The 55570-nt window shown below is 37.1% G+C and overlaps 2 protein-coding genes across 2 annotated transcripts; both read left to right on the forward strand.

Moving 5' to 3' along the window:
• The first annotated feature begins 8886 nt into the window (after window positions 1-8886).
• Window positions 8887-10133, forward strand: LOC137008782 (urokinase plasminogen activator surface receptor-like). Its single transcript, XM_067370497.1, has 5 exons — window positions 8887-8958; window positions 9038-9157; window positions 9407-9541; window positions 9719-9829; window positions 9943-10133. Exons 1-5 carry the CDS (start codon window positions 8910-8912, stop codon window positions 10131-10133), a joined length of 606 nt encoding a protein of 201 aa, XP_067226598.1. The 5' UTR covers window positions 8887-8909.
• Window positions 10134-31611: 21478 nt separating this feature from the next.
• On the forward strand, window positions 31612-36373 carry krt8 (keratin 8). Its single transcript, XM_067370699.1, has 9 exons — window positions 31612-32113; window positions 33338-33546; window positions 34144-34204; window positions 34303-34398; window positions 34497-34661; window positions 34765-34890; window positions 34996-35216; window positions 35325-35368; window positions 35540-36373. The coding sequence occupies exons 1-9, from the start codon at window positions 31724-31726 to the stop codon at window positions 35812-35814; spliced, it is 1587 nt and encodes a 528-aa protein (XP_067226800.1). The 5' UTR covers window positions 31612-31723; the 3' UTR covers window positions 35815-36373.
• The last annotated feature ends 19197 nt before the right edge of the window (window positions 36374-55570 follow it).

The following is a 55570-nucleotide window of genomic DNA, read 5'->3' on the forward strand; positions in this document are numbered from 1 at the left end:
TGTTCTTGCTTGTCGTATTTATTTATTTTATTTTTTTTAGAGCTTGCTCTCATGGACTCAAGGCCTTTCACACATTGTTGCACTTTTTCACTCTGTCTTGCGTAACCCAATCCCTCCTCTTCCCATTTCTCCCCCCATCTCCTGCAAGGGATTCAAGGATGCCAGCACACTCTGAAAAATCTCCCCCTCGTCCTGAGTCACTCCCTCTCTTGTTTTGGCCGGACAAATTTATCATCTCTTACTCACAGATTTCCACAGCGCAAAATGATTTTCCGTACTTGTTTTCCAGTACAAATATCTAAACATTCTTAAATCAAGACACATTTACTTCAGAAACAGAATATAGATATTAAGTTCTGTTTTCTTTTAAAAAGTTATCATAATTAAGTGGCTTCATGCTTAAAACAATAAAGCTCTAAATCTGCCAATGGGATAATAAAAACGTAAATTTAAGGGAAAAGAAGTTTATTTTTCTTAATTTCCCCATTGGCAGACATTTTTATTTTCTTGTTTTAAGCGTAAAGTCACTTAATTTTGACACATTTTTTGAAAAAAATTTAAGAATGTTGAGATATTTGTACTGGAAAATAAAACAAAAGTACAGAGGAAGAACTATTTTTGTTTGTTTCGCAGTGCCTCATGTAAACACAACGTAGCTTATTTGCAAATGTGCCCAAGTCACGCGACATAATCAAATGCTCCGTCATGTGTGCTCTGCATGGGTGGATCCTATGGGAGTAAAACTAGTGTAAATACTGTCAGCACTAGAGACCTATCCCGGGAATAGTGTTTCATGAACACTGTCTGTTAGAGCAGAGGCGCAGCTGTCTGAATAGTGGTTTTGGCATGGCATGAATACTGAATACTGAATGAAGTTTGCGGGTATCAGTAAAAGGTGTGGTGCAACAGCATGGATCCAAGCACATTTGGCTTTATTAATAATGCAGTTTCATTAATAATGACAGGTGTACAATGGAAAACAATGCACCAGACATTTAGAGTGGGGGTAGTTTCATCAGGGTATCTGTAGCCTGTAGTACTGCAGGTTTTTTAAAACAAAAACATTTTAAAAATATAAATTAATATCTAGTGAATTAATAAATATCTAGTTCAGTCATGAAACTCCAGAGGGCGCAGTCCTTTACATGCAGACTGCAAGCAATCACATCATTACTGAATGGCATGAGCTGATCGATCTCTGCTGATCCTGCAGCCAATGAGATGCTTTCTCAACATTTAAATAGTCTGGTTCAGTGTTTGTTGTGAGCTAGTCCTGCAGCGCAGAGTTCCTTAGAAACCCTCCACCTCCCCAGCTCCACCTGCCTAGATCTGCTATGGGATAAGACTTTTCTCAGGATTTTTTGATGAATAGAAGTCCAAAAGAACAGCACTTATTTGAAGTTTAAATCTCTTGACACAATGTTTTGTCATTTTTCATCAATTTAATGCACCCACGGACACACATTGCCCACTCCCACATTTACAAATTTACAATTGCTTTAACAAAAGTTGAGAATGTCAGTTGAGCATGAAGTGAATGGGAAATGAATGGTATCATTTTTTGAAGCCCAAAAAAGTACATCCATCCATCCATCCATCCATCCATCATAAATCTAAAATCTAATAATCTCCAGGGGGTTAATAAAGACCTTCTGACCTTCTGCTGTGCATTTTTGTAAGAAAAATATCCATATTTATAACTAATAACTGGCTTAGTCCAGTTCCAGTCGAAGAGTGACCTCTGACCTGATGCAAGATGTTTTGACAAACACGGAATTTCAAAGAATAGAGCAAAACAAAACTCTGTTCACTATTTAGAAGTCTAAAATGAGAATTTTCAAAGTGCCCCTATTATGCCTTTTTTAAGGTTCCTAATATTGTTTTGGGAGTCTCCTACAACAGGTTTACATGCATGCAAGGTCAAAAAACACTTTTGTTTTCTCATAATATACATGTAATTTCATCTCAGTTCTCAATGATTCATAAATGATTCGTTAGAAGCAGTTTAAAGAATCAATCTCTCTAAACCCCTCCTTTCCGCGGACTTACACTGCTCTGATTGGTCAGATGGCCCAATCCTTTGTGATTGGTCTACTGCGTGCAGCGCGTTTTCACTATCAATTCGCAAGACATTGTATACAATGTATGGACCGAAAAAATAGCATTGATTTTACCATATAAATTCGAGCCCAAGTCCGACGATGAAACGTCTGAAGTACTCGATCAACCAGAAACCAATCACAACTGGAGCAGGACGGCTCTTTATGATAAGTGTCACCTTAGTTTGCGTTATTTATAAGACGAGATAGCAGAGTCACTGTTATACTTTATGTAGATGCTGTATCAAATGCCAAGCGAAGCTGAAAACCTCTAAACATAAGATAAACATTTAGGCCATATGTGTACAGACTTTTTCGCCATAACTATTAACAAAGATAGCTGTTTGATGGGTGTTTACTGTTTACAGAGAGAATCTTCAACTAGTTAGCGTGGACAGTGCATGCATTTTAACATCCTATTACAATACAGATAGAGCTCCATACTACTGTAATAATAAAAACGTAGAGGAAAAAACAGTTTGTTTTAAAGTTATGTAAGCAAACCAAGCCCACAGCTATGTTGTAAACGTTATCCGAGCACAAACATGAATAGCTGATAATGCATTACACTCTGTAAACAAAAGTCATGCTCCATCCTTGATCATTACTCCAAGTAATAAGACAGAAGAGCTGCATTAATTGACACATTTTTAGACAATATTGGACCCACATATGAATAGCAGAACTACAGAAACGTGAGTTAGCCGGTTAGCAGGAGACATACAGACTAGGGTGTACGTTACACAACATAACATACAAAAACAAATTTTGAACGATCGCTAGAAAATAAACATCAATTATTAATCATACAGGTTGAGATTCAGAGGAGCAAGCTGGTCCAAATAAACAGGGCATTGATCCATATTTTGAGACCAAGCGTTTTGTGAATCCTGCGTTAAACTCTCTGAGGTTTGGAGAAGCAGTCGTCAGTAAAATGATGGGAACACAACAAAAGATTGTACTGCTGTGGTATGGTTGAACAAAATTAATTTTCCCTGGTGTCTGCACACACAATAAGCGGGCGGGCAATATGCTAATGTTTCGTTCTGACGTCACAACGAAACAGCTTAGGATTTGTTTTACAAATGACTCATTTAATTGACTCAGAGTCGACTCTTACTTTTGAGAGACAATAACCTTATATACGGTGCACTTTCAGATTTAAAACTTTGCAGGATGTTTTCATTCACTTAGAGCTATGTTACACACACTACATGAAAGGTCATTTTCAAAAATCCACTTTAAAGAGAATTATCAAGTTTGTTAAGTTTGCTGCCCAGCCCTATTTGTTTGAACCTCGAGAGGCGTCTATTCTCACCTAAGTTTACGCTACGCCTACGGTGGAACTCAACTCTCACGTGAACGCGCGGACAGCCATCAGCTAATATAAAGTTATCATTATGGTTTTAGTGCTCTCAACCAATTGAAAAAATAACTAATTGATTGCACAATTTTTCTGTAATCAATTGCGATTAATCACGCTTAAAAACATAATTTTACATACCATAATTTTATATTATAATAATTTCACTGTTACTCTCTAAATCAATGTAGAAACAACTTAAAGACAGTATATTTTAAATATTTGTTTAATGGCGTCTTTTTATGAATGAGGGCCAATATCACTGATACTGCAGTTTTTTTCAATTGCTAACATATGTTTGTCCAATCTGTAGTCATGTTTTCAAAACTTTAAACACATTTAGAAGAACATCTATCTGTTGTGGCCATACCATTAACACAATTCATGTCTTTTTTACACAAAATGCAGTCAATGAATTTACACATTTCTATAATGCTTACATTTTTGGTAACACTTTAGTATAGGGAACACATAAACTATTAACTACCATTTTTTCCTCAATAAACTGCTTATTAATAGATAGTTGTTAAGTTTAGGTATTGGGTAGGATTATATAGAATATGGTCATAAGGCATTAATATGTGCTTAATAAGTACTAATAAGCAGCCAATATTCTAGTAATATGCATGCTAATAAACAACTAGTTAAAAGACCCTAAAATAAAGTGTTACCAAATTTTCTTTTCATACAAGCTTATCCAATACCAAAAGCATGGATCTTTCTGATCTTATTTACTGTACAAAAGCTTAAACACAGCAAGTCAGAATTGAAGACCTAATGTTCCAATCTTTAAATATAGTATAAAACATCTACTTCTACAACAGCAGCTCAAAAGTTTTGAAAAATATATATAAAACAAATACTGAAACAATTGATGAGCATTTTTAAGTGGCAGATTCCAATCTCAGTTCTAAGTTCTCTCTAAGAGAGAGAGAAAAATAATGTCTGGGCGAGAGAGAGGAATAGATGAAGGAGCAGAGGAGTAGTTGGATCAGGACAAGGAAGAGGAAGAGAGGAGTAAGAGTTGTGCATCCCAATGGTTTCCCCCCTTACGCATATGGAACCTATGAAGACTTATTTAAGACTTTTTAATCTCACAATTATGACTTATTTCTGTTAATTCCTAGTTCATATCTCACATTTCTGAGAGAAAAAAGTCAGAATTGTGAGATGTAAACTCAAAACTGCAATAAAAAAAAATTAAAAATGTGAGATAAAAAGTCAGTTACCTTTTCATACTTTTTTATTCTGTGGCAGAAAAAAAAGCTTCCATAGTAACCAAAGGCCATGTATGTTGGAATTTGTGATGATCAATGGCTTATTTGTTCATGTTTTCATTTCAATAAAAGCTTCATACTACACCGATTCCACTGCCACTGTTCCATATATGCAGAATATAGGGTCTGAGCAGGGCAATAACTACCAAGGGGACATCATCCCACCCTCAACACCAAACACCCACACCCAGAAAGAGATTTCAACCAAGGGGGCAACTGAAGTTCTGCATAGGGATTCATTTGACCATAACTGCCCTGAGCAATTCTGTTACTTTCTTCTTCTTTTTTTCTACTGCACATTATATAAAGTAATGACTCTCTTCTGTTAACAAGAATGCACACATTCAACACTCAATCAAAAATGTAGAATGGCTTACATGCATTCTACTATTACTGCAGTAAAAGGAAACTGAATTATAAAAACAATGGACTTCATATTTTCTGCAGGTAGAACTGAAACATGACAAGTTATGCAGTTTTTGTAACTGTTAGTATTTTGCACTTTGATTGACTATAAGTTCATGTTGGATAGAAAACTAGTGCTAATGTTTTGACAGAACCAGAGGTTTGCTGTGTTTTGATAGAAAAAGGTTTTTAGCATTTTGAAATGTAGAGAATTAACAAAATTTGGGTTTGGGCAGAAAATTAACTATTTGGCTAATTGTGTGATATAGGTGTGTTGCTGTGTTAAAGGGATAGTTCACCCCAAAATGTTTATCTGCTTACCCCCAGGGCATCAAAGATGTTCAGTAGAACACAAATGATGATTTTTAACTCCAACCGTCACCGTCTGTCAGTCGTATAATGCATGTCAATGGGGACTTCGTCTATAAGAGTAAAAAAAATATGCACAGACAAATCCAAATTAAACTCTGCGGCTCGTGGTGATCGGTTTGTGCGAGAAAAAAATGTAATACTGCTATTGCTGTCTCTATGAAATAGATAAAAAAAAATTAAAAAAATTAATTATAGACATTTAACTTTACAGTATAACTGAAAGCTATCATTTTCAGCATTTATTAGGCTTTAAAAAATCCATTCACAACCATCAGGATATTTTCAAATATATCTCTGATTGTGTTCATCTGAAAGAAGAAGGTCATGTACGCCTAGGATGGCTTGAGGGAGAGTAAATCATGGGATAATTTTCATTTTTTGGTGTACTATCACTTTAAGACTGCTCTTATGAAGATATTCAACAAAACAATTCTGTGTGTTGTTGTTTGTTCAAGCGTGAAAGATGAGTCGTGTGTCTCACACAGAGATGGCATTCACAGACAGCGTGTTTTCGTTTGTCTTGTGCCGCTTGAATGGTCTAAAAGCATTTGTGTGAATAAGCGCGTGATAATATAATACAACGATGAAAAAACGGATGCTGAGTTAATTGCTTTAAATATTTTTAACACGTCAAACTGAAAAAAATTAATCGCATGTGTTAACGCATGACAGTGCTAATATTTTTATTACAAAAACGCATTTATAAACCCCCTGGAGTCATATGGATTGCTTTCATGATGGATGGAAGGCTTCAAAAAGTGGCACCATTTACTCCCATTATAAAACTTGCAAGAGGCAGGATATTTTTTAATATAGCTCCGATGCATTTGGCTGAAAGAAGATTGTCATATACACCTACAGATGGCTTGAGGGTGAGTAAATTCTGGGATAATTTTCATTTTTGGGTGAACTATTCCTTTAACGTCTGTTTGTTGTGATGCAAAATCACATGCAATAAATATTTAAGAGCTTATGATTAAATAAACAGAAAATTAATTGCTTGCTTAGTTATTTTCAGTAGGTCTATACTGAAGTATTGCTTAACCCTCCTATTATCCTCAAAATCCAGCAACACCGGTTTGCCAGTGGGGCCACAGCAATTAAAAACCTCCAGAATATGATTTTATTTTCAAAAGTTTTCTGTATCAATAGCTCTTTAATAAAACAAACCCCCCCCCCCCCCCCACATCAAATCACCAAAAAATGTCAAGATTGGCATAAAAAAACGGACAAAAAATGGCTTATTAATATATTAATGCCTTTATTATACTATATTATATACTATATAGTATAATTCCCCCTCCCCCTACACTATTATGAAAAAATAACTTCTTTCAGTCTTCTACTGTCCAATCCTTGCTGTAGTTGCAGAATTCTAGTCTGTCCTTGATGTTTTTCATGGAGAAAAGTGGCTTCTTTGCTGCCCTTTTTCACCAAGCCACTGTCCAAAGGTCTTGACCTCACTGTGCCTACAGATGCCAATATTGAGCTCTGCACACGGTTCAGGATTGACTCTTCAGGAGGTGTTTGTCCTGCCACTTGCTGGATACTCTGGGATGTTCTGAAGGCTTCTTCATTGCAGTTGAATTTCCCAACTTGAAGTTCTTGATGATCCAGTAAATGGTTCTTTCAGATGTTTGCATCAAAATGGCCTCACATGCAAGAAATTGCTGCAAAGCGATGATGGGAACATGTCTTTCTTTAGAGGTAACCACTGAAGATGCAAGAACACAATGACTGGAAGCACTTCTTCCTCCTGACTAGAACTTGTTTGCACTTTCCCATGTGCTGATGTGATCAGTGAAATTATGCTATCTGATCACTTTTTACCAGGACCACAAACAGGTCCTTTTTTTTGTTTGTTTGTTTGTTTGTTTTTGCCAATGAAGCATTTTGCAAATACTGTATGTAAAATGCATCTGATCAATACCACAACTAAAGCAGCAAACTTTTAACAAGCAGTTCATCTAATGAGGGTTTCTGAGACTACACTCTAAAAAATGCTGGGTTAAAAACAACCCAAGTTGGTTTGAAAATGGACAAACCCAGCGATTGGGTTGTTTTAACCCAGTAGTTGGGTTAAATGTTTGCCGAACCTGCTGGGTAGTTTTACTTAACTCAACTATTTTTAAAAAATACGGTATTACTTGCTTAAAATGAACCCAAAATATCTTGAAAATTAACATTTATTAATATGTTTACTAAATAAACATTTTAATTTCATTTTAGATTCATTTTAAGTCAGCCATATAGTCATTTTCAAACAATAGTTGGGTTAAATTCAACTACCCAGCAGGTTGGGCAAACATTTAACCCAACAGTTGGGTTAAAACAACCCACTGCAGAGAACCACCAAACCTTTACCTTATCATTCAAGTGGGGGGCGGGACCATAATAAATTGCCATTTTTGAAAGGTAATGTACCTCCTTGTGGTTGAGAGACAACAGAAGAGAAAACACTAAGAATCTCATTCTGAGCAGGATGTCTCAAAATTAGGATTCTCCTCATCTATGTTTTCGTGAGAATTATAGACCCCAAAGATAATACGAGGGTTAATTGTCATAACATCGAAAGAGTAAGAGTGTGCTCCACACCCATATTTTACTTTGTATAAAATGAAACTACTAATTTTAATATCATCAAAAATACTGTATGCCTCAAACCATTTTTTTGCAGCTCTAACAGTAGGACTCAATGAAAGAATTTCATTGTTTTCTCATTAAAACATATTTGCATAATGAAAATGCCAAAAACTCCCTCTGATTGTTCATGATTTCAAAGATAATTAAAGTTATTATTCTGTTTAAACAGGTTGTTGCATGTCCCACACAGTGTCACAGTAGTGTACTACTGAACTGCACTTATTAATGTTGCAACAAGTATATACAAGTAAAAAGATCATAGAACTAGTCTTGACCTGGTTTCTCATTAACTTTCCATTCTCACCACTGAATGTAATACCTAAATCTATATGTAAACTGATGTATCACTTTCTTTCTTCTGCAGAATATAGAAGAATGTCTGGATCCAAACAACACACACACACACACACACACACACACACACACACACACACACACACACACACACACACACACACACACACACACACATACACACACACACACACATATACACACACACAGACATTATAAATATGGATATTTTTCTTACAAACCCAACGTTTCACTTCAGAAGGCCTTTATTAACCCCCTGAAGCCGTATGGATTACTTTTATGAAGGACGGATGTGCTTTTTTTAAGAACTGGCAAGTAAATTATGTAAGCTGGAGTTTGTTTCAATTCTCCTAAAGACCCTCCCCTTCTGAAAAGCTTAACTGCTTAACTGAGCACTGAAACAAACACATTACTTCATTCGCCTCCTAGTCAAAGATGGATCTGCAAATCTCGGTTTTTCTTCAGTTCATTCTTTTCACTGCAGGTACAAAGACAAATAGTGTTTGTAAAGTTAGACTCAATAACAGTTCGCTGATGCCTCTCTCTCTGTTTCATTACCAAAGGACACTCTCTCCGCTGTTACGAGTGCAAGAGTATGACGGGTTCTTGTGCAGGACAAACAGTAAAAACATGTCCCAGTGGATCTTCTCAGTGCATGAGTAACAAAGCAGTTACGCAAATCAGTAAGTCCAATGCGATTGATTGATTGATTGATTGATTGGTTGATTGATTGATTGATTGATTGATTGATTGAAATGTATATTTGACCGATGGAGATGCTGTGTAATTCACAGAACGGCTACTTGTTTTCTCTCAGATTGTTATGATTTGTATTTAAAAATAGTTTGAAATGAGAAAAATGCTAAATTTTGACATTTATAAATCAATTTTCCAGTTTAATTGGCCTTTCCTGTACTATTCATGTTTTTTAGGTGGCATTGCTTCTAAGGTGTATGTTAAAGATTGTGCTCCTGCCTCCTGTCAAAGTATGTCTATGAACATAAACATCCTAAAGATGACTACTTCCTGCTGTAACACCAACCAGTGTAACGTCCAGGATGGTCCAGGTATTGTGCTTTACCGACAAATAACACTCATTTTGCCTCCAAAGGATATTTAATCGGGAAATAAAATGCAGGGTGTGGCTTGTCTGTCGTCAACTGATTAAATGGGGCAGCTAAGCGAGTGTTGTTTCTTTAGAGGTTTTGTACAGAAAATAAAATAATACTAGTTTTCGTCTGTAGATCCCAGCACTAATGTCCCAAATGGAAAGACATGTTTCTCTTGTGATGGAGAGAGCTGCTCAAACATATTGAGCTGTTCAGGGAATGAAGACCACTGCATTGAAGCAACAGGTGAGAATCTGGAAAAAAGGAAAAAAGAAGATTGTTGTTATTTTTGTTTCTCCATCATTCATCTTAAATACAAATCAACTTGGACTAACCTTTGTTTTCTTTCTTTTCATCAGGGGCTTTTGGAGGCCAGCCAATGGTTGTGAAAGGCTGTGTCTCTAAATCAATTTGTGATGCCACGTTATTGGTTCCTAATGTTGAGGGCATCTCGTGTTGTGAGGGGAACCTGTGTAACGGTGTTCAGAGTGTCACCCAGAGCTTCCTGTTCCTCTGCTGTTCTCTGCTCTTCTACTTCCTGCTGCACTGAATCCAGCAGCTCTTCAGATCATACGATGAGACACACTAGTCAATGTATTTGCTCCGAAATTCTGATGTGACATTTTATGAAATAAAATACTATATCACCTTGTTCCTGGAGTCATTTATTAAATAAAAAATTCCCCAGTGAGGAGACGCAAGGAACCAAAAATTCAATTTTTGGCTAAACAGTTTAAACATAATGTCAACATAAACATTAACAAACAAGCGTCTATGAGACTTTCCGATACTTTACTGATGCAGAGGACATAGATTATTTTTTGGCAGATGTAGCTCTTCAGTGATTGTGAGGTCCAATGTGGGAGACAGTGTTTGACATGCACAATAATACAAAAAATATCTACAAGTTCCTGTAAAGGGAGTGGCTCAACTTTAGATGTTCAACCCATGTGGGTCGGAGTAGTTCATGACAGTACATAAATGATCAGAAAAACAGTTATTTCAACCAAAATACATCAAATCTGAAGTGGCACGCAGGGAATGTCAATTTATGCTTTTTTTTTTTTACTGTAAATTATACAATGACTTGTTCTTTTTCACTTCCAAAAATTAAATTTAACAATATTTTACTGTAAACTTACAATAAATGTAAGATTAGATCTATTAGTTATTCACCATATATATAGTAAGGAAACTTTTTTACTGTGGCATTTTACAGTCTTTTACCGTTAAAATCATGATAATTTTTTTTACAGTGTACGTATACTATAAAAAATTAATGTGATTTTAACGGTAAAATATTGTAAAAACGCTAGGTTAACAGTAAGTTCCTGTACTATTTACAGGGAAAAACTGTAAAAGCTCTCACCAGACATTTTATGTAATTTTCACAGTAAAATGCTATAATTTTTACTAAATTTTTATTTTTAGAAGTAAAAAACAAAACAAATCAATGTATAATTTACAGTCAAAAACTGTAAAATGATGTTCCCACAATTCCCTGTGTGACACTCCACATTTGGAAGTATTTTGTTTAAATAATCATGTTTCTTAACAGTTTTTGTTATCAGTTATGTACATTAGGGTTTTATGTTACATCTTCTGTTGTTTAATGAAAGTTTATTGCATTATGTAAGTGTTGTGGGTTACCATGATGGTGTTTTGCGTTTGCTTGAATGAGTCTGTGCTCATTATATATTAGTATATACTTCAGCTTGTGGAAAAGCTACTTGTGCTGAACTCTGATTCTTCATGTGGCTTTCTCTTTTACCACCTGCATTATTATGGTGGTTGTCAGTATATGTTAAAGGTGCAAAACAGATTTTAGCAGTAGTGTGCATAGTTGAATTTGCTGGTTTACATTCAAATTTTCTTGTTTGTAAATTACAGTTTTATACTGTAAAATGTACAGTTTGTTCTGTAAATGTGTTTACAGTTTTTCTGTTTGTTTTTTTTTGTTTTGTTTTTTTTACAGAATTATTCTGGCAACCACAGCTGCCAAAATTATTTTGTAAAAACAACAGAGTTTTTTTTTTTTTTTTACAGTGTATGTCTTTCAAAGAATCTTACTGACCTCAAACTTTTGAATGGTAGTCTATTTATAAGACCTTGGCATATGCAGAGATATGACTTAAAGGATTAGTTCACTTTCAAATGAAAATTACCCCAAGCTTAACTCACACTCAAGCCATCCTAGGTGTTGGCAGGATTATTGGATTTTATGAGATAATTACTAATGTCAGTGGTGGCCATAATACTTTTGTGAAGATCTTTTATCAGGTGGTTGGAAAGATTTTGGGTCACAAATCAGGAAAGAAAAGGCATGTTATGCAATTCCTGAGAAAAAGGAGATAGAGAGATTTAGAAGAAAAAAAAGATATGGCAGATACAATCTGGATTTGGCAACCCAGTGATTATCTAATCAACAGCCCCAAACTGTGACTAATACTTACCATCCAAAACACACCGCTTTAACCATTTCCATATGTTAGAATGTATAAGTTAAGGGTTTCCTCCTCCTTTCCTTTCCAAACACAGATGACATAACTGTATAATCAAGCACAGTTGATTACACTAGTGGGTCACAACCCAAAAATGGATTGCAGGTTTTTTTTCTGATCAAGAAACTAATGATAATTGCAAACAATAAACTGCAGATAACCATATAATTATGCACACTTAGCAAAAATAGGATTATGAACATTTTAAAAGGGAAGAGAAGATTCTTAACATATCTTTTGTTGTTGATGTTAAAGGATATGTGTCTAACCGGTATTTGGGACAAACTCAGCAGGTCACTTAGTAAAATATACACTAAGTGAAAATAGCATTTTTTTCTTAGTGATAGATACTATTTACACTAAGTGCAAACAGCAGTAGATGTTATTTACACTTAGTGAAAATAGCAATATATTATATTTACACTAAGTGACTTAACAATATTCTATTTACACATGTAAAAGTGTCAGTTCTTTTTAATAAGAGTAAAAAGTAATTAGATGCTATCTATACTTTATATTGGCAGATACTATTTGCACCTCAGTATTTTTGTACATTAACAGAATGCAATAATATCATAGAGTGTAAATGATTATATTTACTAAAATTATTAAATGGATGCTACCTTATTGGGAGAATAAAAACCCTCCCTACATCTTCCCCTAACCCTACCCAATAAACACTTTTAATATTATTAAACACTCGCCCGCAGTTTATTTCCACTTTTAGAACATTATTTTAATTTTTTATTGAAAATAAATGCTTTTGTGATGTGATATGTGATGGAGAAGCACAAGCTCGGCAAAAGACGGATTTAAACCTGCGTTGATCGCGTTAAAAGCCAGGTACTTGCTACTGCTGCATCGTTGAAGGCGTTGAATTTTGTGCATCTTTTTAAAAACTTGAGTGACTCAACCAGACATTGGTGGGCGGAGCTAGTGTAAATAGCATTTACCAACAAGGGATGCTATTTGTACTTAGTATAAATAGACACTCCAAAATTGGGCAAATTCGGTCATAATTTACTCACCCTTAACTCCTGTTCATTTCTTTATTCTGCAGAATATAAAAGAAGATATTTTGAAGAATGTTGGTAACCAAACAGTTTTGGTTCCCATTGACTTCTGTATGGGCAAAAAATACAATGGAATCAATGGGAGTTGAAACTGTTTGGTTACCAACATTCTTCAAAATATCTTCTTTCATGTTTCACACAAGACAGAAAGTCATACAGGTTCGGAAAACGTAAATGGTGGAAGAGTTTCATTTTTGGGTGGACTGATAAATATATCAAAATTTGGTTCAGTGTTTATTATATTTTATGGTTGCTGGTTTAGAAGCTCTCAAATGTACAATATAGGTAGGATTATATGAAATGATTACTAATTCTCAGTGGGGGACAGAGTACTTTTGTGAAGATCTTTTATCAGGGAACTCTTTTGGGTTACGAATAAGGAAAGAAAAGGCTCGTTATGCAATTCCTGAAAAAAGAGATATAACAAGAGATTAAGAAGAATAAAAGAGATGGCAAGAAATCTTGATTTGGCAACCCAATGATTATCTAATCTACCAACTGTGACTAATATATTGTTTACTGTAATCTAGTCTTGCACCGGTCTATCAGAGTTCCTCTGAAACCCTCCACCTCACCATCTCCACCTGCCTAGATCTAATCTTATAGACCTAGCATGTCTGTGTATCTATTACACATACTAGCAGATCTAGTCTGCCAAGACCAATTCCAGAAGTTGTCATGATTTAAATACACATGCATATTATTTATTATCAGAGGTGTAAAGAGTACCTAAAAGCCATGGCTTTTATGCATACTTGAGTAAAAGTACCAATACCTTACATCGAAAATGACTCCACTACAAGTTACAAGTAACCAATTCCAATACGACTTGAGTACAAGTATCTGATTTTAACAGTACCTAAGTATTTTATTCATTCTGAATGTAGGCTCAGAGATGTACTAGTCCTGAGAGACTGCCAGTGAAAATAAGACACAATTGATTTGTAAGATGAGAAATCAAGTTTATTTTTTAAAATCAACATAACACCTCAATGTTGCAATAAATCAAGGTCGACACAACAACCTTTTAAACGTCTACAAATTATCAAGTCTTGGTTGAGCTCAAGTGCACAGAAAGGCCATGAGTAAACCAATATCCTTCAAAACAGTCTTGTCAATATAGTGGATAAATAAAACAATGTTAAGTAAAATTAAACATTCAAAGTCTACTGTATGTGCTGGTTTGAGCCTCATCACCAGCTGCAGTCATTTCCTCATCTAATAAATCAAACACCTGCGATCAGAAACTACCTGCTAATGCACTCACATTCACGTAAAGTATCCTTGTTGACAAGTTTAAATGAGTTAAGGCAAAATGATATAGTACCTTCAATGCTCTTAGATGACAATATCGCTTCTTTATATCAGAAACAAACTGCTGCAGAAAAAGTTAGGTGTCATGAAATATGTAATGTGTGATTGCATTACTCATCACAAATGTAGTGGAGTAAAAAGTACATTTACTTAGCCAAAAATGTAGTCAAGTAGAGAGTAAAAGTTGCCAACATCTTTGATACTCAGTACAACTACAAAATAGCCAAAAAGATACTTAAGTACAGTAACTAATTACATTTACTCAAGTACTTTAAACCTCTGTTTATTATTATACAAAATGCACAGTGCAACATGTTGATTCAGTACTCAAGAAATAGTTCTTATTAAAATCAATGTTTAAAACAGTTGTACTGCTCTTTTTTTTATTTCTTTTTTTGTGTGGAAACCATAATATTTTAGGTTTGGCTTTTGCAACAACATAAGTATGAGAAATGATGCCAGAATTTAATTTTTGGGTGAAGTATGCCTTTAAATATGAGTGTTAGGTCCCCACTTGATGTCTGGTGTAAAATCTGGGTCCAAAAGCAGAACTGGCAAAACCACATATTCACATTTTCAGACTGCAGTTACTGTGGGGAAATCGAAGCCAAAAAACCTTCCCAAAAGTGATAAAAAATTTTTTTTTACTGATGTGAGGTGTGCCATATTTCCCAGCACCCATGGCTCCAATAAATTGAATCCCTTCATTTTCTTCTAGACTCAACCATTGCTTTCCACCCACCCACCCACCCACACCCTTCCTTTCTCTTTCTCCACTCCTCCAATCTTTTGCCCTGTCCAGCCACGGCAGAGCATTCCAATCCTCTGCCATCATATCTGCTGCTGTTTCACACGCTTCCCGAACTGACCAATCATGCTCTGCCCTCTCGCAGTCCTGCTCACAAAGACCTTGGCTGTTACCGGACAGCTCTACTACAGAGGGGATGAAAAAGAAAAAAAAGTCGTTGGCAACGTCCAAAACAGGAGGAAAATATTGACACAAGAAAACAGGGGAAAGGGAGCAGAGTTTTCCTCCGAGCATCCCGAGTTCTGTAAAGCTGGCTCTGGACCAATTTTTCACTTGTGTAAAAAGAGAGTCTGTGGCCACAAAAAAAGTGCAACTTTCACAATGAGCCCACACCCTACTCAATTTCCCTCATGATACGACAGACAGATGAGTCATGCCAGCGAAATGGACACCATGGTTACCAAAAGGAAACGCCAAAAAAAGGGGAACACATTCCAACATCTGGTGGTTACCAATAATGCTGCATCCAAATCTGTCATTTCCCTTCGAGTCCAAAACAAAAGGCTTGTTTGTGTTGACTATAATCAGAGCCAGTGACTCACACAGACCACTGAAAAGTTTTTGTCATGTCATTTTGATGGCTGCCTCAGTTTATATTTAATGGGATAGTTCACCCAAAAATTTTACTATCATTTACTCACCCTCAAGTTGTTTCAAACCTGTATACATTTCTTTGTTCTGTTGAACACAAAAGAAGATATTTTGACGAAAGTTTGTAACCAAGCTGCTTTGGGGAATCACTGACTTCCATAGTAGAAAAAAAAAATCTTCCTTTGTTCTCAACAGAACAAAGAAATGTATACAGGTTTGAAACAACTTGAGGGTGAGTAAATGATAACAAAATTTTCATTTTTGGGTGAACTATCCCATTAAAGGACACACACATAGTAAGTGACAAACTGGAAATGTAAGAAAACCACTCCGAACACCTTAACAGCTGCATAGCAACATGACAAAACCACTCCGAACACCTTAACAACTGCATAGCAACATGATAAAACCACTCCGAACACCTTAACAGCTGCATAGCAACATGACAAAACCACTCCGAACACCTTAACAACTGCATAGCAACATGACAAAACCACTCAGAACACCTTAACAACTGCATAGCAACATGACAAAACCACTCCGAACACCTTAACAACTGCATAGCAACATGATAAAACCACTCCGAACACCTTAACAGCTGCATAGCAACATGACAAAACCACTCCAAACACCCTAACCACTGCATAGCAACATGACAAAACCACTCCTAACACCTTAGCAACTGCATAGCAACATTACAAAACCACTCCAAGCACCTTAACAACTGCATAGCAACATGACAAAACCACTCCGAAAACCTTAGCAACTGCATAGCAACATGACAAAACCACTCCAAACACCTTAACAACTACATAGCAACATGACAAAACCACTCTGAATACCTTAGCAACTGCATAGCAACATGACAAAACCACTCCGAACACCTTAACAACTGCATAGCAACATGACAAAACCACTCAGAACACCTTAACAACTGCATAGCAACATGATTAATTAATAACTAATTAATTAATTAATAATAATAATAATTAATTATTAACTGCAATAATAAGGTCGGAGTGGTTTTGTCATGTTGCTATGCAGTTGTTAAGGTGTTTGGAGTGGTTTTGTCATGTTGCTATGCAGTTGCTAAGGTGTTCGGAGTGGTTTTGTCATGTTGCTACACAGTTGTTAAGGTGTTCAGAGTGGTTTTGTCATGTTGCTATGCAGTTGCTAAGGAGTTCGGAGTGGTTTTATCATATTGCTATGCAGTTGTTAAGGTGTTCGGAGTGATTTTGTCATGTTGCTATGCAGTTGTTAAGGTATTCAGAGTGGTTTTGTCATGTTGCTATGCAGTTGTTAAGGTGGTCAGAGTGGTTTTATCATATTGCTATGCAGTTGTTAAGGTGTTCGGAGTGATTTTGTCATGTTGCTATGCAGTTGTTAAGGTATTCAGAGTGGTTTTGTCATGTTGCTATGCAGTTGTTAAGGTGTTCTGAGATGCTTTTTTGTTGTTGTTGCTGTGCATTTTTTTGTAATGCTTTTGCTAAGGTATTTTAAGATGTTTTTTTTTTTTTTATGAACCAAATGAACAACCTGTTTTTATGTTCATAGCACAAAAGGTGCAGGACGAGTTCGTTGCAGGATCACTCACATTTTAAGACTGCTAAACAATGAAATACTTAACTGATTTAATATTTAATTTTTGACTAAATGCTTGGCTTTAATGTCTCGTTCATAAAGAAGAAAGCAACTATGTTCTGCATTTGCTGCGAAGATTACATTCCACGAAGAGAACATTTAATTGAAGCAAGATCAGCAGATACTAATGTGATAGGCTGTGCTGAAACCACATGCATGCAAGACTTCGATAAAGACTGACTCACTCCCCAACCACAAGCTACTAATCTACACCAGATATCCCATAAAATACTCCAACTACTCAGTGAGTCTCTCCAAGGTGCTCGCTATCCGATGATTACTACATTAGTGATGTATTAGACTCCGTGAGAAATGACCTAGAGCATTCTTTTGTTTTTGCCAAGTGCACAGTTATACTAAATGACATATCAGTCATGTATTTGTGAACTTTACATAGCTTTAGGAAATGTAGTGGGCATTAATCATGTGCAAAATCATTGTAAGATGACACTGGAGCCGCAGAGACAATGGAAACAGCAAGTGTTAGAATCCCTTGTTTGTATTTGTCTTCAAAGGTGAGCTTTAAATACTTCAGATGTTTCAGTAATGGCTTTTAAGACGGATAACACACTGAGCCTGGCAAACTGCTTTTCAATCCATGTCAGTCGTCGTCCAATCAGGCAAGCTGTTCTGCTACAGCTCTTTCAACACTAGAACATTAAAACTGTGTCAACACACAGACAGATGATTTTACACTCACGCAGATACACAAACTGTGACCTTTTGTCTGGATTGTCTAGTTGTGTATACAGAGACCTCACACTAATAAGGATGTGAGCTTTTAGACCTGGCACACCAACAAACACTCCACGCCCACTAATAACAAGATCATATTACAGTGTCTCAGAACCAATGTGTAAGTAAAACATGGCTGCAGAACAACATTCGCTCACAGTTGGACATGCAAAGGTTTTAATAAATGATAAAGATTTCAATAAGTCTTTTACAGGCTTCATGTCTTTGCTCATCTCTGCAGCATATTAGCAAATGTTATAAATCAGAGTAAATCATATGGGTGCGTGGTGGGCTGGTAGTGGAACGCTGTAGCTTCAAACCCTGCACGACTTATTGTGCAACCTAAAGTTACTGGAAAACAAGATTCTGATATGGATTTTTTTCTTCTTTATTTACAGTTAGGCAGGGTGTTTCCCATCCTTCGAACAACATTCATACATTATCAATAATATATAAGACCACATTGCATTAAACGTTAACATGTTCTGATGCACCCAGGGCAGCACTGCAAAAAATCATTTCTTTCTACATTTGAAAGTGGCTCAGATCAGATTTTTTTTTTTTTTTGCTATTCACACTTTCATCCAAAATCTGTCACATGTGATCTGTATGGAAGCTTGTTTCCACCACTGAATCACAATTCTGACTTTTTTTTCTCATAATTGTGATTTACATCTTGCAATTCTGACTTGAATCAGAATTGCATGATATAAACTTACAATTGCAAGTTTCAAAGTCAGTATTGCGACATATAAACTCACAATTGCATGTTATAAAGTCAGAATTGCGACATAAACTCGACGGCTTTCTAAATTGTCAGAATTGTGAGAGATAAACACAAATGTGAATTATAAAGTCAGAATTGTGAGATATAAACTCACAATTGCATGTTATAAAGTCAGAATTGTGTGATATAAATTCAGAATTGCGAGTCATAAAGTCACAATTGCAAGAAAAAAGTCCAGAATTGCATATTTATATTTTTAAACTCAAATGTGAGTTTATAACTCGCAATTCTGACTTAATTTTATGAGAAAAGATGTCAGAAATGCGAGATGTAAACTCATAATTATGAGAAGAAAAGAAAAATTTTGAAATAAAAATTACCTTTTTTATTTAGTGGCGTAAACAAGCTTCGATAGATCTGTATTGCATTTGAGGGTAAAAATCTAATTTGGCCACATTCATCTGTGGTGTGAACATAACCTTTGTAAGAATCTATTACGTGACTACTTACTAAATTGCTTTGTATACGTATAAAATAACACAAAAAGACGCTTTTTTTGGCCATTAATCATATATTCATACAAGGATAGTACTAAACAAATTTAAGTCTTAAATTTAAGCATTAAATCATCAGTCATCATCTAGAGGATTATTAGATTCCAATTACAAACAATTTTATAGGATCAGTATAATCTAGATAAAAAGCCAATTATATTACATCTTTATGTATGTCACATAGGGCTCAGTGTGGAGAAGCAGATGATCTTTGTATTATGAACAATTTGAGAATTTGTTTAAATTACTCATTACTCTTATTAGAATAATTATAAAATATCATGAAATAGAGCCATACTGGTGTCACCAGAGTTCATTTGTGCATTCACTTTGTAGCCAGTTTGGCTAGAGTTAAAACAGGAAACCTGTCACAGTGCTGCTGGATATTTTGACTTTGTTTTAGACAATTGTAGGGCTTCAAAGAGCAAATTCACAAAGACTGGAATACGTAAAATGACTTAATATGTTCCTTTTGTAACAAAAAAGTCTGATGTCTGTAGCTGGGATAAATTAAATGAACAAAATAGTTTTATTCTTTCACAAAGAAGCAGAAATCTGTATTTCTGGATACCACATTGAGGTTACAATGCCTTTAGAAAGTATTTAGACCCTTCCTGTTTGCAATATGTTTTTATTTATTTTTTTGTTAAAACTTCAAATGTTTCTCCCTTCAACATGATAATAAATTCATCACATTTATGATTATACCCAGATGTGACTTCATGTTGGACCCTCTAGCCACTCTCCCAAAGAGGCCAGATCTGTGAAGCGCTAAAGGCAGTGACGTCTGGACATTTTCTCTCGTTTCTGGCCTCTGGATCACTTTTCATACATTTTAGCTCTCCTTGTATAATTGCTTATTTAGCAAGATGGCCTGGTCTGAGTTGTGTATTTTGCATTTCATTACACTGGACGTCACAGCACTCCTTGGAAAGTTCAAAACTTTGCCAGCTTTTTTAAAACTTTCTCCAGCTTCTTTTCTTCCAACTTACATGGTCTTGAAGTTTCACAGGTATATCTTGGTCTCTATGAGAGAAGGACTGAATTGGTCTGCTGTTGGAACTGTTGGATATTTCAACCCGAAATTCGTACGTATTTTAAGAGGTGGCTAATTCGTATGAATTCGTACAAGTGACCCACCCCTAACCCCTTCCCTAAACCTACCCGTCACTGGAGTTTAGACAAATCGTATGAATTCGTACGAGTGAGGTCAGACGAATTTGTACGAATCCGCCACCTTGTAAAATACGCACAAATTGCTCATGAGATAGCGTTGTATATTTAGGTTAAAAGCGATTGATCGCCAATCTATGAAAGTTCTGTGAATGTTTTTTGTTATTTTTGTGGTTGTGTTTGTGTTTGGAAATTTGTAGAAAACCATGGTAAAAGAAAATGGGCTGAGAATACTGGCTTTTTTTTTTTTTTTTTTTTCTTTTGTAGATTTAATAAACAAACATGCAAGAAGTGTGTGATTTGTTGAATGTTAATGATGAGTTTTCCAGTAATTCCATAGTGTAAATCCGCAGATTTGTGTGTGTACATGTTCTGTGTGATCTGATTGCTCGTGATCTCTCCTAAGTAATTTTCAAATATATATTAATATAATTGAGTCTTCATCTAAAAACATCATTGCCTTTTACAGTACCCTTATTATGCTATTTTAAAAGTTCCTAATTTTGTTTTGGAGGTCTCCTACAACATTTACATGCATGGTTAAAAACTCTTATATTTTTTCATAATATACATTTCAGCATTACCACTTTTCTCACAGAATCTGAAATAGTTCGATAAAGAATTTGGTCTCTCTAAACCCCTCCTCCCAGTATGTTGTGATTGGTCTACTCTGCTCTGATTGGTCGGATGGTTCAGTATGTTGTGATTGGTCAACCGCTTACAGCACGTGACAGAAATGAAACGGCCATTACCATATCTGAATTTCAGCTCCAGATCATCCTCAGCACTTGATACACAGTGACACGAACCGAGGGCGGGACAAAGTAGACATTCTTCATGGTCAGCCAATGAAAACCATAGAATGGCATTATGCAAATCTGTTACAAACCTATAGGTTCAAACCCATAGGTTTGTGCAGGAAGTGAGACTGGAATTACTGACGACTCGTTTCAGACAGTTCAGAATCGGTTCTTTCTTTTGGGAGACAATAACTCCATTTATCATACACTTTTGATTGTTCAAACTTTTACATTCACAAACAGCTATATTACACACTATATGGTAATAGCAAAAAAAGCATAATATTGGCACTTTAACATAAAAAAAAACACTAACACTTCAGTATGGGGAACAATTATCACTTTTTACTATTTGCTTATTAGCCTGCATATTGGCTGTTTATTAGTACTTATAAAGCACATATTAAAGCCATATTCTGCATGTCCATATATTCTACATCCCTTAATCCTACCCTAATACCTAAACTTAACAACTACAACAACTACCTTACTAATTATTAATTACCATTAAAGGGTTAGTTCACCCCAAAATGAAAATTCTGTCATTAATTACTCACCCTCATGTTGTTCCACACCCATAAGACCTTCATCTTCAGAACACAAATTAAGATATTTTTGATGAAATCCGATGGCTCAGTGAGGCCAGATCATTACCAGTTTCAATGCCCAGAAAGCTGCTAAAGACCTATTTAAGATCATGTGACTACAGTGGTTCAACCTTAATGTTATGAAGCGACGAGAATACTTTTGTGTGCCAAAAAAAAATGAATAACGACTTTATTCAACAATATCTAGTGATGGACGATTTCAAAACACTGCTTCATGAAGCTTCGAGGCTTTACGAATCTTTTGTTTCGAATCAGTGGTTCAGTGTGCCAAAGTCACGTGATTTCAGTAAACGAGGCTTCGTTACGTCATAAGTGTTTCGTAATTTCAATGCTTCACGTGACTTTGGCAGTTTGATACACGCTCTGAACCACTGATTCGAAACAAAAGATTCAAAGCTTCATGAAGCAGTGATCGTCCATCACTAGATATTGTTGAATAAAATCGTTATTTGGTTTTTTTGACACGCAAAAAGTATTCTCGTCGCTTCATAACATTAAGGTTGAGCCACTGTAGTCACATGATCTGTTTTAAATATGTCGCTTTCTGGGCATTGAAAGTGTTAATGATTTTGCTGTCAATGCAGGCCTCACTGAGCCATCGGATTTCATCAAAAATATCTTAATTTGTGTTCCGAAGATGAATGAAGGTCTTACGCATGTGGAACGACATGAGGGTGAGTAATTAATGACAGAATTTTCATTTTTGGGTGAACTAACCCTTTAAGCAGTAAATTAGGAGTTTATTGAGGGAAAAGTCATAGCTAATACTGAATATGTGTTAAATCTCCTTTAATTTGACTTTGTAACCCAGCAGGAAAACAAATAATTAATGCGGGGATGAGTGCTGAGGTCATCTCTGAGGTACGACTCAAATCACTGTGGATCATGATATCATATGATATTAATGCACTAAAACACTCCCACCCACATTCTTTCAGAGTCCCATTATGTGGAAATGCATCTAATACTCAAGTCATCTAAGATTACAGCAGGGTCAGGATTCAGGTTCAGCAGATGTGACTAAATGGACTGATACAAGAAGGCTGTCTAGAAGGTGTGTTGTGACCTGTGACGTGCCTGGCTGATATGCAGGTGCAAATCAATTTGATTAGCAGGAGGGTGTGGCTTGCAAAAAGAGGTGGACACACAAAACAGGTTCGACAGGTGGCCAGAGAGATGTGTGTGTGTTTGCTGATTTTAATGGTTGAGGAAAACCCCAACAAAATAACCAGACGAAAAAATAACTCAACAACAGCAAACATCAAATTGATCGTAATCAAAGTGTAAAAGGATAAGTGTTCCTTAACTGTTAGAACAGCGTGTGTGTATGTAATCATGAAACTGAAAACTGTTACACACTGTGAAATGGCATCTTGCCAGGTAGAATACACTTGTTAGATGTTTGTCAGGTAGTAACAAGTGATTCATTTACAGAAGGTGTCAGGTGAATAGGGAGGAGACAGAGAAATGTGCTCGGATGAACTGTTTCTCATTCATATCATAATGACAGGAGAAGTCCAACTGTGTGCTACGGAAAGGTTTGACAACTTGTTTTAGTTTGCTGCATACTAGACACTATACACAGCTTGCTATTTAAAAAAAAAAACATAGCATGTGAAAAAGCACATTATGGAAAATAAACATTTTTTTAAAAAGTATGGTATGTTTTGTCCCATTACCTAATTATGTTGTCTATTTGCATTATTATTATTATCATTATCTCCAATCATTTATTGTTGTTTTATTATTATTTTACATTTTAATCCATTTTTGTCTTTTTGTAGTCTGATCAAATAATGAGTCAAGCAAATTGTAGATAAAAGTTTTGGCAAATTTAATGTAATGCAGAAAACTGTACTGCGTAAATGGTAAAAGAAGTATGGTAGTTTGCTATTTCAAACATAGCCTTAGTCAAGTTATGAGGACGGGAGACATTGATTTGAACAATGTTACCACATTGATTTTTCCTCTCTTCCAACTCTGCTTGAGTTTTCTTTGTAGACACACCCACACAAACTGGGTCTGGGCTGCAGAAATAGCTCTGAGTTGTAGAAACTCTGAATCATGAACACGCAGGTTCCAATAATACTACAACGGTCGAAATTCTTCCATGGATTTCCCATGCAGTCCAAAAATATCCAGGTCCTCACCAGAGAGAGGCTGCATTTGCCATCATATTCGTTCCGTATGTTAGAAAGGAAAGATATAATGATTTTTATTGTCAGGAGTGAGAAATCTCCACCCAACAACCAAACTCATAATTAAAGTAACAAAGTATTTTGAAAAAGTAGTACGCCACAAGTTACTAGCGCCAAAACGCATGTCCTGATTTTGCTGAGTTGGACATGTTCCTGGGTCATCATATTTAGTTGATCCTGGAACAACATTCCTGTCCAAAATTTGAATCCTAACCATATCCCTGCCATTATACATAAAATCAGATGGAAATGACAGGTGAATCACACTGATGTAAAAGCATGGTTTTTTAGGGTTAGTTCACCCAAAAATGAAAATTCTGTCATTAATTACTCTCCCTCATGTCGTTCCACACCCGTAAGACCTTTGTTCAACTTCAGAACACAAATTAAGATATTTTTGATGAAATCCGATGGCTCAGTGAGGACTCTATTGCCAGCAAGATCATTAACACTTTCAATGCCCAGAAAGCTACTAAAGACATATTTAAAACAGATCATGTGACTACAGTGGTTCAACCTTAATGTTATGAAGCGACGAGAATACTTTTGTGTGCCAAAAAAATGCATCAGGTGAGTCCATGCAAATTGCATTTTATCCCGTGTAGTCAGGTGACTGAATCTGATTTGGATGGATGGATGAGAAATATTAGATAGATAGATAGATAGATAGATAGATAGATAGATAGATAGATAGATAGATAGATAGATAGATAGATAGATAGATAGATAGATAGATAGATAGATAGATAGATAGATAGATAGATAGATAGATAGATAGATAGATAGATATGTATAAACATTTACAATATTAACCAACTGGGGTCTATCTGTTAGACACTCTTTAATTGTACATAACTTCACTAATAGCAATTCGTCTGTATCTTTTGATGTGATGAAATGAAACATTTTATCTTAAGGGAAATTTCAGTTTTGTGATCGACATTTGATTACAAACTCTGTTCATCAGAGCATAAATAATGTATAATTAATAGTAATGAAATTACAGACCTATGACATTGCAGTTTATGGTTACTTTATAACCTTAGGAGATCATATTGACGACATTGAGAGTTTAATAGTTGCATTATCAATTAAGTTATGAAATTACAAAAAAGTAGCAATAAATTAGATAACTGGTATATCGTTTGTTTCCTGGGATGGCCATCTGAAATGAAGGAAATTATCAACATGAGTCTAAAATGGTAAGTAAAAAAAAAAAAAAATACAATTAAAAATTAAAATACATTTCATCAGTGTTGGCATTTCATTCAGTGTGCTTGTGTTTTCGCTATACATATTATTTTTTAGCGGTTTGTGTGTTACATTCACACCTTCCTGCCATATCTGACATACCAGAGTACATTCAAGGTGAGAGATTTATGGCTTGAGTCTTTGAAGTGACTTCACCCTCAGTGATAACGTGAAACAAAAGCAGACTTTAACACACATACCCATGAAAATATGTTTTAAAAACAGACTGCTCTAGAAGAAAGAAAGAAAGAAAGAAAGAAAGAAAGAAAGAAAGAAAGAAAGAAAGAAAGAAAGAAAGAAAGAAAGAAAGAAAGAAAGAAAGAAAGAAAGAAAGAAAGAAAGAAAGAAAGAAAGAAAGAAAGAAAGAAAATCAATTTCCAAGTAACTTTCACTTTGTTTTCCAGGGTAATTTTTGTTTTATGATGTTTATCTTGTCTATATATATGTTCATCTAAGCATGTAATAAACACTCATTCTTGTAAACTTCAACAAACCGTTCATTTCCCAAACATATTTTGCTTGATGATAAGCTTGCTAGTAATCATATGATGTCTCTTCAAAAGTCTCTATGGTAACGCATCAAACTTTCAACAACCAATAGCCATGTACAAAGGACAACGGAAACTTGTGAATATGTGTCAGTAGTTTGTGATCTGTGGTAACCCTGTTGCCATGACAACGAGGGGTGTGGCTTCTGGTCAGGCAGCCATTGGGGAAGTTCTGAAGAGGCATACGGTATGAAAAAATAGCTCAGCTAACCACTGAAAGCCACAGAATATTTCACCTCTGAGGAATGGTACACTACATTCTTTCTCAGTCCTGCTATCAGATTACAGCTTTTGAACAAACGCTGCAGATATTTTGTGCTGTGATTGTTTAGACTCATTGAGATTGGAGGTTGTCTGAAAATATCTCAGATCCAAGTTTTTGGCATTTTTTTTTTACAAAACATTGGGATATCTCTAGTGTGAATTCAATGCCTGATTAAGTTTTTGCCTGCAAACGTTTTAACGACGGGTGAATGTGTCCATCGACTTCCATTCATGAAAGTGTTTAGGAATTGGAATAATGTTCCAATGATGTACTTGTAGAACTTTATTAATTTCATGACTTTTTGGAAATTTAACTGCAACATAATCCATAATTTCTTGACCATAAATTATACATCTTTTATATATGCTCTGACTTGAATGTGCAAATATGATTGTATTGAAAACTTTTTTTAAAAAGTATCTTATGCTCTTATGGGTCCATATATTTGTTAGTTAAAACAGTAATAATGTGAAATATTATAATTTAATATCACTAATTTGTATTTGTTGCTGTTTTCAGTCTATTAACGTACTTTACAGTAATATATTTAAAAATGTAATTTTCAGCAGTCATGCTGATCCTTCAGAATATGCTCATGAAATATTTCTTATAATTATCAATGTTGAAAACCGTTGTGCTGCTTGCTTTATATTTTTGTGGAAAATTCAAAAGAACAGCATTTATTTGAAATATAAATATAAATTGCAATATAAATTTCCACATTATAAATGTCTTTACTGTCACTTTAGAAGTTCGATAATAGACAGTAGAGTGGATAATATTTTACATTACCAGTTATTTATCATTTAAAATTCACATTTGTTAAAAAAATATATATTTAATACAACAGAAGCAATTGATCGTGACATCATCGTGACATCATATCCTGTTGCCCGCATTCGACACGGGTCAGTATTTTACCATGCAATCTAGTATGACGCAACCTGAGGGAGTGATCGTATGTGCGTGTGTGTTTTGGGTGTAATGGGGTGTCTCCGATTCAGATTTGCAAGATAATCAAACACAGTATGTGCTGAATGGATGAAACCAGTGAAGCAAAACATGAGAAAGCATTAAGCAACATTGAAACCTGAACCTTCAAAGGATCAAATATCATTATTCTTACAACACAAAGTTCACACAGTATTTATTGTTCTCTGCTGGGGTGTGAAGTGACTGTCAAAAGGTCATCTTCATTCACAGCTCAGCTGATTCTTACAGACACTTGATGTGATCAGATACAATCAAGCCTCAAATAAGAGTGATTCAATTAGATTTTCCACACACGTACAGCGGGAATATCAGGTTTGCGATCTGTGATGAAACTCTCATTTGACATGTTTCATAACTGACTCTTAATTCATGTCAACTGACTGTGCAGAAAGAATGTGCATTATGAAATGAAAAGCTTTATTTCTAATTCACACTCACAGCATTGAAAAGTTGGGTAAGGCCCCATTAGGTGCACACAGATTGGCATGATCACTATGTGACATTAAATCAGTTTTCTTTCTGGCTGTCACAAAAAGTGACATCCTCAATCACTGTAACTGCGTAAACAGAGGAATCTTATAATCAAGCAATTATCAGGGCAGAGACCTGCAGATTCATATCATTGATTATGAGATAAGAAACAGGGAATGGCAGCAAAATGTCCTGGGAGAGTTCAAAACAGAACAGACACACCTGTTTTAGAGAATGTTAGAAAACATTCCACTACTAACTACTATCTATGGTGCACATTGCATTAGTTCAGCAGAGCTGAAGTCAAGAGATGTATCCAACTTTTTGCCACACCTGCCAATGGCCGGTGACTTGATTTTTTTACCAGCCATGAAACTATTTTTGCAAAAACAGGTAGTAATAATACCAAACTACAAGCCTAACTAATATAAATTTAAAACATTATTAAAGAGTAAAGACAAGTAAACATTCAAATAATCAAATTACAGGCAAGAGCACAAATAAATATAATATTCATTCAAGAGCAGTGAGTGATTTTTTCTTTCTTTACTTTAAGAGCGAATACATGGATCTAATATACTGATACTGTACACAAGGCATTTACTTTCTCAACTCTTTACGTTCATTTAAGACATAACCGACTATGTTTACTAGGATACTTGCTAATTAGTGTGAATTTGTTCATGCGACACACAATAAATCTTTTCCATGTTAATCAGAGTTTTTGCAACGGCGACACTAGTTTTGAAACTTCAATGTTGCGGCTGGAACAACAACTCTAAGTATATGGCAATGATAATCTCAGGTAATGTTTATGTGCTTTATTTTTTGTTAAAAGCATGTAATGTGACTTTGAATATCATTTAGTGCTCCCAGCTTTGTAGTCGTGCAAAAAGCAACAATGGATAATTCACTTCAGATCTTGAAATGAAACAAATGGAAACAAGAACGTTCAAACTGTGAACAAACAAGTATATTCTATGCCAAAGACTGTTTTAGTAACCATTTTGTTTAAATGGTGTAATATTTGTGAATTCGATTATGTACTAATCCATTTCCTTGCGGATTAAGATTAATCTCTGATGCCGTGCACGTGCCGCAAGAGCCCGCCCGCATGCTGTTCAGGGGTGCGTTTCCTGAAAGCATTGTTAGCCAACTATGGTCGTAAGTCCCATTGAACTCTATTGGTAATGCCCGAACTTGCGACCATAGTTCGCTTTGGGAAAGCACCCCTGATTGGCTGTGGTTTTTGATGGATTCTGTCGTATCTCGTCAATATTATCTGCCTGCAATACCAGAGGCTGCACTTTTAGGACCGCAGCAGTTTCAGGACTGCATTTCTAGGACCCTAGTTTTTGTGCCAGCACCATCTAGTTTAAATATTTCAACAGGGTTACAAATGGGTAGGTTTAGGGCAAGGGGTTGGTTAGGACAAAATATAAATTAAACTTTATCAAATAAACAACTAAATCATTGCTAGAACTGTGGTCCTAGAAATGCAGTCCTGAAAACGCAGTCACTGTACAAATTGCTTCTCGCTGGAATCTTATCGCATTGCGTCTGGTTAGGACGCGGTGTTAGACAACCGTGATGATGAAGCGATGGCCTATCAACTGTCCCGAGTGTTGCTCACATCATGTTCATGAATTGTTCAAATTCATAAAAATGTTACTGGCCAACTGGCAAGGCCCTGGATGTATCAAATTTTGCATTACTGAGAGATACTATTGTAATTCTAAAGGCGCATTTTCACTCTCTGGGCAGAGTGAGTGAGTCATAGGCACATGGACTGTCTTACCACAGAAATATCACAGATTCAGTGGAATGAACGCATGAATGCTTCCTGCAGGGCTGTCTTAGTTAAGAAACTTATATAAACCATGTTGAAATAAAATCCAAAAGTGGTACAAATGGCTAAAGTCAAAATCCATAAATGTGTGGGATTTGATTAGACTGTTGTTTTAAGTCAGCTATTTTGATAATAAATAATAAATAAAGGTCTTCTTGTTAAATGTTTGGATATGGTGTAGTGCACAATTATTATCGGAGCATGTCTGAAAAGAAGGCTGTATATCTGCATGGAAAAAGTGAGCCTGATCAGGTTTTCCCTGGTTCCTCTCAAAAACAATAGCCGGGATTCTGTAGTCTTAGGAAAAGCCCGTGCCTAAAGATATCATGACTCCGTGACTGAAAACCAGTGAATAAGATGAAAGTAAAGGGCATCTCAAAATACTGACAATTAAATCAGTAGCTTCTCTACATTCTTTGGTATTAAGCAGTATCCAGTAATGAAAGACAGCAGACATTGTTTGAGTTGCCACGATTTTAGTCACTCAGAAAGAAAACAATTGACACGTGCACCACAGCATGTCAGTCCCTTTCAATAGATACTGCTTGGGAGATTGAAGTTGTTATCTGACTTAATTAACATTATTGTCTTTAGTAATGAGGCCTTTTAAATGTATAAGCATGTCACGCCTAATGACCCAACCACAGAAACACCTGGTGATGAAATCAGTGTGGTCAATGGAAAGGTCTGTGCTGGAGTAACAGGTCAAGGCAGATCTAGTTTTGTTTGAGCAGATACTGTAATGCTTAGAGAATTCAGTGCTTTGGTGTGGTCATGAAGAAGCTTTTGAATATGCAATGGCTAAAATGAATCAAGACAAGACATCACAGCAAAAAAGTCACATAACTGGAAAGGTACAGTGCAAAACCATGCAGAGAAAGTGGCATTTTAAACCCACATAAACAGATAAACAGAAACTAAACTGGTGAATGCCCAACCGTATCTCATGGTTTCCCTAGAATCATAAAATGTCAAAGTACTTGCCAAAACTCAAGCTCAATGTAGAATGTTCCTCAACTTAATCCGTGTTTTTTTTTTTTTTTTTTTAAGCCTTGGGCTATTCAACTATAAACGCAGCAAGACCATAAACCTGGATAACTTTAGGATACTAGGAGGGCTTCAGGACTGTAGGGGGTAGATTTTAAAACATGATGATTATTGCCTTCCTCAAACTGAGAAATTGTTGGTGGCCTCCATGATGTGGGGCAGTTTCAACTAGATTTGCTTAATTATGTCTGTCAAGTATTACAGTATGTAACATACTTAATTCACACCATCAATTTTCACATGTTTATGTTCTAATTGTAATATGTTCATTTTATGATGGTACTTCAAGTATATAAGATATATAAATAATATCACATAGAGTTAAGTGCTGTAGGTATTGCTAAAGCACAGTTGGATGTCACATGTTCCACTTTGTACAGCTTCCAGTGTTGAGAGATAAAACATGTCAGCTGTCACAGGGTTAGAGTGAAATTTAAAGCCTTCCAGATGTCTTATTTGTATAGGCAAATCCATAGATGCAAGCTATTTTAGTGCGTCACATTGCCTTGTAGATGCTGGTGCTGCTTTAAAGTACTTTGACTCTCAGGTTTAATATTATTGACATATTGTGTGTTTATTGTGTCTGTATTTTATATGACCCATTCTTGTACAAAACAAATAATATATATTATCAACACTTTTACAAAGAAAAGGGTCAAATATAGAAGTCATTGTATTTTTTTAAGCCCTTAACATTCCCAGAAAATATCTGTTTCTAGTCATATTGAATTATCACAACATCTACGTACTGGTTAGAATAGGAATGCAAGGAAAGGAGTATTGAATTTCAGCCTACACCCACCTGGTAATGACTGGCCAGTCTAAGCCAGTTCGGCTCCTCCCACTCAGCCACACATATAGTGGGAGGCAGAGCCTGCTGCTCTCTCTATCTGCTCGAGTTTCTCCAGCACAGCAGACAAGGCTCACATCTGCTGCTCTCGCACCCCCTAGCTACAGGTCATTCTCTACCATTACAAGACACACATCAGCAGGATGTCGTTCACCAAGAAAACCAGCTACAGCGTGAAGTCCTCTTCCTCGGGATCTGTCCCACGCAGCTTTAGCAGCATGTCTTACTCCGGCCCCAGCGCCAGCCGACAGAGCTACAGTGTGCGCAGCTCCTATGGAGGTGCCAATCGTGGCATGGGAGCTGGAATGGGAGGTAGTGGCTTCATCAGCAGCTCTTCAGCCTATGGTCTTGGCATGGGTATGGGAATGGGTATGGGTTCTGGTGCCGTGGCACCCATTCAAGCAGTTACCGTCAACAAGAGCCTCCTGGCACCTCTGAACCTGGAGATCGACCCCAACATCCAGATTGTCCGCACCCAAGAGAAAGAGCAAATCAAGACCCTCAACAACCGTTTCGCTTCCTTCATTGATAAGGTAGGTTTAAAGTTTCTTTCTTTGTACATTTACTAGTCAAAAAGTTCCCAGATATGAGGTTTTAGAGTACAAGTCAAACTAAAAGTTGTATTAACTTACAGGTAGCCTGGAAATGCCACAAGGGAATGAAAATAAGTGTATGTTCCTGCTAAAAATGTCTCTAGAATTTAATCTAATGTGGCATATAAAATATATGTGGGGTTCAGATACATTCTCATCAAAGAGAAAGAAATGAGACTTATAGAAAGTGGGAAAAAAAGGGTGTGTACATGGTCAGAGTAGATTTCATTTGAATGGGATGGCCTAAGGCTCTTCTAAAACCCTTGTGGAGAGTCCACACCCAAATAAGGACGTCCTGCAGGACATGAAACTGTTTAATTATTACAAAAGATGAGGTACTACAAACTGCAAACAAAATACGCATTCAACAGAATATAACAAAAAAGTTAGTCACATACCATGATAGTTAATATTTAATTTGAAGAGCCGGGGTCATGTTCTGGATAGCACTGGATAGGTTACGTAACAATGAGAAGAGGAAATATTCTGCCACACTTTTAAGCCTTTAAGTCTTATGCCCTTCCTCTTAACTATAATAGTCTGCTTTGCATTAAATTATTTGATTAAAACACTGACTGTTTTGAATAAGACAGTTGATTAGTAATGTCAACTGGCTCAGTGACACCTTTACTGTAACATAGTTGAGTGTGCAATGTTCAACTCAAGTTGTTAAAGTCTTATCATTTAATTATTTGCTCTCCGCCCACTGTCTACACACTCTTTTAAGTGTCTCCAGCAGATCTGAACTGGTCTCTTTCTGCTGCCCCTTAAATATTAACCATGTAGATTAAACCTTTATTATAGTTCCATCTCAATCTCCAAAATGTAAATTCGATATATTAAAGGCTGTGGTCACCCTTCCTGATGTCCTACTGGAATATGCGTCACAGTTTCCAAAAGGAAAAAAGTGTTGCAAACTGAAAACACATGCATCTCTCGTTATTTAAGGAAAACAGTGCTTTCCTTTGTGAAGATCACTGAACCACAAGCAATATGTTGGCATATGGTTGCACTTCTGTGAGCTGGCACAGAACCATGATTCCAAACTGACTTTGCAGCATTGGTCTGGGGGCGTTGCTCTCTGAAGCTGCGCTCACTGCCAAGTATGGTTTTCATTTGTGCCTTGATTGAGACAAAACCTCTATTCTCATCCTGCCAATGTAGGTACGTTTCCTGGAGCAGCAGAACAAGATGCTGGAGACAAAATGGGGCCTCCTTCAGAACCAGACAGCCACACGCTCCAACATTGACGCCATGTTCGAGGCCTACATCGGCAACCTGCGCAGACAGCTTGACAGCCTTGGCAATGACAAAATGAAGCTGGAGGCTGACCTTCACAACATGCAAGGTCTCGTTGAGGACTTCAAAAACAAGTACGTACAATGGTTTACACAAAAGCCCCATTACAGTTTGGCTGGACGTTTGGTCTGGGGGATGGACAGCACCCAAGTATTGTCAAAGCAGGCTTTTGTGGTGCACTTAAGTGATCCCAGAATAAATGAGGATCCATAAATTTAAATAAAGGGAAAACATATTTTAAAGGTCTGATGGGAATAAACTCAATTCATGATTCCGATTCAGAAATTGCATGGTTTCTCTAGTCACTCCCTTATATACTTGCCCACTGTCCAACCTTTTTAAGACAAATTGTAGGCATTTCAATGATATACATAATATCCCATTTAAAAAGCACATCTGTACTGCAATTAAATGGGCGTCAGCATGAGACAGATAGATTTACAGCTACTGAACAATATCTACGCGGCACCTTTCATGGATCTCTAGACAAATCTGATGGGCGATTAATGCTAAGACCCAAGGGAAACACTGAACTGAATCCAGAAAGACCTGACAAGTTTCTTACTACAAAGATGGAGCACTGCTGCCTCCTAGTGTACAACTTTATAAACAATTCAAAACATTCAACTACAATGACTTTAACCAACGTCATTCTCTTCACCTCTCTTCAGGTATGAGGATGAGATCAACAAACGCACAGAGTGTGAGAACGAGTTTGTGCTCATCAAGAAGGTTTGTGGATTGTTTTTTACACAGTTCAGTTTAGTGTTACTACTCATGAACGCTAACTTCAACTTAAATGATGATTAAATTATGATTGTTTTTTGCAGGATGTTGATGAGGCCTACATGAATAAGGTTGAGCTGGAGGCCAAACTGGAAAGCCTTACTGATGAGATCAACTTCCTCAGGCAGATCTTTGAGGAGGTAAATTACAACTAGAGTTTCCATTCAACCATACCTTTCACTTGTATTTGACAAAACACACTTAAATAACATTACTTTCTCTCGTTGTGGACTTGTAGGAGATCCGTGAGCTGCAGTCTCAGATTAAGGACACCTCAGTGGTTGTGGAGATGGACAACAGCAGGAATCTTGACATGGACGCCATCGTCGCTGAGGTCCGCGCTCAGTACGAAGACATCGCTAACCGAAGCCGGGCTGAGGCTGAGATGTGGTACAAGAGCAAGGTATGTTATCTTTTGGGATATCATCCAAACTGTAAAGTCTTGTTCTAGTTTATATTAAAGTACATTAAATGTATCTCACATGATCATATGTTCTGTTTCTCAGTACGAGGAGATGCAGACATCTGCAACCAAATACGGTGACGACCTTAGATCAACAAAGACAGAGATCGCTGATCTTAACCGCATGATTCAGAGACTGCAGTCCGAGATCGATGCCGTGAAAGGACAGGTATGCAACTACATGAACACAAAATGTCAATTAATCATTAATTTTGTTTTGTAAGTAACGGATCTTAGGAGTAAAACTAAGCACAAATATTTCTCATTTCAATAGCGTGCCAATCTGGAGAACCAGATTGCAGAGGCAGAGGAACGTGGAGAGATTGCCGTGAGAGACGCCAAGGCCCGCGTTAAGGACCTGGAGGATGCCCTGCAGAGAGCCAAGCAGGACATGGCACGCCAGATTAGGGAATATCAGGACCTGATGAATGTCAAACTCGCCCTGGACATTGAAATCGCCACTTACAGAAAACTCCTTGAAGGAGAGGAGGACAGGTGAGTTCATCAAATGCATGCTTGCTGTGAGACCTAATAATCTAATTTGAGATGAAATTCAGATCTGTGCGAGATTCTCATTACGTCTTGTTTGCTCTCTTCCAACAGACTGGCAAGTGGAATCCAGTCTATCAATATCACAAAACAGAGCAGTAAGTTTGACTCTTTATCACAGAGAACTGTGTTGAAAAGCCCAGCATGGCCTTGTATCATGGGCATTTCATGCTGGCCTTTTCAGTGTTCCTTCTTCACATGACAGTTCTTATAACTATATGAAATGCAGAAGATCCTCATCTAACTTCTCCATGTTTCTATCCCGATAGCGAGCTATGGCGGTTATCCCATGGAAAGTGCAAGCAGCGGCTACAGCAGCTACTCTAGCGGTTATTCCAGTGGTTTGTCCGGTGGATACGGTGGCGGCTACAGCTCTGGTGGCGGCTACAGCTCTGGTGGTGGCTACAGCTCTGGTGGCGGCTACAGCTCTGGCAGCGGCTACGGCGAAAGTATCACTCAGACCAAGAAGAGTGTTGTGATCAAGATGATTGAGACCAAGGATGGCAAAGTTGTGTCTGAGTCCTCTGAAGTTGTTCAAGATTGAGCAAGTCCCCTACCCCAATTCTGTCCTCTAAACCTCACACCTCTTATGCATTCCTGATCTTCCCTCTTAACCATTATGACTGCGGTCCATGGCGCTAGACTGGAATGTAGTCATAAACCAGGTTGTAAAGCAATAAACCATTCACTCTGGCCAAAGAATTACAGAGGGACCAAATAATCTCACTGCTCTTGTCGTGCCTTAATCCACATCACTGAAAACACACGCCCTTAGGCCACTGCACAGCAATATTGTCTTCGAGTCTTAACTTGCACAACATGGCCACATCTGTAGGCTGGACATTCCTCGATGTGCCACTAACATGAGCTAGCCATTTAGCTGAATTGTTCAATATACTAAGTAATTGATTTTCACATTAACTATGAAGGGATATGTTTGCGTTTGTGCTAAATTACTAGAATGTTAGTGGTAGATCCATGTGGTTTGCCTATTTAGTAGAGACATTGTACTCTGGCAAATAAGAAAGAAGTTGCCCATTGTGTATCCTGTTTTCCAAGGTGCTGTTTTTGCTACCAAAAATAAATGTTTACCTAAAACTTTGTCTCAATGTATTTTTGTGTGTGTGTGTGTGTGTGTGTGTGTGTGTTAAATAACTAGTCACAACCTGCTAAGTCATGTCAGAACTAAGGGCTCTCATTTGGCTGCTTAGAATGGTCCAGTTAGCCCCTTCTGGCAGATGTTGTAATTACACCATCTAAGCATATTAATGATCTCAAATAACACTAACATACAGTAAAAACTATAGAAAAAAGGTTTGTGTGGTATTCTGAAAGAAAAAAAAAGATTACAAAACCTTTAAGTAGCGGCATTGTATTTCTGCTGGATGACACGTCGACTCTTTCATTTTGTACACGTGTTCTTGTTTCAAAAGAAACCAAATTAATTCTCAAAGGGTTTGCGACCCCTAGAGGTTCATGATAGAACTGCAAGGTGCTCGTGAGATGTCATCTTATACAATATGTGCCATTCATTATATTGAAATGTTATTATATATTAATTGCATTTGCAGCCAACCCCTTACTCATACATGATATTTTGACTTTGTGCTGCCTGACTCAAACAGTTAGTCACTATAATTCCAGAAAATCAGATAGGCATACATTTTGGCAGGAGAACATCTGAATAATAAAAAAAAAAAAAATAAAAAAAATTTGAAAACTGAATTGTTTAAAATGGAATCTTTCAAACAAGGAAATAAACCTTCAGAGTTTGATAAACAGTGCTGGCTTATACCAAATTACCAATGTGTAATAGCAATAACTGTATTGATTAGTGGCAAAAAATTATTCTGTATGGATAAAATATTAACTACACAAACTAATTTTATAATTATTACTATAAGTCTACTATCTTATCATAGGTATAATGTGAATTATAATTTATTATGGAATCAGTAACCTACAACTCTGTGGACATGCAAATTTCTTAATGGGTCTTCAACAGAAAAAGCTAAGTCACGTGACTTTAATTTATAAGAGAAATTAAGAAGACACAAAACTTGCACAGATATTACCCTTGCACAACCAAATGACAAACGTTCGTTTGGTATGTGGGAACAAAAAGAGTTGATTCCTTGAATAATAGCCCTATTGTCTTTGTCAACTTCATTGCTGTGCATTGTTGTGATGGCTCATTCATTCACTTAAATAATGCATATAGCACTTGAGTGTACTATCATCAAAGAGTGAATGAAATGAAGTGATGGTAATTCCACAGATGTTTGCTGAATTACCAAAACTTTCAACAGTATCGTAAAAGGGTCCATTACTAATCTTTTGTGGCCATCTGGTGTCCAAAAGGATGAATAGCACCTACCACACTTGCTGTCCTGTTACAGGCACTGCATAGTTTCATGATGTACCATGTTTGCGACATTACCATCAGGTCAGGTTCCATTCATGCACAGTTAAACAGCTGGCCAATAGGCAAAATCCAATAATGCACCTGGTTGCAGTTATTATTTGCTAAATGTAGGCTTTTATAGTTTTTTTTTTTCACTTCTACAACTCCATTTCCAGAAAAGTTGGGACATTTTGTAAAATGCAATAAAATCAAGAATCTGTGATTTATTAGTTCTCTCAAACCTTTATTTAACTGTCAAAAGTGCAAAGAAAGATTGCCAAAGTTTTCACTGGCCAACTTAATTGTATTTGGAAATATAAAGAAATTTTGACTTTGATGGCTGCAACACACTTTAAAAAATGGGACAAGGCAAAATAAAAGTGAAAAGCTTAAAGAATATCCAAGTTAAACTGTTTTGAAACAGTCCACAATAAGCAGGTGAATTGGTAATGGTGAGGGAATCGTGTTTGGGTATAAACGGAAGATCCACCAAAGGCTTGGTTTTTGCAAGCAAAGAAAGGTCATGGCTCAGCACTTTGTGACAAATTTCATTAGAGAATTGTCATACAATTAATAAATTGCATTTCCCAATGCAAGATTGCAAAGTATTTAGGTCTTTCGCCATCTATCCATTGTGAAAAGATTCATGGAATCCAGAGAAATCTCAGACAGGAAACCTCTGTTGAATGTGTGTGACCTTCAAGCCCTCAGATGGCATTGCATGAGAAACCATCATGCCACAGTGTTAAAAAAACAGCCACATGGGCTCAGGAGTACTTTGGAAAACCATTGTCCCTTAACACAGTTTGCTGCTGCATTAAGAAATGCCACTTGAATCTCTTTTACACAAGGACAAACCAATGCACCGATTCTATGTAGAGATGCCACTGAGTACTCTGGGCCCGAGCTCATCTCAGATGGTCAAAAAGACAGTGGGAATGTGCTGTGGTCAGATGAGTCCCCCTTTCAGCTTGTTTATGGGAAAATGGACATTGAGTTAACTCCCAAATTGAAAGGGATCATCCAGACTTTCATCAGCAACAGCCGACGGGTGCAAGAGCAAACATCTGTCATGAGTGCAAATGACATGGGCGACTTGCACATGTGTGAAGGTGCCACTGACATGGAGGTGTATAATGGAACAGTACAGAGACATAGCGGCATCAAGCGGCATCATTCTATATATATATATATATATATTTACAAGAGTCTCCTAGAAGGAATGGATGGATATTCCAGTGCAACTTGGCATTTCTGACTGGCCATTGTTGTAAACACATACAACAGCTTGCCACTTGGTGTGCAGTGTATAGGACGATGTACTAGAGTCCACGGTAGAGTTTGACGTGCAACTGTGCAATCAAAACCCATGTATACACAAGAAAACTGGTTTTTGAATAGCTGTCCACTGTAGTGACCTCTATGTTGTCAGAAGGGTTAAATTATTCAGACCAATAAGAGACTTTTAACTACAAGATTTACTTTTTTATTATTTTATTATTTTATTGTCATTAAAGGCGCAGCATGTTTTTTTCGCCACTAAGGGTCGCTAACCTCTTCAAAACAATAACAAAGGCGTAGATTGATGACGCAGTCAAAGAGCGTGGAATCATGGAACTTGTTGTCATGCCGATGGATCTAATAAAGTTTATGGGGAAATAATGTTTATGGATGTTAGTGAATGCATTCATGTTTTTAACATGACTGTGGTGTGAAGCAGGGCGTGGCCGAGAATCGCGGGCGCGATTGCTAATGAGAGACAGAGATCAGTGCCACACGCGAATCCCAGAGGATATAAAGGATTGAGGACATTTCATTCTACCGAACTACTCGCAAAACTGAAATACTTCTCATACAGATCAGTTTATTAGACGAATTAAAATTGTGAGGTAACGCAGCGCTGTTTCACTTGGTCTCATGTTACACTTTCAAACTGCATTTGAGTATATTGACAGTTATAATGTTTTTCTATGTATTAGTTTGTTAGCTGTATGAGACTTAACAGTAAGATAGATCAAAATTTGAATATCATACTGATGATATTCTAACATTTCATCTTGTTGAGCTATATAACATTGATTATGTAGCCTACATTTGCATACCTTGTCTAGTAGGCCTACGTGCAAGAGCGGCGTCTCTGTCAAGTCAAAGTTGTCGCAAAGATCTCGCCATCTCGCAAACGCCACGCCGATATTGATTTATTTCGCCTTTTGTTTCAAAGTTTGCTTGCTATAGTCCATAATGTTTGAATGAAACAACAACAGCGTGTCGCTAGACCGTACACAGCTGTCTGCTCTGTTGCCATGGTTACTGTGCAGCAGGGATAACGCAGATATTACGTCATTGACAGGCGACAAGTGACAAGGGAGGGACGGGCATGATTTAAAATTGTGAATTTCTCTGAATTTACAAATTCTTGGAAACATTTAGGATAATGTAAGTACACCGCTGAACGAAATATATAACACTGTGCAAGTGGTTTTTGGATATTTTAATATAAAAATATTAAATATTGTGCCTTTAAATGTCCACAAATATTAAATTGGATTCAAGATCAGGTAAAAATCTAGACACAGGGTGCTTCTCAATATCCCTCCTCGTTTCCAGAAACCGATCAAGCTCAGCCATCTTGAAGGACATCTCTGTACCGAGAGGAACGAGGAGTGAGGAAGCTTCCCGAGGAGTCATGAGTAAGGATACACAGGTGTTTCCTTTGCGGAAGTCTTTCTCGTCGAGAAACCTGACGCACGTATACATTCACCTCCCCCTTCATATCTGTCACAATCATTTAAATGTATACTTTATTTTTGCAGTTTAAATAAATTTCACATCTCACATATTTCAATGGGACATCTTGCTTTTTTAATATTTATTATAATTTTTTAAAATAACCAAACTTTAACAACATATGGGTAGATCCCGTGAGTGCAGCTGATGACGCTTTGAAGTGATGATAAAGGGAGCAAGGATATAATTTCTCTTGATTCAATTCCTCCATCCAAGGAAGCGAGAAAAGGAAACGAGGATGCACAAATAAGAATTGAGAAGCACCCACTGGTTCATGAGTTCATGCAGGTTATCGCCCCTAGTGGCGAACCACTGAAATTTTGAAACATTTCGAAGCATTTTTAAAGAAACGAAGCCTTGTTTACTGAAATAATGTGACTTTGGCAGTTTTAAAGGTGATAAAGAGGATCTTTTCGTCGACTGAGAAACCAAAGACTGTTACTGAGTTTTTGAAATGAGCGCATGCGTAAGAACAACCCCCCTTCTTCGAAGGAACGCCTCCCAAAACTTGTAAACACTCGTATTGGAACACGAGTGTTTACCACCGGCATTCGCTGTGTCATGTTAGTGGATTCGTTATGTCGGACTCACCGCAGGTAACTCATAATCTGCAGTTGTTACTCCTGTCTCCGGACAAAAACATTGCATGCGGCGCCTGTGGAGTGTGGAAAGTTACTGGAGCGCGTAGCCGCGCACGTCTCTCTCTGCATGTATAATTAAGTAAACCAAAGTTGCTTCAGTCCAATAAAGGTTCATCTTGAAATATTACAAACAAAGACCCATTTGACCTGAGCAAATATTCTTTCTGTTGTCAAAGTCACTTATTATCCAAACACAAGCTGCAACATCTCAGACACCCGGAAACTAATCACATCCTCCTCTCTATTCTGTCCCCTCTGTCTCCACCTACTCCCACTTTTCTCTGACTGCTGATGACTTTGCCAGCTAAGTTGGCAACCATCAGCAGCCAGTTTTCTGCATCACTTACACCCAACCTCCACCCACAAACATTTCACTCTTCTCTTCCGTCTCTCCCCTAACCAAAAACTAGGTCTCCAAAGTTATCTGTCAGCCATCCTACAACCTGTCCCTCAGACCCGATCCCTCCCACCTTCTACAGGACATCTCACCAACATCGCTACCTGCTCGGACTCTGATCATCAACACATCCCTCACTACGCACAAATTTCCCACCTCATTTAAGCAAGCTGATTTTGATTTAAAACATATTAATTTTGTACTTCGTTATATTAGTTATAACAGGACAGATTCAAACTGTGAGCGGATCAAGAGTGGCATCTAGATTAATTTTATTTTCATTTGAACAGGCATCCCTCTGACACTAGGTGGCACTATAATAAAGGAATTTATAATTTCGATCAACCTATAACTCAAGAAACCTAAGGGTTAGAATCAAAATTCAAAAATCAGTCCTTCTGAATCCAGTGATCACATGCTTTTTATTACTGTCAAGATATTTTCAGAGTTTTCTGTCTTAGGTATTTTCCCATGTCCAATTCATAATTGTTTATCATGTAGCAAAGATTGTAAAAAAACAATGTTACACATTGAAACTAAGACATTCTCAGGACAGATGCTAAATTTTGTCAAATTCTGGCCCTGGGGGAAGCTATAAGAAAAAACATTAAAGATATTGTTTAAATCGAAATGATCATCATCAAATTTACCAGCTGAACCTTCACTGAGCCCCATTTAAAAGAATGGCAATCACAAATCCTACCTTGGCAACTCAAGTCCTGTGTGTGTTTAAAACTTGCAAACTTGCATTCAGGCCTATCCCTAACCATTCCTGATGTGTCAGCCCTCTTTTCAAGATGTAATCAGTCATCTACATTTGCTCCAAGTTAATTAATTAATGTATTGATTGATTCAGTCATAGTCGTGGCAACAGTAAATAAGGAGTTCCCAGTACCATAGTGAGTATGCTGTAAAATGTAAAAATACAACCCGAATTCTGGAAATGTTAGGACGTTTTTTAAATTTGAATAAAATGAAAACTAAAAGACTTTCAGATCACATGAGCCAATATTTTATTCACAATAGAACATAGATAACATACATGTTTAAACTGAGAAATTGTACAACTTATGCACTAAATGAGCTCATTTCAAATGCGATGCCTGCTACAGGTCTCAAAATAGTTGGGACGGGGGCATGTTTACCATGGTGTAGCATCTCCTCTTCTTTTCAAAACAGCGTGAAGATGTCTGGCCATTGAGATTATGAGTTTCTGGAGTCTTGGTGTTGAAATTTGGTCCCATTCTTGCCTGATATAGGTTACCAGCTGCTGAAGAGTTTGTGGTCGTCTTTGACGTATTTTTCTCTACAGGTGAAAGATCTGGACTGCAGGCAGGCCAATTCAGCACCCGGACTCTTCTACGACGAAGCCGTGCTGTTGTAATAGCTGCAGTATGTGGTTTTGCATTGTCCTGCTGAAATACACGAGGCCTTCCCTGAAATAGACGTCATCTGGAGGGGAGCAAATGTTGCTCTAAAACCTTTATATACCTTTCAGTATTCATAGTGCCTTCCAAAACATGCAAGCTGCCCATACCGTATGCACTCATGCACCCTCATACCATCAGAGATGCTGGATTTTGAACTGAACGCTGATGACATGCTGGAAGGTCTCCCTCCTCTTTAGCCCAGAGGACACGGTGTCCGTGATTTCCAACAAGAATGTCAAATTTGGGCTCGTCTGTCCATAGAACACTCACTTTGAAACAGTCCATTTTAAATGAGGCTTGACCCACAGGACACGACGGCGCTTCTGGACCATGTTCACATATGGCTTCCTTTTTGCATGATAGAGCTTTAGTTGGCATCTGCAGATGGCACGGCGGATTGTGTTTACCGACACTGGTTTCTGGAAGTATTCCTGGGCCCATTTAGTAATGTCATTGACACAATCATGCCGATGAGTGATGCAGTGTCGTCTGAGAGCCTCAAGACCACGAACATCCAATAAAGGTCCTTGTCCCTTACGCACAGAGATTTCTCCAGATTCTCTGAATCTTTTGATGATGTTATGCACTGTAGATGATGAGATTTGCAAAGCCTTTGCAATCTGATGTTGAAGAACATTTTTTTACGCACTCTTTCACAGCTCTGCCCATCTTTACTTCTGAGAGACTCTGCCTCTCCAAGACATCCCTTTATAGCTAATCTTGTTACAGACCTGATATCAATTAACTTAATTAGTTGCTAGATGTTCTCCCAGCTGAATCTTTTCAAAATGTCTTCTTGCTTTTTCAGGCATTTGTTGCCCCGTGCCAACTTTTTAGAGGCCTGTAGCAGGCTTCAAATTTGAAATGAGCTCATTTAGTGGATAAAAGTGTTTAAACATTTGTTATATTACCTATGTTCTATTTTGAATCAAATATTGGCTCATGTGATTTGAAAGTCTTTTAGATTTCATTTTATTCAAATTTAAAAAACGTCCTAATATATCTTGAATTCGGGTTGTAATAATAATAGTAATAATAATATATTTGTGTTCAATTACTGTGTTAACTGCTTTCAAACAAGACTTCTAACTCCATTTGAGTGGTTCCTAAATGGTGTGTATTTACGCCTAGGGGGAGATGTGTGTTCTGGGGGAGTGCAACATTTTTTGCAAAGGCAGAATGGCAAAATACCTCATTATATTGCAAAATCAGCAGTTCACACTCAAACTTACTGTTCTACTCATATCATGATTTGAAAACTTCTGTCATCAAACAGTTGCATCTATTTTCATAATGGGTGAGATCTGATCTTAATTTGCCTAGTGTAGCATGCTGAGTAAAGCACAAAAATAGATGGGATGAGAACCATATAATGGTCCATTGCTCCAAGTGTTTTTGAACTTTATACAAGGCCCATCCATATCACTAAAATAAATTAAATAATTGTTAATAGTAAATGTAAAAATTCCAAAAATTTAGTTTTTAGAGCAAATGCAAACTTTAAACCTATAAGTTCCCATAACTGCGGGCTAATTTGAGTTAACAGACTTACTTATGATTATACAGGCGTCATGCTGTAGGCATGAGAACTGTTGGTTACAGATGATTGACAACAGGCCTGTAGCACTGCTTGTACAAACTGCAGTCCCATTGGTGAAGTGAGTGAGTTCTACTGATTGATCACTCAAAGGTCACCACTAACTTTGACCTCGTATTACAGAGATTATCAGGAGTCTGTACCAGAGATCTGGGACAGATCCTCTCAATACAATGTTTTTAAATTGATGCAGCTTAATTTCAATAGTGTGTGAAGTTTGTGGCTCCATTGTTGCTGTAAACTTGCACAACATTCTTGCATTAATAATTTATAGAGGCACACCCGTCTGTTATAGTAGGGACATCGACTTTACATTTTCACGCCCCTAAACATGACGCAGAGCAAAATGAACTGTGATTGGTTGCATTACATGTCAGTCAAATGTCCTCTTGGGCGGTTATTGGCCCATTAAAGCTGCGACAGAGTCCAGACCTTCTGCCATCAGTCTGAAGGTCTGGCTATGCGAGACTACATCATAGTGTACTTTGACTTTCAACACTGGGTGTGCAATGTGCATGTAGATTACTACCCCCATGTTTTTACAAAAAATATTAATGTTTTGTGCTTAAATCATATTTCAATCATGACAACTCTCAGAATAATTTTAACATGTTATTGAATATGGCAGTGTTAATGTATTTGGTCCTGGTGGACTAGATCTGCTGCTGTTGAGTATTGCTGCTGCTGCTGAGCAAGTATGGACTTGCTACTGCCAATAGATACACAGACACACTGCTGTGAGCATGCAAGATATTCTGCTGCTGCAAAAAATAGACATACATAAATCCCATAGCAGATCTAGGCAGGTGGAGCTGGGGAGGTGGAGGGTTTCAGAGGAACTCTGATAGCGCACTGCAGGACTAGCTTAAAAGAACCAGACTATTTGAATGTTGAGAAAGCAATCTCATTGGCTGCAGGATCAGCAGAGGCCAATCAGCTTGTGCCATGCAGTAATTATGTGATTGATTACAGATTGCATGTATAGGACCTATCAGTCCTATCAGTTCATGTCTGAACTAGATATTTCATTGTGTGTACATGTTCATGTGTATGCGATACAGAATTCATGTTATGTAAGAGAGCATATGGCTCAGGGGTCAAATTCACAGGTTCGACAGCTCTGATAAAGCACAGAGTTGTCTGTCAGTAAGAGACAAGAAAAATATGTTTTATTAAGCAGAGGAAAGAGCAAATACCCTGCAGTACAGGACAGGTTTATGCAAAACCCTACATACACACACACACACACACACATACACACACATTATACATACACTTCTAACATGACAGACCCCAACCATACTTGGGGGGTCTTTTAATAGAGGACAAGAAAATTCCATCATGAACATGTGCCTGTGCCTGCATAGCTGCAGGGGGAGAAACACACAAATTAGGCAGTGGGAAACTAAAATGCTTTAGAGTCTCTGCAATAAATCCTAAGGGTTTCAAGTTTTTGAATCTACACACCTTTTATTCTTAAAAAAATGTTTAAATACTGCCAAAACCTTGACAGCTCTGTTGTTTTTGCATTGCTGATGCCAGCATCAGAATGACAAATGTTAGTGACATCAAGGGAATGCTATATTTGCACAGATCATGTCTTAGATTGTTTGTACATTATGCATCTTGAAACACTGACAATTAAAGGTGAAACAAAAACAGCAAAGATTGTAGCACTGATGTAGTTTTGAATGCCAAGGCTGTTTTTATAAAGTACTTCTGCAATATACATTTTCATACAGCAGATTTAAAGATAAAGTTTTTAATTTGTTCCCTTTTTTTAATAAGGCCTCATCTCCATTGGGGGTGACCATTCTTTATGAACATTCAATCAGATCTCACCCTTTGGTGACCACCTTTAGACCCTCCAAATGAACACCTTCCTAATATTGTGTTGTTCCCCCTTTTGCTGCCAAATCAACCCTGACCCGTCGAGGCATGGACTCCTCTAGACCCCTGAAGGTGTGCTGTGGTATCTGCACCAAGATGTTAGCAGCAGATCCTTTAAATCCTGTAAGTTGTGAGGTGGATCCTCCATGGATCGGACTTGTTTGTTCAGCACATCCCACAGATGCTCGATTGGATTGAGATCTGGGGAATTTGGAGGCTCAAACTCGTTGTTGTGCTCCTCAAACCATTCCTGAACCATTTCTGCTTTGTGTCAGTAGCATTATCCTGCTGAAAGAGGCCACAGCCACCAGGGAATAATGTTTCCATGAAAGAGTGTGCATGGTCTCAACAATGCTTAGGTAGGTGGTGCGTGTCAAAGTAACATCCACATGGATGGCAGGACCCAAGGTTTCCCAGCAGGACATTGCCCAAAGCATCACACTGCCTCCGCCGGCTTGACTTCTTCCCATAATGCATCCTGGTGCCATTTGTTCCCCAGGTAAGAGGTAACACACACCTGGCCATCCACGTGATGTAAAAGAAAGCGTGATTCATCAGACCAGGCCTTCTTCCATTGCTCCGTGGTCCAGTTCTGATGCTCACGTGTCACTGTTGGCTCTTTCGGTGGACAGGGGTCAGCATGGGCATCCTGACTGGTCTGCAGCTCCATACGCAACAAGCTGTGATGCTCTGTGTATTCTGACACCTTTCTATCAGAACCAGCAACCAACTTCTGGAGCAGTTTGAGCTACAGGAGCTCGTCTGTTGGATCGGACCACACGGGCCAGCCTTCACGTGCATCAATGAGTCTTGTCCGCCCATGATCTTGTCGTCGGTTCTCCACTGTTCCTTCCTTGGAGCACTTTTGATAGATACTGACCACTGCAGACCGGGAACACCCACAAGAGCTGCAGTTTGGGAGATGCTCTGACCCAGTCGTCTAGCCATCACAATTTGGCCCTTATCAAACTCACTCAAATCCTTACGCTTGCCCAGTTTTCCTGCTTCTAACAAATCAACTTTGAGGACAAAATGTTCACTTGCTGCCTAATATATCCACCCACTAACAGGTGCCGTGATGACGAGATGATCAGTATTATTCTCTTCACCATATACCATGTATACAGTAGGTGGGTACTCAGTGGATAGCACTGTCACCTGACAGCCAATCAGAATCCATCCTGCTTTAAAGAGGCATTTAATTTAATGCGGCGGACGTCAAGACTGCAAAAACGCACTTTGAAAAAACAGAACAATATTGTCCTCTAGTGTGGATGCTAATATAGTTATATACTTTTATTTATAGTTATTGTTCTTGGTGTTAACGGGCCTTTAGGAGAAAATATTCTAAATAGAATCTTAAAGGGTTCTGTAAGATGCTTCATATATGCCTTTTAGGGGTTCTCAAAAGGGATAATTTTATGGATTTAATTTAGATTTTAGATTTTTTAGATTTTTGTTTCAGTTACTGTGTTGAAAAGTATGAAATCGCTTATAACTCCTAAACCGTTAGGCATAGGCTCAAGGGTCTTATACTATTGGAATCCTTGGCTCAAGTCGGATAAAATGCATGCCTCTGATTTGATCGTGAAATTTTCAGGTATTTGGGATTTTTTGAAAATCTACTTTTATGAACTAGTCCTAGGCTTTTGGCATGATCAGAACCAAGCCAGTGCAGCAGGATTCTCTGGAGTCTAATTGTCAATCATTGTCAAAAAAGTTGAAATTTCAATTTACTGTTTTTAAAGGCAGGAACACACCAAGCTGACGCAGACTGTGGGGTTGGCTCACGTTGGCAGAGTCTGGGTCCAAAGTTGCCCTGACACACCAAACCAACGCTTGACAGCCGACGGCCAAGTGGCACATCCATTCTGCGCCTGCGTAAGATAAAATACCTTTCTGTACCAGCAGGTGGCAGTAGCTGAACAGCCAATCAGAATGATCAGATGGCCAGACGGACCGACGAACACTAATGAGCTCCGACGCCAATTCAACATGATGAATCGTCCGAAAAAAAGCAGATGAGGACCAACTTCAGCTGACGGTGTGGGATGCACTGAGGAAAGTTAGCCGACCGACGAACAAAGACTGCCGTCGCGTGACCGTCGGCTTGGTGTGTTCCGGGCTTAAGGGCCACCAAAATGTTTGAAGTGGGCGGAGCCACTTTTACTAAAATATAACTATAACTTGTGAATGGGATTAGATATTTTCACCAAACTTGTTATACTCATGTACGATCTCATTCTGTGGTCATACACACAAAAAAATCTGTGGCGATTTGCTATTAAACTGATAGCAAAAACAAGGCCATTGGTTCACTTCCAAACAATGTAACCTTATACATTTCCATTTAAATCCTTATACCTTATAAGGCATTCATTAGTTATGTAGAGAAGATATCTTGGGCAATAGGGAGTAACATTTTATTTCGATAGTCCACATTAGACATTCTACTAACTATAAGTAACTTTGCAACTACATGTAAACTAACTCTCATTGATTTGCAACTACATGTGAATTAGAGTATTAACGGACAGTTAAGTTAGGGTTTGGTTAGGATTAGCAGAATAAATTGATATATACTTGTTACTTGTAGTTAGTAAAATTTCTAAAGTGGCCCACTGAAATAAAGTGTTACCCAACAGGGCTCTCTGGCACAGGAGCAGAGAGCCAGAGGGTTGGGATGTGGCAGGACATGAATTATTATGTAGAGAAAAGGAGGAGGAGAGCAGAGGATGGGAGGGGAGGGGAACAGCGAGTAAAGGAATTCATTTTGAAGGATTAAAGGAATGAATGGCTTGATTTTAACTCTGATTGAATTACCTGCTACATCTAAAAAATTTCAACTTAAACGTTTGAAACTAAAACACACTAATTAAGGAAAACAGTCAATCTTGCAACACAATTGCTGAAAGTATAAATTTGGCATGCTGGGATTTAAAAACATCAGCTTGCATTGTATTCGATGAACTACAGCAATATAATTGCAGTAGTGAGACTGACCTGTCTTTGTCATTTTGTTTAATAACCTAATTTAACCTGTCACAATAAATTCCATCATTTTTACTGGTTCAGGATGAATTTCCCAGTTTTTATTTCAATAGAGTGAGCACTAAAACACTTTATTCAAATTTTACTAACACTTCTTTCAAATGCACTTGAGTGCATTTACATTTATATTAAAATCTATGCAAAAGTAAGACATGCACATGAAGGTGAATATATCATGCAAAGCTGTGGAACAGTGTGTGAGAGAGAACCAGCAGATCTGCTTCTTGTCAGGCAGGTTATGTCACAGGCTTATGTCCTCTGGGCCTCTGAGTTTCTGTCAGTAACATTGGTGGGATAACTGATTCATGTCAGGACTTAACATGAGACTAATAATGTTATTAGACAAGAATTAAGGTTGTGCAAGTTATTTTGCGGTATTATTTCTGTGTGCAGTACCTCTTGTACCTAAAACATTTTTCCTTCATGCATACGGACACATTCATGCATACAGATGCTTTTATCTGAAGTGACATGCATTGCATTCAAGATTTACATTTTACCAGTTCATGCATTCCCTGGAATTAGAACCCATGACCTTGGCAGTTGTTGGTGTAAAGGCCCGTTCACACCAATAATGATAACTAAAGCGAAAACCATGGGGGAGAAGAAACTTTAAAAAGTAATGCTTTACGATGTTGCATTACTCCCACTGACCATGTTACTTTTATGGAAAGCAATGCATTAAATTGCTTTCGTGTTGCTTTTCTCACCTGGACTGGGCTTGCTCAAATTCACACCTGTACAGTAGAGCTCGCAGCTCAGAAAAACCATTCAGCTGTGCTGCCATTCTGGATTGCAGAAGAATAGGACACAGGAAAAGAAAGTTCAACACTGTTTTGTGCAAGTGAGATGAGTAAATAATGCTCACATTAAGTCTAGAGCTACGATAACCATCATGTTTACACAGCTCACACAACACCTCTGTACTTACTCACGATTTCTCTCAGCATGGGGACAGGAGAGCTGTCAGTCAATAAATAAAAAAAAAAAACGTGCGTTACTTATTCAAAATAACTCCAATAATTTGCTGTGAGTTTTAAAGTAATGTGTCACTTTAGTTACTTAAAAAAAGTAATCTGATTACTAACTCGCATTACTTGTAATGCACTGCCCCAACACTGATTCTAACTATATTAGCATCTACTTCAACCAGGATATTGTACTGTTTATTACAAGCACATGCATCTGTTTTGTTTAAAGGGAACCCCTGGTATTAAGACTTGTATGGCTTAATATAATGTAAATGATGTCTCTTACTGAAATATGTGGTAGAAACCCCATGAAAGATTTACTTTATTTAAAAAATCCATGACATATTTGGACAATGGGGGCCGCCATTTTGTATAGTTGCACAGTGCGTTCTACATCGATGACGTCAAATGGTTGCACTCGGTGAGCTACTGACACTGTCATGTTGCTATTTTCACCACAACACAACTCAGAATATAATACACGATTGCTAGTAAAGAGTTACATCGCTTCTCTTGTGGTTCTTCGACCGAAAATTACAACCAAAAGCTGCACAGTGTGGCATCATATAATATATTCCTAGTTGTGTTGTGGTAAAAATAGCAACAGGACAGTGTCAGTAGCTCACCGAGTGCAACCATTTGACAACATCAACAAAGAATGCACTGTGCAACTAAACAAAATGGTGCCCCCTATTGTCCAAATATGTCATGGATTTTTTAAATAACATAAATCTTTTATGGGTTTTCTACTACATATTTCAGTAAGAGACATCATTTACGTTATATTAATCCATACAAGTCTTAATACCAGGGGTTTTTCCTTTAAATGTTCGAGCTCTTTAAAGCAGGATGGATTCTGATTGGCTGTCAATGTTTTTATCATTCATCAGCTGAAAAAAAATGATTGTGAAAGTGATTCCAACAATATTGTTCCTCTGTGTCTTTATTGTGGTGTGGGCTCTGCTATTTTTTACATTCAGAACGATTTTTATATCTTTATCCTTATAGTTTTTGTCCTTGATGTGAACGGGCCTTATTGTTCCACAGTTTGAGCTACAGTTTTGCAGTGCAATAAAATGAAATAGCTCCCATTATTGTTGATGTTGCTATGCTTGCAGTGTATCATTGATTATAATGGGAGCTAGGCTACATGATTTAGTTTTGCTGTTTTGCACTGCTTACTAGTGTAGTTTGGGTGTGATGCAGTCAGACCTTCTGTATTCATCCATCTATAACAAGAGTCACTTTGTTCACACCTCACAAACCATTTTCACACGCTCTGTTGCTACACCATATGTACACACAAGCCAGATGACTCTACTATCCTGATCACATAACACAAAACAACTATTTATTTTAGCTTATTAATTTATTTCCTTTTTAGTTTACTATAGTTTTTTTTATTTAATTTGGTTAAATAAATATTTTATAAATCAATAAATACTTTAAATTAAAAAAAAAAAAAAACTTAAGCACTTTTTTGGATGCAATTATGTTTCATGCATACATACAATAATTCATTCATTTTACTGTGTAAAAAATAAATTTACATCCAATTTACATGTGTTTCTAATTTCAATAAGATATCCTGTAAATCAAATGCTATTGGAATATAGCTTTATATGTTAATAACCCTAGTCACAAAACGTGAACCTTTTAACACCTCCATCTGATTAAAGCATGTATTAATGTACTTAGATTATAACCTGCCATTGTTATACTATATAAACACATTAGACTGGTCCCTTTAAAATCCTTTATGGTGTGAGACAAATGCAGACACACCTTTCTTTCACTCCCAAATCAACAACTAGAATAGAATAGTTAGTCTACTTATAAATCACTTAGGCACCTATCAAATAAATAAATGCAAATTAAGTTGTAATTACACCCAACAAAATCATTTTACAAAGTAAGATTGTGCCTTAGGTGAAATATCACACATTAAGAGATGTTTCCCCCTTCCGCAGCTGAAAATAACACTTTCTGCACACCGTCTTCATATTTCACAGATAGGTTTGAGAACAAACAGGAGGCACAAATGGCCCTTTACCCCAGCAAAAATCATTTGTCATTTCTCATCCTAAGTGATGACTTCAAGGTTCAAACATCCAGAAAGAACACCTCAGTTCTGCAGAAAAGAAATGTTTTTGCTTAGCTTTGCATGACTGATTCTCCAATTACACATGACTGTGCACTGAGGTGACCAGAATATTGACCAGATGCATGAACAATGCATTATTTGAACAAGGCTCATTTTATGTGATTTCCTAATAACCTGAGCTAGTTTGACAGAGCAAAGTATATGGCCATATGTGTCAGCTTGTATGCACACCTGTGTGTCTTAAAAATGCCGTGAAATGTAGCACCTTCTAGAGCTCATTGTATCTTCAGTGCCACAGGCTTTTCATTATATTGTGAAAGTGACATTATTTAAAAAATTTCATTTTCCACTTTGCTATACGCTCTTGCCTGATTTCATTTGTAGTGTATTTGAAGATGTTCATAGCATTTACACATGTATTTGGATATATACTGAATCAATATGAACATATTGGTATTAACGTATGCACAGCTTTAGAAATGTAAACATATTTATGAATATTATAATATATACTATTAATTATAATATTGGTACACTTACATTTTATACCAGGTACATTTTATAGTGTCTTTGTCATTTTCTTGTAGCTTCATGCGACTTATGGAAAACAAAATAAGAATTATACGGCTAAGCAATGATTAAATGACAATTCATTTTAACATTTTAAAGTAGCTAAAGTGATGGATACATAAACATTTATACAATAAATACAATAAAATGTGATATACAATCAGATCAAAACCCAATACACTGATACACACACACAAAAAACCCCAATTAAATCAACCTATTGAAGTCAATATTCTATAAAGCAAAAAGTGATCAGTAAACATTTATACCAAGTTCAGTCATGCCGCTGATGAAATCATGTTGCTATCTCACTTGCACCCTCATATACTGCAATGCCACTGCTGCAGGTTCAACATCAGCACTCATGTCACTGCAGTTATTAAAAAGATGCAGTGCATCGCAGAAACCTGTGGGAAAAGTACAGCGTTTATGTAATGATCCAGCTGTTGCACGGGCTCGGTCATGCACACCGAGCTCATAGCCAGAAGATGAAACTCAAAAACTATTTGACTTTGTACTGAAGAGTCATCAACTAATGTGAGATGCACAAAAAACAAATATACCAGATGTTAGTTTTAGCTTTGTGGTGTATTATGTGGTATTTTGATGAGCTCATACATGCCTGTTGAACATCTTCCTGTTACTCTTTGTAGAAAAAGTGCTTGTCAAGACCATCGAGAGTTACAGGTTTGAATGCATTCTGAATCCTGAAACCAACACAGAACAGATACGGGCCACCACGCCTTCAGGGTCAATATGTCCCAAGGGTTTCCAGAGTCTCAGATGTCCATTTGCAGTCAAACCCAGAGGACATAATAGTGAAGAATCAAAACAATGTGACAGATCCTCCTTAACACGCCTATTGTTAAGTGCTACGGGTTCAAAACAGGTTTCAAGCCCATCTACTCCACTTTATGCTAATTGATTCAAACATTCTTTGCTTTTGTTTAAATGTAAGAGGCTACTTTAATACAAGTGCACTGTAAACCCTAACACTCAAAATAATTAATTGGTTTGAGTAGGACAAACTTAAATTAAACAAATGAACTTTTATGAGTATTTAGCACTTTATTTTTCCTTTTCACTTTATAAGTCCACAGAACTGATATAATTTAAGTAATCTGAACTGTTTCATTGTTTTGAGTTTTATGAACTTGTTTCTTTTAATTTAGACAAACTGAAGAACAATTAAAATGTATGAGTACAAAATAAAAACCAGTTCTGCTTACTTAAACTTAGAATTTTTAATTTTGAGGCAACTGATTGACAACTTATTTCGGTTTTCAGTGTGTCTTTACAGAAACTAGAGCCTCAATACATGCAGTGAGCAACCCAAAAAACTCTAATGGACCAGAGAATGACCTGTCGAGACATGACAAGATCCACAAGATGGTCTAGCACAAACATCATTACTAGTACACTAAAGCTCTTTCTGTGAATTAAATATTCTAGTAGATTCTCTTACACTTGCAATAAAAAGGCGACATGTTCACACAGCGCACCATCAGCAAACGCTCCCAAATGCCCTCATGATAGAGGTGTGTCCAACAACATGTCATCTAATCAAATCATTGTAGTACTATGAGTCTTCTGCTAAAGCACTGCAGAGTAGAAAGCGTTTCAAATGTGCAAAAGACTTGTTACTGTGACTCAGACGGTACACTTTACAATAAAGTTAAATGTCCACATTAGTTAAAATAGCTCATTAACACATTACCTAAGTGTAGACTGAATAACCAGCGAATTCAACAAACTAAACAATATTTTGTTGTTTAATTTTAACATTTATTTTATGTATAGGCTACATGCACTTTGTGAACTCTATCATGATATCAGTGACACTCGCTAAACCAATAGCTAGAAGCAACAACTGGTTTTACAGTCAAAATAGATCATAAAACAAACAATTCATTTATGACTCGGTGAGGGCGAGTCTCAACTGTGAGCTAATTGACACTCTCCCTGTGGATGCTTTGTGAGTCTTTTGGTGCTCTGGCCAAATGTGTGATTCAGAAAAGTAAAAGGAAGCCACCCATTGTCAGTTTTGCATTTCTCACTACAAGTTGGCTCATGCCAGTTTGATCTGGTCACAAGAGGTAAAAAGCATTGTTGGGACCTTGCCCCTTTAAAAAAGTGTTTATGGTAATTATCAAAGGCAAGTTATGATCCGTGTCAGGAACACTAGATAATCTTTGATGCCTCATTGTAATGTGGGGCGGTGTTGCAGTGGTACATTTTGAAATATTTGTTTTATTAGTCGAACATAAAGAAGACCAAAAACACAGAAAAATATATAAATAATAAACATATGCATTCATAACAATTTTGTGTTTTAGTATTATTTATATACCATTTTAATTTTCATTCATATTTTGATTAAGTTATAATTTAATGTTTTCAGTTTAATTTGATCATTTTAATGTGCTTTTATCATTTTTAGTATTTTTTTAAAAATATT

Source organism: Chanodichthys erythropterus, chromosome 20 (assembly GCF_024489055.1).
Source record: "Chanodichthys erythropterus isolate Z2021 chromosome 20, ASM2448905v1, whole genome shotgun sequence".
NCBI lineage: Eukaryota > Metazoa > Chordata > Actinopteri > Cypriniformes > Xenocyprididae > Chanodichthys > Chanodichthys erythropterus.

What these genes read in the sequence shown, in the direction of transcription:
- LOC137008782 (XM_067370497.1), top strand. Translation starts at nt 8,910, where the DNA reads ATGGATCTGCAAATCTCGGTTTTTCTTCAGTTCATTCTTTTCACTGCA. An exon ending in CAAAGCAGTTACGCAAATCA is followed by an intron (nt 9,158 to 9,406) that starts GTAAGTCCAATG and finishes CATGTTTTTTAG; the next exon opens with GTGGCATTGCTTCTAAGGTG. An exon ending in TAACGTCCAGGATGGTCCAG is followed by an intron (nt 9,542 to 9,718) that starts GTATTGTGCTTT and finishes TTTCGTCTGTAG; the next exon opens with ATCCCAGCACTAATGTCCCA.
- krt8 (XM_067370699.1), top strand. Translation starts at nt 31,724, where the DNA reads ATGTCGTTCACCAAGAAAACCAGCTACAGCGTGAAGTCCTCTTCCTCG. An exon ending in CTTGAAGGAGAGGAGGACAG is followed by an intron (nt 35,217 to 35,324) that starts GTGAGTTCATCA and finishes CTCTTCCAACAG; the next exon opens with ACTGGCAAGTGGAATCCAGT. An exon ending in CAATATCACAAAACAGAGCA is followed by an intron (nt 35,369 to 35,539) that starts GTAAGTTTGACT and finishes CTATCCCGATAG; the next exon opens with CGAGCTATGGCGGTTATCCC.